General features: G+C 51.2%; 1 protein-coding gene across 1 annotated transcript; it reads right to left on the minus strand.

Moving 5' to 3' along the window:
- Positions 1-5,189: 5,189 nt before the first annotated feature.
- Positions 5,190-27,296, minus strand: Rspo1 (R-spondin 1). The gene is made up of 6 exons (XM_050155896.1): positions 26,840-27,296; positions 22,273-22,626; positions 9,420-9,611; positions 7,089-7,238; positions 6,595-6,783; positions 5,190-5,951 (listed from the first exon to the last, which is right to left on the minus strand). Exons 2-6 carry the CDS (start codon positions 22,364-22,366, stop codon positions 5,788-5,790), a joined length of 789 nt encoding a protein of 262 aa, XP_050011853.1. The 5' UTR covers positions 22,367-22,626; positions 26,840-27,296; the 3' UTR covers positions 5,190-5,787.
- Between the last annotated feature and the right edge of the window lie 43,417 nt (positions 27,297-70,713).

Below are 70,713 nucleotides of genomic sequence, written 5' to 3' on the forward strand. Positions count from 1 at the left end.
CAGCTGGCCTTGTCCCTAGACCAGGCTCAACAGCTGGGGAAAGTGCACCATGCCATCAATAATCAATAATCAGAGGCTGGCAGCTGCTGGGAGTTTGCCCCTGCCCTCTTTCCCACATGAGTAGGTGCAGCCAGGAATCCATCTCACCCACCTCCCTGCACCGAGCCCCGGGGAGGGCAGGCGAGGGAGGAACCATTTTTTACATACTTTCTCTTTCAAAATGCAGCCCTGTTTCGCAATTTCCTACTCAAGTTCTGGAAGGCTCTAGGGCATTGACCCAAGCTACCTTCTCCAGCCACTGGCCAGGCACCAACCTGGTAGGCAATGCCCGCTGGAAGTAGGAAGGGGCTCACCATGCTAGTTCTCCCGTACCCCACCAATGAGAATCCATTCCAGTCAGAGCAGGTCACTGACTCCACAGTGGGGGGGTTCCACCCCACACCTTGCCAGGTGTTTATTCTTCACTCTGTTGGTTCTTTCTCTGGAAGAGCAGGGAGGTAGGCCACACCAAAGCAGGTGCACCCAGCCCTGGTATGCTTGCGTCTTAGCATCCCCCGAGGTGATCAATCTCCAGATCACCTCCTTCTCCTATAATAAGGCTTTTGTTCTGGAGCTCTTCCACCTGCGGTACAGACCAGGCCTCCTTTCCAGTGAGCCCACTCAGTCCTGCCAGATAGAACTGTTCTGGAAGCCTGTTTCCCCTTCCCCACCACCGTGAGGGTTTCCACCAGCTGTCCACTGAATGCAGAGCAGACCCCTAACTGGAGGGATCGGAAGCAGAAAGCCGGCACCCAGGGGCCTGGCCCGGAGTCAGGGACATGGAGCAGGGCTTTAGAGCTGGCCCTGACCCCGAGCTCTCTCCCAGTCCTCTTACACCAAATCAAACAAACCAGAGAAGAGGGGGAAATCCCCACTTTGAAAAATCCAGAAAACATACAACTTCATCACCCCAAACAATTGGATGGGAAACACACCAGAGCTGGTGGTGGGAAAGATGGCCAGAAATGTGTTGGTCTGAGTGAGTGCGTGACCCCGTAGAGGAGAGAGCTAACATTTTCCAACCCATGTGGGCGAATAACCACATAGAACTATGTGTTTTCATTATATAAACCTGGAGCAGGGAAAGGCATCTTGACACAGATAGATGGTCCCTTCAGCACCTATCAGCCTCCAAAGCACCAAGGACCATTCCGGGACCACCCATGGTTGTTGGCAGGCCTCGGGTTTCGGCCTCAGGTGGGTGTTTTAGGATAACCGGTCATCACTTTTAAACCGACTTCACCCTCCAGTTGGGAAACAGACAAGAACAGGCCCAGGGCTCACTGCATTCACATTGTACTAGGGTTGAATCTAGAAGTTCACGAGGTATCACAATGAGAACGTTCCCCGACCAGTCATCCTGTAGTTGTGGGAGCTGAGGCTTGAGTTATGCATCTGTGTACTCAGGACTTCTGGGAGCCACAGACTCCTTCCCTGAGCTGTTCAGACTCCAGGAGCAGCTTCTGGGATTGAGAGGGGATGGATGAGGTGATAAAAAGAAGCCGAGCCCCTCCCCAGAGCATCGTCAGGGTGACACAGGCAACAGGAGACTCCCCCTCTTATTCTGGGACTTGTTTGGATGTAGTTTCAGAAGAAAGCTAATGGCCGTGCAGTGGTGGCACATGCTTTTAATTCCAGCACTCAGGAGGCAGAAGTAGGCAGATCTCTGTGAGTTTGAGGCCAGCCTGGTCTATAGGACAGGTTCCAAAGTACAGAGAAACCCTGTCTTGTGGAGAGAGAGAGAGAGAGAGAGAGAGAGAGAGAGAGAGAGAGAGAAGAGAAGAGAAGAGAAGAGAAGAGAAGAGAAGAGAAGAGAAGAGAAGAGAAGAGAAGAGAAGAGAAGAGAAGAGAAGAGAAGAGAAGAGAAGAGAAGAGAAGAGAAGAGAAGAGAAGAGAAGAGAAGAGAAGAGAAGAGAGAATTAATGTAAGCTTAGAATATGTGCTTAAGTTCCCCAGGGGCTCCTTGCTATAAAGCAAATTTGAGTTCCTTACATCTATGTATAGTCTGAGACTCTGTGTTTTTATTAAGTTCCCAGGTGAGGCCACAATTGCAGGCTAATGGCCACACATGGAACTACCTGAGGATCTGGGAGACTGACTGATGCCAAGTAGAAGCAGCCAAGGCATCGATCTAGAAGAGAGCTAAACCAACGGAGACTAACCAATGATGCATAAACGGAGTCAGAGACCAGGATGGAAATACAGAAAGACAGGGTAATAAAAGCAAAACAAAACAAAAATGAAACAAAAAGATCTAACGAGACAGTGAAGAGAAGCTGGGAGACAACATGGAGAACTGACCAGTCCAGAAAGACTGGGAAAAGAGGCAAGATATAAGATGGGAGAAGCTACAGCTTGTTATGGGCAGCCGGGGCCCAGCCGTGTGCTGACACAGGCTCCCGGTCTCAGCCAGCAGTAAAGGGATGGTAGACCTGAGCGAAATGAGACAGCGAGGAGCCAGAGCATGAACCTGGGCCCTAGCCTCCCCACATCCAGTCCCAGAGAATACGCCTCTCTCCCAAACCTATTACCCACCCTCCTTTTTCCTGTGCATCCAACCTTTCCCTTCCCTGGACTCTTCCAGAAGGCCTTAATTATGTTCTAGTCTATTCCGTTGGTTTTTTTTTTTAAGACTGGGGTGGTGGCGCACACCTTTAATCCCAGTCCTCAGAAGGCAGAGGCAGGCGGATCTCTGTAAGTTCCAGGACAGTCAGGGCTATATAGTAAGACCCTATCTCAAAAACAAACAAGCAAAAAAGACCGTTTGGACCCATGTCACACCCCTGTGCTATTACCCTCCTTCCCTTTCCTAGCTGAAGATCTGCCCACACTTCAAACAGCCCCGGCTAGGAGGTCAGTGGTGGGCATCAAGCCCCTGACCATTCCCGGTCCTGTTGTTATTCTTTGTCTTCCGGCAGCAGCTATCCTATCCCTCTGGCTTTCTCCCACCTGCCCCGTTCCAGCTTCTTTGTCAGCTGGTCCTCCGCACCTGACCTCAGATCATCACAGCTGCGTCCCGAGCCCCCTCTTCACTCTGTATGCCACTTTTACTTAGCTTCTTCCAAACCCACAGCCTTGGTGATCTTCTCTAGCCAGAATCTCATGGGACCCGTGTTTAGGTCAGGCAGTGTCTGCTTCCACTTCAAACTCAGCACAGCTAAAGTCAGAGGTATATTTCTCCTCCTCCTCCTCCTCCTCCTCCTCCTCCTCCTCCTCCTCCTCCTCCTCCTCCTCCTCCCACACTGGTCTCCCTCCCAGGCTTCCATCTCAGCATGCTGTCCCATGTCTCTCTGGTGTCTGAACCAAACATTGACAGCACTCTCTACAGCATCACCAAACCCTTTATTCTCAAAATGCCTTTGACTTTGCTCATTTCCTCATTTCTCTCCATTTGCAACACCATTTTCCTGGTCCAAGCCCCTCTGAGTGCTCTCTCTCTCTCTCTCTCTCTCTCTCTCTCTCCCCCCCTCTCCCTCTCTCTCCCTCTCTCTTCTCTCTCTCTCCCTCTCTCTCTCCCTCCCCCTCCCCCCCATAACTGAGACAGCCTCCTGAGCATCCTCTCCAGTCACACAGTAAACATCAGGAGCTCTGCAAACTGCAAATACAGTCCCAGAGTCCGCTGCTTGTGACTCGGGTTTGCAGAATGAAAGCAAGCCCAGCTCAGAAACTCTCCCCAGAATCACTTTGCTTGTGCCCCGTGCTTTCTAGCCATCTGGCTTTCTTTCAGGTCCTTGAACACCAGCCCCCTTTCTGCCACAGGCCATTTGAGCACACCGTTCCCTCTGTATAGAACTCTGTTCTTGATGCCAGGTATGGGGGGACATGTCTTTAATCCCAGTACTTGGAAGCAGAGACAGACAGATCTTTGTGAGTTCGAGGCCAGCCTGATCTACATAGTGAACTGTGATGGTTATGGCAATGATCGCTGGCTGGCCACAAGTGACTTGGGAGCACTTCAAATATGGCCACTGGGCAACTGAAAAGAGCTGAATTCACAGTGCTAACTAATTGGTGAAACTTAGAAATTTTCAATTTAATTATTAGAGAATTATTTTGAAAACAACTTGAGTAGGCAAATCTCTTGCTCCGCTCAATCTTGTTTTCTGTTTGTTTTGTGACATGGTTTCTCTACATAGCTCTGATTGTCCTGAAACTCGCTCTGTAGTCCAGGCTGGCCTTCAACTCACAGAGATCCGCCTGCCTCTGCCTCCCTGAGTGCTGGGAGTAAAAGCGTGCGCCACCACTGCCCGGCTCAATCTTAGTTTTCGTGAGGTCTAAATACAATTTAAGTTTCTGGCAAAAATTTTCACGACAGAATATTATACTATATGTGAAAATATATGCACGGAATGTGGGAGACTTAGTTAATAATGTGAACGGTTTCTCTAGCAATTGTTTATGTTGGTGGCATACTAAGAAGTATTTTAGATGGGCAGTCTTTGATTTTTGTCTCATACTCTTCTCCCCTACTGTCACACACTCTATGAATGTGCCTGCCCCTGACCTTCTGTTTGTGCTTGGGGTTTTGCTTGCACTTTCATTTGGTGAACATCTGTCTCTCCCATCATCCTCTGAGCTTTGTGAGAGAAGGCTGAGACTGGCCCTCTGAGGAAATCAACCACTCGGTCAGCTGCTTTTGCTGAGGACCGGGGTTCAGTTCCCAGGATGCGTGTGCCGACCACCCGGAGCCCGGCTAACACACATGTGTGAGACCCTAGGTCTGGAATGGCACTAGAGACTCATTCCCCATAAGCTGCTTGCCAACAAGGCCATAGCTGGCCCCCAGACCATATTCCGATTAACAAGAGTACTGATGGGGCTGGAGAGATGGCTCAGTGATTAAGAGCACTTGCTGCTTTTGCTGAGGACCGGGGTTCAGTTCCCAGCATCCACACCAGCAGGTCACAGCCTCCTGTAACTGGTTTCTGTGAGTACCTGCATGCATGTGGTGCACAGAAACTCACACAGGCGCACAAACGTTCCGATAAATGTTTTAAAATCTTAAAAAAAAAATGCAGAGAAACCTGGTGACCATCCTCTAGGTATCCCTAAAGTTTGCCATTAGGCTATTAGGGGGCTTGTAAAATCGGGCCTTACCCTTCCTTGCTTCTATATGTACCCACCGAACCTCAAACCCTGAAGATCAATGGAGAGCTTGTTTTGTTTGTTTGTTTTTTAATTTGAAATAAACTTTAAGCCGTCTCCAAGTCAGCTCAGCCCTGACATGGATCCCGGTTGTGTAAGGACTCTCATCTCCAACAACCAAGTCACACAGCTGGGAGTGCCACACAGGCCAGGAGAAAGCACTCTCCCCCTTGGCAGCTGCTCCAGCTTTGGCTCTGGGCTGCCATCCACCTGCCAGATGCTGTCCCAGCAACTCCTTCAGAAGGTTCCACTCCTTAAAGTTTAGGTTCAGATGCTGGGAAACGTTCTCTCAGACATGTCTTCTGAGAGCATCATAAACTGAGTGTGTACAGCTGGGCCACAGGAGGGAAGTATCCTCGATGACTTCAAAAATCAAGAATGCGTGTGTGTGTGTGTGTGTGTGTGTGTGTGTTGACGTTTTCTGATGTGGCCATATGTGCGCCTGGATATGCACGGATGGACAGATGGATGGATAGATGGGTGGGTGGGCGAGTGGAGGATGTGTGGACTTGCTGTCCCAGATGCTCCAGTTCTGGAAAGTTCCTATGATGCAGTACACAGCACAAGACTCTTCCACACAGATCTGGAGACTGGTCACCGTGCCTAGGCGGGTCCTACTGATGTAAGTGGCCCTGCTGTCCCTGGCTGTGGCTGCTGCTGCCCTTTGTGTCTCCGAGAGTTGGCGCCTGGCTCTTTGCTGTTCTTCCTAGCCGTATGCCTGTTGGCATTCTCCCTCCGGCCTTGGCCCCCCTTCCTCCTCTTCTGCCCTGCAACAATCGGATAGTGGATAAAAATCAACGAAGGATGCTCAGATACTCTGGGTGCCCAAGGGTTCTCAGGAGGTCATGGCAAGGAAGTTCGGTAGGAAGGCAAAAGGAGATGGCCTCAAATCCTCTTATGGCTATAGTCTCTTCAGTTGACCGTATAGCAAGAGGACAAGAAACAGTCCCTAGGGACTTGTCTCTGCCACCACTTCCCAATGCATACCAGGTACCCCCCCCTTCGCCTCAGCCCTTGGACCCCAAAGACCCTAAGCATTTCCTGACTGTTCACTGAAGGTATCGGGACAAGTGGGACAGTCCCTACTCCCCAACACCCACCTCTGAGACCAGCCAGGGTGGGCGGACAGCATCTACACCTCGTTGCTAACTTCAGGCTCTGTGGCCTTGTCTGAATGGGTCCAAGTCTCTGGGGCCTAACCCACCTCAACCTGCTCTGTTCTTCGAGGGTCCTTCTAAAATGAACACCCAGAAGAAATGGGACAGGAATCATGCCACAGAAGTTTCAGCTTTCTGCCACAGAGCATCTCAGGGCACTGTCCTCAGCCAGGATATGTCCCCACTTTGCACAATTTGGGACACCGGGCATGACGTAGATATAACATCCCTGGAGGCAGAGGCTGCAGCTCACCCTCAGGACATGGCGTCTTGCGCACTGTACACTTCCGGGTCTCTTTGGTGTCAGTGCAGGCGGTGTGGTCTCCCCCGGGAGCATGGAGCACCCTGCGTGTCCGCTCTTCCGATCCCTTCCGGAAACCGCACAGCTTCCTCTTCTTGGAGCAGGGCCCCCACGGAGACCACTCACTCATTTCACATTGTGCTGACGGGAGGTGAGGTAGGAGGGAGGGAAGGAAGAGGCAAAGGGGCCGCCCCCTCGCCCCTTTGGTCCGTCTGAGTGCCCCTGGGGAACTCTCATCCACCCACCCACCCACCCACCCAATCCCAGTCCAAACCCCCCACAGAGAAAGAATATCCAAAAGAAGGTTGCTGAAGGAGAGCTTTCTCTTGCCCCGCCCCCTCACCCTGTCTTGCTCCGCCCCCTCACCCTGTGCCATCAGCCTCTGACTTCCATCCAGCTCTCTGCTCTGGGCTGTGGGCCCTCTGCCTCTGGCATCCGCTCCTTACCAGGGCTGCTGCACTCCATGGTGCTGTTGGCTGCTGTGGAGCCCTCAGGACAGGCTGGATAGCAGCGGCCCTTGTGCAAGTACAGGCCCTCCTGACACTTTGTGCAGAAGTTGTGGCTGAAGCAGGCCTCACAGTGCTCAATCTTGCATTCTGCAGACAGAAGCAGAATGGAGTTTGGCCCCGGTCAGGATGGGCAAGTTCTTTTATCCCCGGCCTCAAAGCCTACTGCTCACATCCAGTCATAGAGGTCAGGATCTTGGTCTAGAGGTGGGATTGCTACAGAGGAGTCTTTCAAAAGGGAGGGGACAAAGAGAGGACACTGAAGTAGTCACTCCTGAGCACTGACTGGGATGCTTGTCAACAAGTTAACCAGAACCCAAACAAAGTCTCAGAGCCTAGAACCCAGGCTGAGGCCCAAGGGTTTCAGAGGAGGAGGGGCCTTCTGGGCTTGGTGGAGACAGAGAAGACTGGTTCAGCATCCCAAGGCATCCCAGAGACCCTCTAAAAATAGGGCTGGCTGGATGGTGGTGACCCATGCCTTTAATCCTAGTACTCGGGAGGCAGAGACAGGTGGATCTCTGTGAGTTCAAAGCCAGCCTGGTCTACAGAGTGAGATCCGGGACAGGCTACAAAGCTACACAAAGAAACACTTTCAAAAAACAAAAGGAAACTAAACGAAACAAGAGTAGGACAGAACGGGAGAATGACCTCTCAGGCAGCACCTGTGTGGCACCCCTTCTCACACTGCTGGGCACCCACAGCACCCCAGCCCCAGCACTCGGTCTCCTCCTGCCCCGAGCAGAAGGAATCTGCTCAAAGGAGTAGGAGCAATCCCAGGGCAAATTCCTCTCCCTGTGCAAAACCATGTGCCAGGAACCCCTGGGTTGGACTTCTGGGTCCCTCCCTTCCTCCTCTTGCCAGCTCCCTCCTTTGCGGGAGGTGGGCAGAGCAGGGCTTGACTGAGAACAGAGAGGCCTTCCACCGTCTCCCCTCCCCAGCCTGGGAGGTATTGGCTTCCTCAAGGTACTGGCTCCTCCCAGTCTCTGGCACCTGAGGCAACAGCTGCCTGCCTACCAGACTCTGGCACATCCAGGAACCTCCCCCCCCCCTTCCTCAGTGCCCTGAAGACCAAGAGGGCAGCTCCCAGAGCCCACTTCATCTCACTGAGCTACTCACCCACCTTCTTCTGTAACTTTGTCCCGGTGACTTATTTTCAACTTTGCCTCCCTTCCTCCGGCCACCTCTTCCTTGCCCACCCCCCACCCCACTCCCACCATTTGCTTAGATTCCAGGGTTTGGTTGCCAGTACAAGAAGAATCAAATAACAATAGTAGCTACCATTTATTGAGTGCCAGACACCGAGAGGCTTATAGGTGTGTCCCTCAACAGCCCAGGGAGGAAAGACAAGCGCTCCCAATTCAAGGATGAGCTGTCGGGGGGCTGAGCTACTCCCAAGGTCATACAAAGAGCTAGTAGCCAAGCCCAGAGCAGAATTCAGAAGGCTTTTCCCCTCCGCGCCTCTAATCTACCAGCTTTCAGAACCTCTGGCCCCTTCTATCCAGCCTCCCTCCAAAGGCTTTTGCGATCTGAGATCTGGAAATGAGTTCAAGGCACCGAAGGAAGGAGGAAACAAATGGTTCACAGGTTCACTGGATGCCCCCCAGAATGTCCCAGGTGTAATTACAGGAACGGGATGGAGACAGGGCAGCACGTGCCTTGTAACACATGGAACTGTGGCTGGGGTGAAAAAGCAGAGCCAGAAACCACGGGGACTTGTGAAAGAGCAGAACGGCCAGACGGGGTTCCCTGGAGCCAGGGTAGTGACGACACTACCCTGACTGACTAGCAGCAGGCATGCGCACTAGGTTGTAAGTCTCAGAAGCATCTCGGTGGCTGGGGCGCAGAGGGTTGGCTGGATGGACAGGCTATGGAAACGGTGCAGGAGACAGGTGTTGGGAGTCTAGACAGGACAAGGGGAAGGAGGGGCAGTAGCTGGGCCGTGGTTAATGAGTGGGCTGGGCAGCACAGTGAGGGACTAGCTTTGGGGTCTACGGCTTGACAAGATGAGTTGGGACAGTCAGAGTGACCTGTGGGAACAGAGGTAGGTGCAGCTATGGAGAGAGAAGGGTAGGGTGGCGTTAGTGGTTTCAACACAGTGGGATTATGGGTAGAGCCTCTAGGAGGATGTGTGCCTGTATATCTGAAACAAGAGTGCGCCTCATCGTTCTGTGTGCCCTCTGCGCTCCTCATTGGCCATTACTAACTAGTTCAAAGCATAGTCCTCCAGGGCCCAGGGCCTTTCCATCCCCACCCTGCCACCCACACACTCACTGATGCATTTGTTCATGTCGGGGTTTCGAGCATCAAAGTATCCAGGCGGGCAGGACGGCAGGCAGACGCCCACCTGGCGGATGTCGTTCCTCTCCAGAAGAATGAACAGCTTGGGCGAGCACTTGAGGCAGCCGTTGACTTCTGAACAGAGCTCACAGCCCTTGGCACAAGCTTGGCTCCCCTCAGCACTGACTGCAGGGTAAAGTAAGCATGAGAAGGTGGCTGTAGAGGAACCTCCATATTTCTGGGCTCCCACAGAAATGGGAGGTGATCCTTTGGGGGCTTCGTAGCACAAAGGGGATGTGTATCTCGAGAGACAGGGCTGGGTGAACAGCTCTCAGCAAGCCCAGAGCCCCTAGGTAGTGAGTGTTCATGCCTGGATTTGCACCCCTAACTTCTTACTGGCTCCAGCACATCCAAGTCTGGACGCCTGCTCTTTATCCCCAGATTTGAAACTCAACCAGTACCTTCCTGGAACCTTACCCTAACTCTTTCCAAGGGAAGAGACTTCAGCCTCAGGTACCCAATGAAGCTTTTCCATTGTTGGTAAAGATTTAAGAGCAAGAGGGATCCTGGATTAAAAGTTACAAGGAGAAAGACTGAAAGATAACTAGAGTAACTGACACCTAGAATAATGATCTCAACTTGAGAGATTTTGCTTCCTAGGAGGCATTTGACCAACTTTTTTTTTTTTTATGACGGGAGTCTCAGGTAGTCAGAAGATGACCTTGAACTTCTGTCCTCCTGCCTTGAGAATGCTGGGATCCCAAGTAGATGCCACCATACTTGGTTTTTGTGATACTGGGAACCAAACCTAGGGCCTTGAACATTTGAGATAAGCACTCCACAGAGCTAAATTCCCAACCCTAAGGACTTTAAGAAACAGATTTATTTTAATTGTTCATGTATCACACACACACACACACACACACACACACACACACACACCATATGCATGCCTGTTACCCTCAGAGGTCAGAGAAGGGACTCAGATGGTTGTGAGTCATCATGTGGGTGCTGGGAACTGAACTCTGGTGTTATCAACTGCTGAGCCATCTCCCCAGCCCCTGGGGACTTTACTGATCATGACGACCAGTGAGTTGCTACTGGTATCAAGGGAGTAAAGATAAAAGAAGCCCTTGATCATTCTCCAATGTGTGGACCCTCCCTGGACAAAAAGAATCATGTGGTCCAAAATGTCTGTGATGCTGACATCCCGGTTTAGTGTTCTCTTTGAAGGCAGCGCAACCTTCCACAGCAGCTCTGAGACTTAGGTTTCATCCCGTCCTTCACTAACTGTTCAGCTCACACTCACCCGTCACCTTCCATGTGCCACATGTGGAGTGAGCTCAGGGGTCAGGTGTCAAAATGAGCCTCTTTGCAGAGGGAATGGCCTTCAGCCGGGCAGGCACCCATCCATATGTGAGTGCCGGCGGCCCTAAGCCAGCAACAGCAGACTCAAGAGTCCGGGACAGCCACCATGTATGGTGGTTCTTGCATGTAATCCCAGCATTCCGGGTAGAAGGTTGTGAATTTGAGGCCAGATTAGAGCAATATAGTAAGAGGCTGTTGAAGAAGGAGGAGGAGAAAGAAGGAAGAGAAAGAAAGAGAAGAGAGAGAAGAAAGGACTCTCGAAGGAGGTGCCATGGGGCCTTTCTTGAGGGACCAGTAGAAAATTTGTCCTGTAGAGCACAGAAACAAGAGTGCTGGAAGGAACAGGACTGGAGAGGACAAAGGTACACGCAGATTATTTGGGGGAGGGAATGGTGGGAGATAAGGTGTCTTCTCTCTATATTGCACTAAGGAACTTCAGTCCCGTGTGCAGTGTTTCCCTTCAAGAGCCCTTTGCACAGGATTCTTCGAGATGTTAACAGGAGGATGTGGAGGAGAGCCCTGCTGCAGGTGAGCCATGGAACCAGCGCATGGAATGAATCTCAAGAGGACTGTCTGTCTATCTGTTTTTTGTTTGTTTGTCTGGAACTAGCTCTTGTAAACCAGGCTGGCCTCGAACTCACAGAGATCCACCTGCCTCTGCCTCCCGAGTGCTGGGATTAAGGGTGTGCACCATCACCGCCCCGCCTGTTTTAAGTGTGCTATGATGCAAGCAAGTGAGTGTGCAAGCATGCACCCCCCACGTGCATGCGTATGGAGGCCAGAGAAAGACACTGAGCTTTTTCCTCCACCACCCTCTGCTCCACTGCCACGAGACAGGCTCTTTCACTTACCCTGAAGCTGGTTATTTTGGCTAGGTTCGCTGACCAGTGAGTGCTCATGACCGGCCTGTCATCCACCCCGCAAGGCGGGGTTATGGGCGGGCACAGCCATGTCTGGGTTTTTGTTTTTCTGTAATGGGGAGCTGCGGATGCAAACTCAGGTCCTCCTGCTTGCAGAGCAAGGGCTCCTACCCACTGAACCATCTTCTCCGTCCATCGGGATTTGGGGCTTTATTTCTACGAGTAGTAGTAGTTGTTGTGGGTGGGTGGGGCTAGGGCAAGGTTGGTGAGGAGGTTGGTGTGCCTGCTTGTGTGACTGCAGTTGTGTGGAGGTCAGACACAACCTTCTGCCTTTATATGAAATCTAGGGACCAAACTCCAGTCATCAGACTCTGCAGCAAGTGCCTTTTGTTGTCCCTATTTATTTTTGTTTTGTTTTAACATTTACTTATTGTGTGTGTATGTATGGGCATACGTGTGTGTGTGTGCATGTGTGTATGTGTGTGTGCATGTGTGCGTGTGTGTGTGTGTGTGAGTGTGTGTCACCGTGTATGTGAAGAGGTCAGAGAACACTTTCTAGTTCTCTCCTTCTGCCGTGTAGGTCCCAGGTCAGGCTTGGCAGTGTCATCTTGCTAGCTCTGCTTTTAAATTATAAAATATTTTTTAAGTCTTTATTTTTGTGGGAAGAGTTTTTTGGGTTTTTGTTTGTTTGTTTGTTTGTTTGTTTTTGAGACAGGGTTTCTCTGGGATTAACCTCCATCTTGCTTTTGCCCCCCCCCTTTTTTTTTTAGTTTCTTGAGACAGGGTTTCTCTGTGGTTTTGGGGTCTGTCCTGGAACTAGCTCTTGTAGAGCAAGCTGGCCTCGAACTCACAGAGATCTGCCTGCCTCTGCCTCCCGAGTGCTAGGATTAAAGACATGTGCCACCACCACCCGGCTTTGCTTTTGTCTTTTTGGGACAGGGTCTATACTATGAAACCTGGCTGTCCTGGGCTTTACTCTACAGAACAGGCTAGCCTTGAACTCATAGAGATCTGTCTACCTCTGTTTCCCAAGTGCTGGAATTAAAAGTATGTATCACCATGCCCAGCATTTGTTTGTATTTTGAGAAAAGGTCCACTATGTAGCACAGTCTGGCCACAAACTCATGGTCCTCTGGCCTCAGGCTCCAGCAGCCTGGGATGGCAGACACTGCCAGAACCCTTTTCTGCAGGGCCTTTCGCAACCCTGATGACAGACCTATGTGTGCAGTGACTCTCTGGGAGGGGACAGAGAAAAGAGGCCCTACCCAGACATTTTGGCTGCAGACCACTTGGTTTCATTGTTTACTTTTGAAACTTTTACTCATGTAGCCCAGGCTGCCCTCAAACTCCCTATGTAGCCAAGGCTAGCCTTGAGCTCCAGCTCCTCCTTCTTCTACTTCTGAGTGCTGGGATGCCGGGTTTGTGCCACCACATCCGGCTTTATGATGCTCTAGGGATTAAACACAGTGCTTTGTGCACACCAGGCGAGACCTCTACCAAGCTTCGGCTTTCAAGACAGAGTCTCACAGTGTAGCCCAAGCTATCCTGGAACTGCTACGTAGCCCAGGCTTCCTTGAACTTGAAACAATTGCCCCCACCTCTGTCTCCCGAGGGCTGGGAGGACAGGTGTGAGCCATCACGCCCATCCCATTATTATGATCAAGCCTCCTTTCTTGCAGACAAGGAGATGAAGAGGTTAAATTACTGAGCCATGATGCATCAGCCAGTGTGTGTGTCCCGTGCGGGCACCGAGAACACAGCATACGCAAGGCAGATGGAGGCTGTTGGCGAGAGCTCGGAAAGTAAGAGCGTCTAGCTCAATGAGTTCCTTCAGGTGAAACTTGTTGGCCTGGAGTCAGTGCTACTGAGCTGGTGAAAATCAAGCATCGCTTTCATTTTGCCTGGCGTGCTCACTGCAGGGGCAGATACGTAAGGGCACTGCAACTCTGCAGAGCCTTTCGGCCCTCGTTCAGCCGTGCACAGAGGGTGTGGGTCACTGTAGAGTTTAGAGACTGCTTCCATGCCATGCAAGGTCCTTTGAGTCACGGTCCTGTTTGCTACGGAAAGGAACACTCACTGGCTGCTTGCCCTTTGCATGAGTGGTTGAGATGACCTGAGTGTCCCCCAGTCTTTACAGGGGGGTTTTATGGCTTTGATTTTGTTTTCAGCAGCGGGGGATGATGCAAAGCCATCCAGTGCTAGGAAACAGCTTACCACTGAGCCACATCCCCGGCCCTCTTTTTACTTTGAGATAGGGGTTCACTAAGTTGCCCAGGTTAGCCTTGAACTTGCTTTATAGATCCAGGCTAGCCTTGAACTTTTCAAGCCTCCTCCCTCAAGCTCCAAGTACTGGGACTCTGGGCCTGCACAATGAGGCTTGACTCTTGATAGCAAGATTTCAACATTCATTCTCTCTTCTTAGTCTCTCTGTTAAGAACAGATTTGCCCCTGGCGGTGGTGGCGCACGCCTCTAATCCCAGCACTCGGGAGGCAGAAACAGGCAGATCGAGTTCAAGACCAGCCTGGTCTACAGAGCAGGCCTTCTAGGCCAGCCAAGGCTACAGAGAGAAACCCTGTCTGGAAAAGCAAACAATCAAAAGAACAAATTTGCACAGGCCCCCTCATTACCCCACAGTCCACTCAACCAATCACACTGCATTTTTCTCAGTTGACGCTGGTATTGGCTTAGAAAATGTGCTACACCCAGGGTTAGCATAGGAGGAGCACGGCGAGAATGGGAACGTGGGAAGCTGAAAGAGAAGCAAGGCTGAGCCAGGAAGAACCTCACACCAATAAAAGAAACAAAGACACTACCCAAAGGCAGCAAGGGAGGCTGATGGGAGCCATGGTCAGGATTTCACTCTAGAAGGCCCCTCAGTACGGTGGACAGTGGGCTGAAGAGGTGGCAAAGGAGGAAGCAGGAAGATCACTGGGTTAAAACTCTCACAATGGGAAGGTGAGCAGTATCACTCACCTGTGGTCCTCTCTGGAAGCCCAGGCAGGAGGGTTTCCACTCTGAGGCTGGCCTATGATACGTAGTGAGAACCAGCTTCTAACAGCGGTGAGCTGGGGCAGGACCAAGACTGGGGAAAGGGGCAAACAGACCTGGGATGTGAAAGTGGTGATCCCACAAGTGGGGCTCAAGAGATGAAGTTTGTCAGTAGACAAACAGTAGAAACATCCATTCAGGGCAAGGGGCACCAGGCACGCTGTTGCAGGACTATGATCCCAACGCTTGGGAAGTAGAAGCAGGAGGATCTGGAGTTCAAGGCCAGTGTTGGCTACACAGCAAGTTCTAAGCTAGCCTCGACTAGGCTACACGGCACTCTGCCTTTAAAAAAAAACCCATACAAAACAAAACCAGCCACTCCCACACACACACAAAAGGACAAAAGAGATGGCAAATGGGCCTAGAGAGTGGGAGGCAAAGAGTGACAGGAGAGGGTAAGGTTAGCCTTGATGATCCCAACGAGAGCCTGGTTAAGGATCCTGAAAAACATCCTGAGCCAGGGAAGCCACAGGAAGAGGGTGCTCATCGAAGAGGGAGGCACCAATAGGCTGAAGGCCCCAGTCCCATAAGGAATCTACAGCAGATACAGTTGACAACCACACTGGGAGTCAATACAGGAGTCTCAGAGGGCAGGAGCGGGGCATAAAAGGGACAGAGTAATCTAAAGACGAAGCAATGTTATTGCTTTTGGGAAGCGTGACGGCGGTGGAGCAGCAAGGTGGGGTCAGTGCTGGCAGAATCCTCAAGAGTTAGGGAGTGTAGGGGTAGAGGGGCAAAGCTCTCAGGCCATGCCCCCGCAGCCCCTGTGCTGCGCAGAGAAGCAGAGGAAGAAGGGCTTAGAAAGAGGTAGCCGGGGGTGGGGGGGATCCTGGGGAGGTGGGAGCTGGCAGAGTGGGAGAGGAACCAGGTTTCCTAAGGGACGGCACTGGGAGGGGGCCAAGACATGTAGCTTTGAAACATGCCTACAAGGCTGGACCATTAGTGGTCACTGACAGTGTGCCTTTGAGAAGGGCAAAGCAGCCAAACTTGAGCGATCTGGGCAGTGGATGGAAGGGAAGGCTTCTGGAATAAAGCAGAACAAAGCAAGAGACAGAGAGCAACGCTAGCACTCCGGAGACGGAAGCAGGAAGGTTGCCGTTGAGCTCCGGACCACGGGGTACAGAGTGAGGTCCTGTCTCGAAGAAAGTGGGTGAGAGGAGTAAGAGAAAGAGAAGGAGGAGGAAGAGCAAGAAAGTAGGAGAAGGGAAGAGAGGGAGGACGGGGCTGGGGGAGGAGGGATAGGATGCCAAGACTCAGAGGCAGAGACAGTGATGAAGACCTGCAGAGATGAAAGGGTCAGGGTACAGAGATGAGGTTGCAGGACTGACTGGGTTAGAAGAAGATCCAGAAGCCTGCATAAAGGTTTGGAAGCTCAAATGTGGGGACCCAGCGATGGGTAGGGGTCAGCTTGGTGAACCAAGGACTGTTTACCAGGGCAGAACAGGAGCCCTGTGACACTCTTAGCTTAGGGAGTCACGGGAGAGGAACCAATGGCTGGAGGAGGGGTTCCATGGAGGCTGGCCAGGTGCTCACATGGGGAATATGATCTTGAATGGAGAACCCATGGGAAATGACGTGTGTCTGGGAGATGCATAGAGGACACAAGAGGGGAGGGGTTGGGGCTGGAGCTGGTGGGTAGAGTGCTTGCTTGCCTAGGGGGCATAAAGTCTGGGCTCCAATTCCAGCATGACATCAGTCAGGTATGGTAGTGCAAGTCTGTAACCCCAACATTCAGGAGGTGGAGGCAGGAGGATCAGAAGCTGAAGATCTCTCTCAGTAGCCTGGGTTATTTGAGACAAAGTCTCAAGTTAAAAAAAACATGCAAAGCGGGGGAGGGGGAGAGGAGTGGGGGGAGGGAGACGGAAATGGGAGGCGGGGAGGAGGCAGAATTTTTTTTCAATAATAATAAAAAAAATGCAAAGGGGAAACTGAGGCCCTGTCATTCCCCACCATTCACTGCACAGCGAACAGGATCCTGGGACTTCTGGGAGCTGAATGCTAGGGTATGGTGACAAGGGTCTAGCCAGCACCAGGGATGCGGGATTGGCACTGTGACAGATAGCTGCAAAGGAGGAGTGGGCACTCACTCTCTGAGCCAGCTGGTTAGGGGACGGCCACACGCCTCCCAGGAGCAATAGCCCTAAGGTGCAAGGGCCCTAAGGTGCTGAGTGTCCCCGAGCATCCCCAGAAGGAAGACAAGGCTTGGTCCCACTGGCCAGGAAAGGGCCAGACAGAACTCCCTCCTGCTGCTTTCTGTGAAGACTGGGCCCTGCGCTGCCAGCCTAGCCGAGGAGGCTACTCAGGCTCAGGGAGGAGGAGGCGCTTGGAGAGGACATCAGCCTTTCCCACTTGCCCCTCTACTGCCTCTGCTCTGGAACCCTTGGCTTCCCAGTCATATCTAAAAACATATTTAAAACAAAATTCTGTGCATGGATGTTTTGTCAGCGTGCATGTCTGTGTGCCACATACATGCCTGGTGCTGGAAGCCAGAAGAGGGTGTTGGGTCTCCTGGAACTTGAATTATAGAAGGTGGTGAACTGATATATGGGCGCTGGGAATCGAATATGTCCTCTGCAAGGCCAGCCACTGCTCTCAACCACTAAGCCATCTCTCCAGGTCCTCAAGCGCCCTTTTCTGGTCAGACAGGCAAGGCTGTGCTGCCATGGTGCCGCCCCTGCCTCTGGCCTCTATCAACCCCGTGTAAAACCCATTCAAGCTTCAGTTGCAGGCTGGGGATGTGGCTCAGTGGTAGAGATTCACCTCACACGTATGACGCCCTAGGTTCAAGCCTCAGGACAGAGGTGAGGGGGGCTGCTGTTGCCTGACCTGGTGGCTCAACCAGCCCTTCTGTGAAACACAGCTCCCTGTTCATGGTCCCTCCTCCCCAGCTCACTTCCTCCAACTCCCAACAGCCTCCTCGCCAGGCATCCCTCTACAACCAAACACATGGTGACCTCCCACCTCTACCTGAAACACTATCATTTCTAAAAGTAAGACCTACTTTCCAGGGGGTCAAAAGGTTTCCCCGTGGTAATCCCACCCACTTCCTTCCTCAACCCAATCCCAAACAGTAACCTCTTCCCCAAACACACCCCTCTTTCCTTCTTCTATGTCACACTCTGCAGCCTTCAGAGCCTCAGAACTACCTTTCTCCTCCAGGAAGTCCTCCCTGACCACCTCCCTGCAAGTCTGGATGGAGTCTTTTCCTGTGGTGGCCTTTCCCCACCATTTGAATCCATCATGGTAGGTTTAACCTCTTGTTGCTCTTTCTGCTGAGATGTCTCCTCCTGTCACTAGAAAGGGCTCCGGTGGACAGAATCTGTCTTGTTTCTGAATGGGAGCCCAGGGAAGGATGGAGACTGGCGAGGGCTGGAGCTATCTAGAGTTGGGCCGAGGGTAGTGTGTGGTGGAGGATCTCAAGGAGGGTGTGGTGTGGGCATAGACGGTGGCAAGCATCCACTGGTGTGTAGGAAGTGGTGCTTGGCACATATGGGGACTCAGGTGAGCTAGGTCAAGGAGGGAGTCTTGGAACAGCTGGATTCGGTGAGAGAGGCCCGAGAGGCGTTGATGAGTAGAGGATGAGGAATGAGGCCTGGGGAAGGAGAGTAGGAGAGGCCACACAGGGCCTTCTTGGGAGTGGGTCTGATTCTGGGTTCCCTGGACCAGAGGCTATTGTGGCACATTCACTGGACCCACGGGGGTTGGGAGTCTAAGTCAAAGGGAGCGTGGTTGGAGACCTTCACTGTTTCTCACAGGCGCCAGCTCCCTTTCTGTCTTCTCTCTGAGGCTGGCCCAGATCTGCACTGGAAGCCTCTTGGTGGCCTCTCCCCAGCTGCAGCTCAAGAGAGGGCAAGTCCAGACTCCTTACGGCAGGGAGAAAGAGCAGCGCCAGTTGGCCTCTGCTCCTCCCTGCAACAGTGACTGCAGCCTGGGTGCAGCTCTAGGCAACGGGGTGCAGGGACTCCATGCCAACAGTGGGGGGGGGCTTCATCCCAACCAGTGGGAATTCCATTCTGATGGGTGCTGCCTTCCTATGGGACAGAGCCCACTGCGGAGGACTGGGGGGAGGTAAAAAAGTCCCTGAAGTTCGTGGTTAGCCAGCTCTCAGCTCCTCCCGCCTGCATCCACTTCCCAAGCAGACACTGAAGTCCTCCCCAGCTCCCAGGACTCTCTCAGCTGCCGTGCTCCCTAGTTTCACAACACTGGCTAACTGGTGTGCTCCCCATCCCAGGCCCTTTTCAAGCTCCATCTGCCATAGGTGGAGAGCTCTCTCTTCCTCCTTTCTTTTTAGACAGGGTTTTACTATGTAGTCCAGGTTAGGCTCACTATATAGCCCAGGCTAGCCTTTAACTCATAATAATCAACAATCACTGCTCCTGCCTCAACCCTCTCAAGAGCTAGGATTACAGATTTTCACCATCATGGCTGTATCCACTGGTTTCCAGTGTAGTTTCCATGAAGGGAGACGAGAGGGGCAGGACTGGAGCATGGGCAGTGGGGGATGTAAGCACCCGAGTGGGAGCAGGCAGTGGGAAGATGCAGGGAGGACTCGGGGCAGGACTGAGTAGAGGGTCCTGGAATCAGATAGGGAGCTAAGGGAAGGTATGCTGGGGTGAAAGAGGGCTTAGTGAGATTTAGGGACCCTAGAGCAGGTGAGGTAAGAGAGAGGGAAGGAGAGGGTCCTTGGTGAGTGGGAGGGGACTTCCCTGGGCTTCCCTGGGCTCTCAGACCTCAAGATCACACATTTCCAGGTTCAAACCACCAGAGGACCAATCAGATCTCACCAGTGGCTGCTAGTGGCTGACTGACACACCCAAGAGGGATGGCAGTCAGGCAAAAGCCTGAGGGCTCTTCAAGCTCCTCAGCTGGCTGTTGTCCAGCGCCCTTCCACACACGCCCTAGCCTTCCTTCTTCCTCCCCCAGTGCCCAGAAACCATAGCACAAAATGGTCCTGGAGAGCTGAAGTCTGAATGGGACTTTACATTGTACAAAATTGCTTTAAAAAAAAAAAAAAAGAAAGAAAGAAATAGGCTGAGGAGATGGCGCATCAGATAAAAGTACTCGTCACACAAGTCTGATGACCTGATTTTGGATTCCCCAGGAGCCATGTAAAAGCGCGACCCCGTATCAAAAACATCTATAGTCCTGGCACCCCTGTGTAGATGGGCCAGCTAGTCTGACTCAGAGCAGTGAAGAGATCCCGTGTCAGGCAAGGAGGGAAGACAGGGACTGACAGCCGAAGCTGCCCTCTGACTGCCACACTCCAAGCTGTGCCGTAAGAACCCTCCCCCATGAACACACGCGCGCGCGCACACACACACAGTTTCTAAATAAACAAATACATATAACATTTACACATCTATCTAAGGTTAGGGTATGCGTGCCTGAGGCCCAGGTCCTACCGCCAGCGTCACAAACAAGCCAGCAGCGTACTCACGTCCCTCTCTGTGCTCCCCAGATGTCTGGCTGTGCTCCTGAGCAGCGGCATTTCCTTATCACCAGGTAACAGGTACCTGCTGACAGCACCTACCCTCATGCCCGCTGACCCTCACAGCGCTGGAGTGCTCCCTTCCCTGCCCGATGCCCTAACGTGCGCAGCAATCCAAGCCGCTGCACAGGCGGCCCAAGCACCGGGTGTGGCTGGGTCAAAAATGAAGCGTAAGGAAATGGCTACGTTTGACAGCCACAGCTGGAAACCTGTCCTCCTGAACCCACCTCTGAGCTTGTGTCAGTGCCACCGCCTTGATCCTGGGCGTGATGGCTACCTGTGTCAGTGGGCATGTGGCCCCCACTGGTGAACAGGAGCGCTGTGCCTGTTAGTGACATTTTCTCCACGTCTCTCTGTCTCCCTGCCCCCCACCCCCCATTTCGGAAACAAAGGAGAACTGATTATAAACTATTAAACCATATCTGACCCGAGGAGTCACACAGAGCCACAACAGAGCCGTGGGGAGGACCGCGAAAGGCCTCGCCACAGCCGCTGGAACCTCACTGTCCCTAATTGTTTGCTAAGCTGGAGGTGGCTTCACCAATTCCCTGAGCCTCCCTCCCCAGGCTGTGGAGAGCCTTGGCCCTCAGTCTTCTCTGGCTCGCAGGCATCAATCCCATGAGGAAAGTGAGGCAAGGGGAATTGGGAGAGCTTTCGGAAAGACTTCCTGCCTGCGTGACACGACCAACCATCCTTGATGGGGGGGATGTCGAAAGAGGGACAAGGCCTTGGGAGCAAGAGGCCCCCACCCAACTCTCTGGCAGGGTCACGAGCAAACACTGGCCACTCCCGGTACACGATCCCCCCCCCCCCCCCCCCCCCCCCCCCCCCCCCCCCCCGCAGCTATTGAGCAGAGGATTAGGGATGTCTAGGTCAGGCAAGGAGTTCAAGTTAACGCTGAACTTTAGGAAACTCTGTTTTAAAAGGCACTAGGCTCATTGGGCTCCATGATGAATAACTACAAACCAAGCATTAAGGAAACTGAGGCAGGAGGATGAATGCAAATGAGAGGCCTACATAGAGAGTTCTGGGCCAACCAAGGCTACATAGCAAGAAGGAGAAGGAAAGAAAAGAAAACTGGACTTGCCATTCTTTCCTTTCTTTCATAAAATATTTATTTTTTTTGCCGGGCAGTGGTGGTGCATGCCTTTAATCCCAGCAGGCGGATCTCTGTGAGTTCGCAGCCAGCCTGGTCTACAGAGTGAGTTCCAGGACAGGCTCCAAAGCTACACAGAGAAACCCTGTCTCGAAAATCCCCCCCAAATTATTTTTAATTAAGCATAGGCATGGGGGGGTATGTGCACACCACACGAGTGCAGGTGCCCACAGAACTCAGAGGTGTCGTACCCCTGGATTTACAGGTTGTAAATTGCCCATTAGGAGCTCTGGGAAATTGAACCTGGGTCCTCTGCAAGAGCAGTCAGCACTTTTAACCACTGAGCCATCTATCCACCCTGCTCTTTCTGTCTTAGCTGTGATTTTTAAAGCAGGAGTCTCTCTCGCTGTATTTCATCAAACTCTGGCATTGGAGTCATGGCCATCCTGTCCCACCCTCCCCAGAGCCGGGATTATGGGCTTCTCTTATGCTCAGAATTCTTGCAGGGCGCCCCACACAGCAAGGTCATTGCCACTGTAAACTGCCTTCTCTGAAGGGCGTGCTGGCTTTGGTTCTGGGAATCCCACAGGTTTAAGTGACTGGAGAAACTCACCTACCCTTCTCTGTCATCTAGCGAGGGAAGCTGGGTGCCTGCTGCCCAGATGTGCAGCACCCCTGTCCAAAGGACTGCTGCTGTTCAGAGAGATACCCTGCCCGCCTGAGCCTGGCTGGGGGAAACGGGGGCATCTCCGGCAGGGACTCGCATCACCATGGATACCCTACAAAGCTGGTGTTGGGTCAAAGGGCCTCCTGGAGAGGCGTTGAGCCAGAAAGTAGAGTCTCAAAGAGGAAGGAAGAGGTCAATAGTAAGGGGTTTACAGGCCAGTACATCTCAACAAATGAAACCACCCACCGGATAATCCACAGTCCTCACAAAGCCCCGCCCACACCGAGGCCCTCGGTGGCTCAGCCCAGCAGGTACTCACTCCGCCTCTGCCTCTTGCCCTTGATCCCGCGGCTGCCCACAGCGAGGTGCGTCCAGCTCAGAACCAGGGCCACCACACACAGCCCAAGCCGCATAGTCGTCACTGGCCAGCCCCGGGCCCCCGGCGGGAGGGGTGGTCTCTTGCTAAAGGCTCTGAGGCTGGGTCAGTGGCAGGAGGCTCAGGCCTGGGCTGCAGCCCAGATCCTCCATAATCTCAGCCGTGAACTGAGCGGTTATGGAACCGCGTTCTCCATGGGGCGGGCGAAAGGGAGGTCCTGTCCTGTTTGAAAGTCACCTCGGGGGGGTCACATGGGAAGTCTTGTCACTTCAGCAGAGCGTTACCCCCAAGATAGACCTGTGAGTAAGGAGAGAGAAGGGTTAGGTCCACGGGAGCCCCTGATTTACACCTCTTCCCTTCCTTTGGGTTTTCTTGCCCTGGACTTTGTAGAACTCAGGAGGTCTGGGCACTGCACACTCTATACCAGACATCCCTGAAGAAGGAATCTCATTCTCCTACTTCCAAGCATCCTGTATCCCAACACTGGGGATTACTGGAACATAATGGTAGCCACATCAAACCAGATGGCCTCCTCTCTGATTAATATTGGCTAGTTCTAAGTGGAAGTCCTTCTTTAAGTCTACCCTACAGACCTTGTGCTGCAAGAATATCTGACATTTGAAAAGGAGCCCTCTTTGTCCTCCTAAGAGTGACTCCTCAGCTTTCTCTTCCTGGTGCTCATGTGCCTTTCACCTGTCCCAATGCAGAAGTCAGAGTAGTGGCCTCTGGCAAGCAGGCAGACTCTGCATGGCCCTCTGGGGTTGGAGGGAGAAAAGGAAGTGAGGGTTCCCCTCTCAGCACCACCCCCCCCCCCAGCCACAGAAACTCTGACACAGCAGGCCTGGCGGGCCTGGCTTTTGTGAGGGGATAAAAACAGCAGCAATGCCCGCCCTGGCCAGAAACACAGAGAATGACGATAATCCCCAGCGCAGAGAGAGCCAGGGCTCTGGACCCAGTGGCTAGGGTGATGGGGGCAGGGGCACCCGTCCCTGCCTGACGCATCTGAGCTTCAGAGTTAATGAAGGAGCCACGGTGAGACTTCCCCTCCCACTCACAATAGAGGCTCGCCCACACGCTGCCTAGAAAGTGCAAGGGCACACCCACTTAGGGTCACCGGGTGAGCTTTTGACCAGTTCCCCCAGGAGGCTCTGCCCAGGGGCTAGCTGTCTTTGGACCAGTCATTTTGTCTCCTTGAGCCTCGGGCTCTTCATCTCTGAAATGGGGATCGGCTCTGCCCTAGCTCTAAGCTGTTTTGACTTACTAATGAGAAATCTGAGATACTAGCATAGGGCCTCCAGCCCTCTCTCCTCTCCCCTCCAGCTCCTCTGTGCCCAGTCTACCCCCGGCCTCCCAGAGAGGCCCCAGCAGAGCCCACCTGCACTGGAGATAAATCATTACCCCCTGAGGGAGTTCGGTACCTCCCTCCTCCCTCCTCCCTCCTCCCTCGGAGGCCTCTCCCGCTGGCTTTGAAGGCCAGACACACTCAAGTGGTTAAGCTGCCCGTGAGAAGTGTTTACATGAACCTGATGGATCCCACCTGGTGCTGGTGCTGGAGCCAGCAGAGATGCCCCCCACCACCCCTGGTGCCCTGTGGGCTGCCACCGCCTATACCCACTCCCTTTCCCTGCCAAGTACCCCGTGCCAAAACTTCCCAGCCCGTGGCGTCACACTCCAGCCCCCACAGCCATGGATATCCAGCCAAGGGGCTGGATGTGGACCCTGAAGGTCCTGGGTACAGACTTCAGAGTCAGGCTGCCTGGCTTGCAAGGTCAACCCTGCTGGTGTATTAGCTGTGTTACTTTGAGTTAACAAAGTAACACAGCTTTACTGTGAGCCTAAAAGCCTACTTCCTAATCTGCAAGTGTCTGGTTTAGGAATAGTTTAGCGAGCGCATCCATAGCTTGCTTAGAACAGGGTGGGCAATAGTGGGGTCCCGGTTAATGTAGTAATATTTGTGTGTGTGTGTGTGTGAATGAGGTTTCATTGTGTGTCAATGTTCCTATGGCCCTGGATAAAGGAATTTAACATCTTCTGAATCATCTGGGTACCAGGTTAAATGCAGAGCCCCAGCATGAAACTGCCACATTTGCATGTCTCTCTGGTTGGCAGCCCTGGTCCTGAAGCTGTCCCCTTTCAGGAAAGCCTGTGTCAGACAGTGTGTTCGTACTGGGTAGCTCTGACCTGCCAGTCCTTGAGCCCGCAAACACTGCCTCAAATAAGTCTAGGGTCAAGCCTGAGTCTGACTTTGGTGTCACTGTGTGGGGTCTATCAGTCAGGAAAGATCGCCTGGATGTCACTGTGCTCTTGGTGTCCACAGAATGATGCCTGGTACTTCAAAGGCAAGGGCTGAGCAGCCCAGGCAATGGCAACTCCTTCCTGGCCCTCCTTACTCTCCACTCCATCCTCCCAGCTTCCCCTCTGGCCTGCCATACTCACCAGGTCCCTGGAATCCCTGCCACTGAGAACCCCCTGCCATCTCCTGGAAACCTGTCTTTGCTTGGGATTGGGGGGGAGCAGGTGTGAATTTCAGTGGCTTAGGTAGGGGGCGCCGGCTTCCCCCTGGGGTGGAAAGAATTTTAAATACTTTCGGGCACTGTGTATCTTTATCTCCAACCAGGCAAATGAGCTAATAGTTCACCCGCACCAGGGAGTATAAGCAACAGACAGGAGCAAGGCAGTGTGGGTAAAGAGCAGAGCGGTACTCCCTATGAAGGTGTAGCTACAGCCATAGCTGATCTCAGGCAGGAAACAATGACCTAATATCGCCAGGCTATCTGACATTTTGCGGGAGTGAATTAGATCAGAGACTTTGTGGTACCACAGATTCCCCGCCTCGGAGGTTCCCTTTCCCTCCAGCTCCTCTGGGTCCTACCTGGGTACTCAGGGGACACCAATACTGTGGAGGAGGGCAGGGAGAGGAGCTAGGAGCAGAGGACCGACTTTTAAATACCCCTCCTTGTTTCTAATAGTGTCTGATTGACTTTGGGTGTTGAATCGTTCTAGCTCCCATGTTCATTTTGGAGGTTTCCTTACACCCTGTTAAAAGAGCCGTGGACAGCGTTTAAGGCATTGGTGGGAGCTAGAACAGCTTTGCTGGCCGGGGCAGAATTCCACTTACTGGGCGTCTCCTCCCACCTGGCAGGGGCTAGACCTTCATTTGCTCTATCACAAATGAAGGGGCAAGGTTGGATTACAGGGAAACATGGTCCTGTGGAGTTAAGGACAGACGATTTTAAATCTACTTCGCTACTGGGCAGAGTATCTCGAGGCTGGCCTTTACAAAGAGCTGAGGCTTGTAGGCCACTACGGCTGGGGGGGTGGTGGACCAGGGCAGGTGAAGCGTCTGGGGGCCAGAAGCTGAGCTGGCCAGAGATCACAAACCGAGGTCACATGGGTCAGGGAGGGGAGGACCTACAGGGAGGACTCACGCTGGGGAAAGGGGACTCAGCTGCGGGTGGTGCTGAGGGCGGGAACTCGGTCTGAGTAGGGGGCTGGGGTAACTTTCACCTCCTTGCCTGCAGCAACACTGTTTGGATAAATTGGTATTCCGTCAGATGTCGGATGCAGACCCAAAAATGTAAACCATGTCGATGCCTTCTCATTAGCCCAACACTCCCATCCCTAAGATCTTCCAGCGGCAGAGGAACAACCGACTGCCAGGAAGAAGCCAAAGTATTTCGGGGCGGGGGTGGAACCGAGTGCGTGCCAGTGGGACCTGCGGGTATCGCAGAGAAACATCAGGCGCGCGGCGCGGAGACTGTTACCACCCCGTCGCCCCCAAACCCTGGACGCGGAGAGAGGCTCCACTCCCTGCGAGTGCCTGCAGCGCTTACGTCCTTTCATCCTCCCTTCTCTCTCTCTCTGAGAGAGGCCTTGACAGGTGCCCGGGGAGCAGACCCGCTGCCCCCACCCACATGTTCCCAGCATCTGTCTGATCTCCCCGCGAGCACTGCAAATGCGCAGGATTGGGTTTCCAGAGCCAGGCTCACCCTGACGTCCCTGAGTGGCCGCAGCACACCTTTCTCAGTCAGGCCACCGCACAGCTCATGGACCTTTTACCACGTCGGGCTTGGAGGAGGGACCCGGTCGACGTGAATCGGGCTGGGTCGCGTGGGTAGGGGCTAGGTCGCAGCTGCGTCGCCGCTAGGGTGCGTGGGTCGTGGTTGGGTCGTGTGAGTCGGGGCTAGGGACTCCGGGTGGGTCTGGGTCGCAGCTGGGTTGCAGCTGGGGTCCGTGGGGCACGGCTGGGATGGGTGGGTAGGGGCTGGGGACTCGAGGCGGGGCTGGGTCGCGTGGGTCGAGGTTGGGTTACAGCTGGGTTGCAGCTGGGGTGCGTGGGGGCACGGCTGGAGTTGGAGGGTCGCGGCTGGGGGATCCGGGAGGGGTGTCCCGAGCTGATGTGTGGCGGGACGACAGGATGGGGTAGGGATCTGCGCTGCCTCCCAGGCTCCGGCTGCGCCCCGACGGGGACCCGGGACCCGGGGCGGACGACGCGGGCCGCGGGACTCACCTGGCGCAGTGGCCGCGGCGGGGCAGCCCGAAGGGGCGAGGGCGCGGCCACTGGGTCCCGCGCTGCCGTCGGCCCCGCGCTCCGCCCGCCGCCCAGTTGCTCAATGCCCTCTCGGTCGCCAGCGCCCCGCCCGGCGCATTGGTGCTGGGGCGGCCCGCGCGGGCCCCGCACTCCGCCGCCCGGGCTCTGCGCCCCGCGCCCGGAGAGGGGCCGGTCCCCGGCTCGCACGAGGGAGGGAATCCCCCGGCGCCACCCCCGGCCGGCCCCCCTGCCCGATCCGCAAGAAAAAACGGACTGGAGCGCCGGGCCCGGGACTCCGTAGCCCCCTCCCGCACACCCGGACTAGGGACACGCCGTCTGCACGGTGTCGAACGCTGCGAGCTCACGTTGCCTCTCCCCGCCCCGCGCCAGCTCTTCTTGGGTCAGAAGCAGGGGCCCAGGACGCTTGCCAAGGCCCGTGCCCTCCATCAGAATCTTGGAAAGGGGGCAGGTACAAAATGAGCAGGGCTTAGTGGTCTGGCCAAACCCTCCTTCTCTTCAGGGTCAGACCTTCAGTGCCTCTGACCAGTTGAGGAGACCGGGGTGAGGAAAGTTTCCTACTGGAATCAATATGGGCCATTCCACAATACAGTCACCAGTCCCGTCCCTGCTCCAGGGACTAAGGACTAGGACTAAGTTACTTAACTTCTCCGAGCCTCCGGGTTCTCATTTGCTTTGAGGGTTCCATGAAATGAAGGATGCCGATGCCCAGTTCCGGGCAGGAACTCGAAAAATGTAAGATGAGAAAATGAGCAAGAAAGGGTTACAGACACCTGCAATGACCTAGAGGAAGGTTGAAGTCAAACCTAGAGAAAGATGGTGGAAGCCACAAGCCTGAGGATGGCAAACAGCGTCTCCCACCCTCACTTCAGACTGGATGGAGAGAAGCTCAAACTGCGTTTGCAGTGTGTTCAGTTCCAGCAGAGAATGGGCTGACGGGGCGGGGGGAGGGAGGGAGGGGGGGGGGGGGGGGGGGGGGGGGGGGGGGGGGGGGGGGGGGGGTGGGGGGGGGGGGGGGGGGGGGGGGGGGGGGGGGGGGGGGCGGGGTGAGTAATGAAGACAGGCTGTGGGATCTCCTTAGAAGAGGAGGGAGTCCTGACTGCTGAGCCAAGGGCACAGGGTCGCTGGTAGTGATGGGAGGTGGTGGTGGTGGCAAGGGTGGAAAGGCCCCTGGGGGGTTCTGATGGCCAGGGAGCAGCAGGGTGGCTAGCCAGAGGAAGTGAAGCTGCTGGCTCTCTAGTGCCCAGTGTCTGGGCTCACACTCAGAAGCCTCCCAAGTCTGTAGGAGCTGGTCCAGGGCCCTCAAGCCCCCTCCAGAGGCCCTCCTTGCTCCGCTGCCCCAGCCTCCTCTGGGTCCGATCAGCCCTTGGCCACGCTCTGCACCTAATCAAACAGCCCTAAATGCCGAGAGTGCGCTGTTTATTTTATTTTATTTTTTTACACACTTGCATAACTCCCTGACCAGCCACGCCAGGCGTTAGGCTTTTGTTTGGTTTTATTTTGTTGCAGAGAGAGAGAGAGAGAGAGAGAGAGAGAGAGAGAGAGAGAGAGAGAGAACGAAAACCATGCAGCCCTAGAAGGCGAAGCTGTCAGTGCTGGGCATGGACTCAGGTTTCTCGCCTGAGGAAGTCTAGGAGTTGAGCGGCTCAGGAATGGGTGGGAAAGGGAAGAAGGCCCCTGGCTGGAGATAGGGGGTTAGAGCATGTGACCCAGCGGAGGCATCGGGAAGAGCTTTTCCTGTACGGTTAATTTATTCCAAGCACTTTTACAAATGTACAGTCTGTGGCCCAATTTCCCAATTACGTGACTCATTCTTTTTTCCTCTCCTTGCCCCCTTCTTTACATTTATTTTCTTCAATCAATTAATTAATTTAATGTGTGGAGAGGTGCACACAGGGACATGGAGGTCAGGGGACCATTTGTGCAAGTCAGTTTTCATGTGGGTCCTGAGGATGAACTTAGGTGGTCAGGCTTGGGCAGCAAGCCCCTTTACCTGCTGAGCCATCTTTCCGGCTCCTTCTGCCCCTTGCTTGCCTGTGTGAATGCAGTCTCTGGGGTATCAGGTAAACTGCTTAGAGAGACATGCACAGCCTATAAAGCAACTGGCCTATAAAAGGATTGCGGTTTCCCCAACAAGGTTGTGCTGCCTCAACACTTGTGGTTGTGGATTCTTCTAGACACATCTTCCCCATACTCCTCAGCTTCAAAGTGTCAGTCACATGTGAGGAACCCATCTTGGCCTGCCCTTGGTTGTACCTGAGCTCCAAGTGGAGAGAGCTTATAACTTAACTCATCCTTCAGGCCCCAGCACCACACACAGACTCAGTGATTGATGGCCAGGGTTGTCATGGGCCAGGATGGTCCACGCCTCTGTAGCTCTGCATGCGTACTCAGGTGATGCTCGGGCTGTATGGCTCCCACTCCAAGTCCAGCCATTCTCTTCAGAGTCTGTGCAGCTGCTGCAGATCAGCAAATGTCCTCCTGCTTCGTGTCACTCTCTCCCTAGCAGGGACTACCTCAGCACCTTCACTGACTCAGGGCGGCTAAGGAATAGAGCGATTTCTTATCTCTCCTGTCAAGTTGATGTGAGAATGGCCCAGAAGCTCAGCAATGCTGTCTGTCCTTTTCTCTCTCTCTCAGCCTTTCTTGCCAAAAGCCACTGTGGCCTCCCCTAGAGGCTCTGTGCCTCCCATAAACACTCTCCTCAGAGTCTTCACCTTTGCCAGCAGAGTCTGGAAAACCTATTCACCTTCCTGCTCAAGGGTGAACCTCAGCTCTCCTTTCTGCCTCCCTCTCTTTGGTGACATTCCTGCACTGTCCCACATCCCCTGCCCTGCTCGGGGAACATGGAGACACCTTTCTGAAAGACTTCTTTGTGGCAGGCTCAAGTACCCATCCTCCACTCTCTACCCCCTGACTCTTCTGGGACATTCTAGACAATGTGAACATACTTGACCACACCTTTCTGCCTCCCCTCCCACGGCCATGGCTAGCCCCCTCTTGGCCTCACTCAAAAGGTTCCTTCCTTGACTCACAGACTTTCAGGTACTCTTGCCCCCTCCTCTATTCCTAGTCCCTCACATGGGCCTTGACGGATGACTCTCTACCTTAGTTTTGGTCACTGGATCACTCACTGACCTGGAAGTCACCAAGTTGGCTAGACTGTCTGACCAGTGGGCGCCTAGGACCTGCAGTCTCCACTCTCCCAGAGCTGGGGTTACAGGCACCTGCTGTTACACCCAGCTTTTTAATGGGTGCTGTGGACCGAGGTCAGGTCAAGAAAGCACCTTGCCTACTGCCCAGGTCTTCTTTTGGTTTCTTTTTGAGGCAGAAACTCACTATCTCAGGCTGGCCTTGAACTCATGGCTGTCCTTCTGCCTCAGCTTCTCAAGTGCTGGGATGACAGGAGTGCACAGTTACACCTGCCTGATGCTCTTTACTCTTGGGTGCTGAATTCTATGCTGGTCTTACCTCAGCTGCTGAAGCCCCAAACCAGCCTGAGCGGTGCTCACGGTGCTGAGGGGTGGAAGGACCCACTAGAGGTTCCTCCTCTTGGGCCTCTCAACACTTGGGGCTCCTGGGGACAACAGAGACAGGTCAGAGGCTCAGGGGATGACGCAATGTGGCTTAGGGCTCCACCACAGTATCCCTCTACCATCCAAACTGCCAGTGATTTTCCATCCCATTTGGAATCCTCCTGCCTCAGTCTGCAGAGTCCTGGCACAAGCCTTCTCGCCCAGCCTGGGTAGCTCTGCTTTCCTGCGATTTGCTGCTCACTGGAGGCTGCCTGCATTCCTTGGCTCGGGGTCCCTTCCTCGCATCGCTTCTGTCCTCAGTGCTGTCATCATGACTCCTTTTCTGAGTTGGGCCCTCAAGCCTTGCTTTTGTAAGGACGCCTACGATGACGATGACGCGGGGCCCAACGGGAAGATTTAAGACAAACTTCCCATCGGCGAGATCCTTAACAACAGCTGTGAAATTCTCCTGCCATGTGACGTAACGTGCTCGCAGACTTTGGGGATCAGGACTGAGACGTCTGTGCAGCGCTGCCTCCCATTGCATGCTCAGATCCTTCCAGCTGATCTGGCTGCACTCAGAATTGAAGCCAAACTTCCCACCTGACTCATACACCCTTTGGAGCCTGCCCCTGCTTGCCCACCCTGTTCTCCCTGGCTATACCTTGACCACACCAGAGCCAATGCTGCCTGACAGAGGTTCTCCTCCTCCTCTCCCTCTCTCTCCTCTTCCTACTACCTTTCCTCTTGCTGCTCCCCCTTCTTTTCCTGATCCTCCTCTCCCCCCCTCTTCCTGCTTCTCCTCCTCTTCCCCCTTCATGCTTCTCTTCCTCCTTCTATTCCTCCCTCTTCCTCCTCCTCTTCCTCCTCCCCCTCCTTTCCACACTCCTCCTCTTCTTTTTGCCCCCTCCTCTCTCTACCTCTTCCTTCCTCTCCCCCTCTCTTTAAAATGTAGCCCAGGCTGGCCTGGAACTCTATAAAGCCAAAGATAATCTTGAGTCTCTGATCCTCCTGCCTCCACCTCCCAAGAGCCCTGCTTCTGTCTGCTGGGAATGGACATTTGTGTGTACTCAGCAACCACTCTATCAACTGAGTCCTATTCCCAGCTACTAAAGGCTTTCTTCCTCCGATTTTTCTCCCAGGTTTGTACCCAGCCTACTCCTTGACGTTTGGGTCCGTGGCACCCACCATCTCCTCAGAGGTTCTTCCTTCCGTCTGGGGTAGCTTTAGCAGATTGCTTTGTGTTCCTTTCTCAAGAGCACTTCATCTCCACCTGATCCTCTCTGTGTTTTGTTTAGTTTGGCAACAGCGGGGACCCCAGAGCTTTGGGACATGTTAAGCAAGCACTTGGCCACTGATGGACAGCTCTGGCATTCACATGTTTTGTTAGTTGTCTGCCTCCCCTTTAAGAATGTGAGCATCTTCATAGTGGAGTTGGCCCGAGAATGCAGCGCTGGAACTCGGGGTTTGCTCTTTATGCCAATGTATCAATGAGCCTCACTTTCGCCTTTGTTCAGTGGTTGTGAAGATACCCTCTGTCTCATAAGACTACTTTGAGAACAATGAGAGACTACTATTGTACCAGGACTTTTATTTTTAAGATGTGTTGCTAGCACTTTGGTTCAAGGTCCTTGTGTGGCAAAGGACATAAGCGCTTTAAAGCTAAGGCAAGCTGAAGGAGGGCAAGGTGAAGATGGTGGTGGATAAAGTACCCAAGGGGCTGCTGGGGCAGTGGTGGTGTGTGCCTTTAGTCCCAGCACTGGGGAGGCTGAAGCAGGTGGATCTCTGTGAGTTCAAGTACGGTCTACAAAGAGAGCTCCAGGACAGCCAGCACTATACAGATAAACCCTGTCTTGCAAAAAAAAAAAAAAAAAGCACCCGAGGAGGGTAGAGAATGGGCAGGTGGAATATGGGGAGGGTGCAGTATGGGGACATAACATGGGGGTACAGCATGGGGGTGCAGTACAGAGAGGTGCAGTATAGGGGGTGCTGTTTGGGGGGTACAGTGTGGGGGTACAGTATGGGGTGCAGTATAGGGGGGCAGTATGGGGAAAGTATAGGGAGTGCAGTATAGGGGGTGTAGTATAAGGGGTGCTGTTTGGGGGTGCAGTGTGGGGTGGCATTTGCTTCATTGGATCATCAAGCTGCTCACTCTCCATTTGTCCCCTGGAGGGGTGCACAGCCAGGTGCAGGGCATGCTTTAGAGCTGACATAGAGTGAAAAGCACACAGACCTATTTTCCTCTGTGATCAGTCTCTATGGGCTCCCACGCTGTGCCAGGAAAATTAGATGAGTGAGACATAGCTCCTGTTTTAAGGACCCGAATTTCCTTGACAGGCCAGGGTCACTCATTGTAACAGACTTCCAGATACATTAAGAAATGGTGCTGGGACTGGAGAGATGGTTTGGTGGGTAAGGACACTTGCCGTGCAAGCACACAGGCCTGACTTTGAATCTCAGCACCCATATAAAAAGGCATAACTGTACACCTGTAACCCTCACACTGTGAGGGTGCAGACAGGAGGGTTTGCTGGCACTAGTCAGCTGAAAAATGGTGAGTTCCGGGTTCACTGAGAGACCCTGTCTCAAGGGAATAAGGCAGGGCTAGTGATGGAGCAGGACACTGACATCCCTCTGGCCTCCACAGGCACAGGGGTGTGGCCACCGACACATACATCTGCATTTATCACACACATGCGCATACATTATACACTTATGCCATATACACATATGTGCCCATAAACAATAATTATTATTTATTGAATGGATTTTTTAAAGTGTCTCTTCCTTTTCTTTTCTTTTCTTTTCTTTTCTTTTCTTTTCTTTTCTTTTCTTTTCTTTTCTTTTCTTTTCTAGACAGGATCTCACTATGTAGTTCCGGCTGGCCTGTAGCTTGCTATATAGACCAGATTGAACTCAGAGATTCACTTGCTTCTGCCTCCTGGGTACTGGAACTAAAGGCGTGTACCATCACAGCGGGCTCAGAGGAGTCTATTTCTATTCACTCTGGATAGAGAAGACAGCAGCAAGCCAAAGAAAATTCCACCCAACTCCCTTGCGGGGGGTGTGGATTACTCGGGCTGCATCGCAGGAAAGACCCACCCCTACATGGTGACCATCCACAAAGGCTGCACACGTCCCTGGAGCCCTCTGCACAGCTTGCAGGCACCACCACCAAAGAAGCCTCCTCTCCTTGGGCTGTGTCTGCTGCTTCTAGAGCTTGGGTGGGGGTAGTTCTGGATCTTTGAGTCTCCTGTGTCTCCCTCTCCCATGACGAATGCTGCAATCTTGGAGGAAACAGCTAGGAGACGATATTGTTTGTACATTTATAGGACCCAGTGTGATTATTTGGTACATATATAAAATATGTAATGATCTCAATAACTTAAAAAAATCTCTTGCCTGGTAACTCCCCTCTAGCAATACATAATTATAATTAATGGTTAATTATATCTTGTAACATTAATTACATTCTATACAATTATGTAATTATCTGTAACTAGTTTCAATTACAAGAGCAATTTATGAGTCTTTAGCAAACGTGCAGGAGAGTTAGAACTTTCTTTAGCTTCCTACTGTGGAAGAATCGTCTCTCTTAGGGAGACTTCTTGGCAGCGACTGTCACACGTCACGGTGCAGTCTGTCCGTCTGTCCCAAGTGTGCCATTTCAGATCCTTGACTTGCTGTACTAATGGCTTTCCTGGGTGAGGTGCTGGAAGGTGGCCGTGTGTCAACCCTTTTCCAGGCTCCCCACTGACAGTGGTGTCTGTGTGACCTGTCCCCCAGGGAGGAACAGTGCCTGGAGAACACGGTCATTCAGAGCAGGCTGTGTGGCACCTACATCAGTCCTGGCCTTTGGTATCTGCCCTTTTCCTTCTGTTCATGCTGATATTGTGTCCTGGTTGTTATTCTCCTTCTGCAGACAAGGAGACCTGGCTGATCAGTCCAGCAGCTCCCTGAGGTAGCGTGCTTACCAATTACAGTTTTGGGGGACTTCTTGCATTGCAGCCACGCTCTTTAAGGCTCCTGGATTATCTCAGATCGTGAGAACATGAGGGGTGTGCCACAGTGGCCTGGTCAGGATGGATGGATGGATGGAGAGGGACAGGGTTGCCTTCCTCTCTGTATTACCCACACGGGGTATCCTCACTAGAGGAAAAAAAAAAAAAAGCTTTGCTTACTAGATTGGCAGAGCTGCAGTCCTGGCTTTAATTTGCATGTCTCTGACTATGGAGCAGACACACGGTTTTATAGAAGTCTGATGCTACCCAGTCGTCTTTTGTTTCCTGTGGATTTTGTAATTAACCTTCCGGGCTCCGTGAGGTCCTCCCGACTTAAGTGGTGTACGAGTGTTACTGGGTAAGAATGTTAATTATTTTTTGAGCATATTCATTTCTCCTGGCCCCTCCCACCTGTTACTTTCTGTGTCTCCAGCCCACATTATTTGCCCATTCGTTGCCCTGGGTAACCATGAGTCTCAGAGCAGGCAGCACCCAAATCAGATTTTTTGCTGTCTTTCAGATGCCTGACAGACTTGAGCACACACAGCTTCCCAGTTCATTCCTTTAGGGTCGCACATCAGAGAGCGTGCTTCATGCATACATCTCTTCTTCCTTCTGAAAGTATATTTATTTCATTTAGTATTATTGTGTATGGATCTGCATGCAGGTGCCACAGAGTCAGAAATAACTCTGTGCAGAGGGTCCTCTCCTACTTTTACCTGGGTTAGGAGTTTGAAACTTAAATTGGCAGGCTTGCCCAGCGAGTTACCTGCTGTGCTTCCTTATCCGAGTTATGCATCTGGTATTTCCTCAGTCTGGCGGTACTGGAAAGCTCCATCAGGAACTCTTCCTCACTGGGTTAGTCTCACAGCCTTGACCCAACTGTTCTTACCCATGGCATCTGGGAGAGAGAAAGAGAGAGAGAGAGAGAGAGAGAGAGAGAGAGAGAGAGAGAGAGAGAGAGAGAGAGAGAGAAGGCCACGTATAGACAATGCCAGAAAAGTAGGGTNTGGAAAGCTCCATCAGGAACTCTTCCTCACTGGGTTGCTCTCTTTCTCTGAGATAGTGTCTTTTGAGCAGAGACAGCTGGGAGAGAAAGAGAGAGAGAGAGAGAGAGAGAGAGAGAGAGAGAGAGAGAGAGAGAGAGAGAGAGAGATACAAGGCCACGTATAGACAATGCCAGAAAAGTAGGGTAGTCATGGGGTCTGGAGTAGCCTTAGGGGCTCAGTTCCGATCCAGCAGTGGGGATGTTTCATGGATGGGTCTCTGTGAGAGGCAGGTCACCCTTTCTGCAGAGGTCATGGGGTAGCATGCAGTCCAGGGGCCAAGTGAGACACAGTTGCCATGAGGCCAAGAGACGAGGCTTAGTCCCTAGTCTTCTAGAGACAGCAGCTAAGAGCTGGTCTGACCTGGGGTGGCTGAGTCAGAGTCCCTGTGCCTTCAATTCAGCCCCTTGTCCTGCCAGCCTGCCCCAGATGAGAGTTACACAGGGGCCGGCTGGATGGTTAATGAGGTTCAGGTGCTCCTAGCCCTTGACTCCGGGGAAGGGACCAGAAGGGATGATCCCCACCCCCACCCGGTGGAGCAAACCCCGTGGCTGTCTAGGTCAGTCTTCTCCAGTGCAGTTCAGGAAGGGAGCTCAGGTTCAAAGACAGGGTGTGGGGGAGGGCCAGGGTGGACTTCGGAGGCAGGAGTCAGATGGACTCCTAGGAGGAGAGGCCACAGTCTAGCCTTATGTATGTGTTTGTGTTTATTGATATCCATAAGAGAGCCTGTGCTGCTATGTGTTTGAGTGTGTGTATTTGAGTGTGTGTGTGTTTGCCTAATCAGTGCACGCACGTTTTCTGAAGGAGTCTGTCTTCTCATTTAACTCTAAGTGTGCTGTATCCCTCATGAGTTAGGATTTCTTTTTTGTTTGTTTGTTTGTTTGTTTGTTTTAGGTCCATTCACTTGGAATATCTTTTTTTAATTAATTAATTTTTTATTAATTAATTAAAGATTTCTGTCTCTTCCCCACCAAGTTAGGATTTCTGATTAAGTTCTAAGACACACTTAACTCCAACCCACCCCTGGGCTCACCCAGCCTGTCCCCACCCCCAACTGTCTCTCTGCACCATACTGAAAGCTGACCTCTTCCAGCTGCCTTCCCAGGGCCCTGGACTTGTTTGGGAAGAGGCAGACTAGGGTTGCAGAAGCAGCAGCAACTTAGGTTCACACACAAACACACGTGAACTCAACATGTGCACTAGCTATGATGTGTGCACACATATGCATGCCAGGCCTGAGTGTAAACACACACACTCATGCTCCTCTACGGCACACTGGCCGTAGAGATCCAGCTAGGGTACTCTGGATCCCCAAAACATCTGTGCTTGCCCTGTGACTTGGACCATGTACCCCATGCCCAGTCCATCTTTGGGACTGTCGGGATACATAAATTCTAGTTCTGATGGAGAGGCAGGTTTTCTTATGGAAGGTGCACACAGGAGCCCTCATGGGTAACACTGAGGCACAAGAACACAGCAGACTATGTGTGACCATGAGCCATTGTGTGATACTTCCATGGCAAGGCACTAAATATACCCCCCTCTCTCTTTTATGCACGTGCGTGCACGCACGCGCACACACACAAGATATGGTGGTCATCTGGGCCTGCTCAGGAGCACAGTGGACAAAGAGCTCTACAGAGGACAGGCCTAGCTCTGGCTTTTGCCCTTGCACCAATTACTTAACCTTTCTGAACCGTCTAATATGAGCGCACGCATGTGCACACACACACACACACACACACACACACACACACACACGGGAGGTACTCAGTAAGTTTACTGCTACCCCTCCTTCCTGATAGCCTCTTCCCAGGTGAGAAGCCAGGAAGGTGTTCCTCCCCTTCCTTCCCCTCCAATGTCTCCGCTGTAGCTCCAGCACCTTACAGGACTCTCAGATACATCCTTCTGGGCTTGGCAGGAAGCAGGTGGGTGCCCAGCTGGGATCACTTGCAGCTGTATAACATGGAGAAGGTTAGCAGTAGGAAGAGCTATCCCTGGCCTCCGGGAGGGGGGGGGAGGAGAGAGGTTTGTGGCCTGAACACCACCTCTCTAGCCTGGAGGAGTGGAGATGGGAGGCAGGAGCAGGTGAGCCGCCAGCAGCTCAGGCTCGGGCCTCTTCAGAGATAAAAGCCAAAGGGCAGGGAATGCTGAGCGTGCAGATTCTCCAGATCCAGCCTGCCCTGGCAAGGGGACAAATCACCAGCTCTCCCCACTGCTGTAGGCTCTGAGTTGCACAGCAGGGGCTCCCAGATAGGTGAGGAGAAACAGAAAGGCATGGGAAGACCTCCTTGTTCTCCAGTTCTCAGAACTTGGCACCAGAGCTATCTCTTTGATGATCATCCTACTGTGGTCCAGGCGACCGAGCAGAGAGTTAGCTGAGCCTGCCGGGAGCACCCCATGCTGTAAATGTCCTGAGGTGGGCTGGCCGAGCCACTGTGGAGACCACCTGTCCTTGATGAGAGGCAGGGAGGTGGGAGGCCATGAAATCCAAGCTCCTTCCAATCCATGTCCAGATCTAAAGGCTGGGATTGGTGGACAAGAGGTGCCAATCAAGAAGAACCTCTCTGAACAGAGGGGTCATCCCTCTGCTCCCCCCGGAAGCCTCCCCTTTCTTCCAGAGCTTTTCTTTAGAGCCACCGTAAGTCCCTTCCGATCCAGGGTGACAATAATAGACACAGCCAGGTGCTTCCCCACCTGCGGCAAAGCCCTCGCTTGCCTAGACGTTGCGGGTCACTGGCTGCCTGCGTCAGGCTGTGGCACCTGCATTCCAGGTGTCCCGCTCCTCTCCAGGCTTCAGCCAGGTCTTCCAGCGCAGAGGTGTGAGCACAAGTGTGCGCTGTGGCAAGGTGTGCACGCCAGAGTGCCTGTGTGCACTGCTTTGCCTCTCTGGATGAGTGTGTGCCTCTGAGCACATGACATCATGCAGCTGTGTCCGTGTTCTGTGCGTGAGGGTGAAGAATCACAGGAGATCAGTGTCCCCAGGGAGCCTGGAGCCATTCCAGTCCCCTCCACAGGAGCAAATTTGTGCGACGGTGTGCATCTGTGCAACAGCGAAGATGGACACAGCGCAAGAACCATTGCTCATCTACCCAGAGACCAGTTCACTATCAGGCCAGGCGCCAACACACAAGGTCCAGCAGCTCCATGAAGGAGGAGAGGGGATGACCCGGGCGGTAGTGTCCAGGCTGGACTTAGAATTCTATGCAATACCCTCAGGCACTGTAACCCCACACTGTGACCTGGGGAGGTTATGCATGAGGCTCGGGGAGGGGACAGGTGTAGGGGCACATGGACTTTGGGTGTGGGCAAGCTAAATATGGGTTAGATGCCCTGGGGTGGTGGGCTCGAAGAACAGCAGAAGGCGGGTGTGTGGACTGGAACCTGAGGGCACCGTCCCCATAGTCCATGGGAAAGGGGAGGAGGGGCTATGGGAGTCGGTACATGTGAGAGAGGCTGTGTGAAGTGCAGAGACTTTTTCCTTGTTTCTTTCTCTTCTGACTTCAACCAGGAACAGATGTGCGAGGGGGCTGACGAATTGGAAACATCTGTAACAACTGTCCGAGCTGAAGTGTAATAAATAGGCCTTTCATCACATTCCCTGTGAGGGGGTCGCTGGGGACAGGCTCAGGGGAGTACTGAGAGGGTTTGGCGGTGGATAGTGGCCTGAGGATGGGTGAGTGGAAAGACAGACAGACTGGCCTCTAGAGGGAGGAAGACAGAGTGGTTCCTGGCTTCTCCCAGCAGACACAGGCCTCAGTTTTCCTTTCTGTGCAGTGGGCTTGGCATTCATCCTAGGTCTGAAGCTGAACACCCAAGGAAGAGGCAGCTTTTCACCTGACATAGGCTGATGGTTCGCCAGCCCATGGGACTCAGAATAAACCATGCCCCTGCCCCTTGGCCATGCCTCCTCCTGGTCTCCAAAGGCCTTACTTAGCTCCTGGAGTTTACACGCATCAGGTTCTCGGAAGATAGGCAAGCTGTCCTTGCAGTTAGGATGCTGGGTAGGTAGGAGCTGGCAGGGACCTGGAGAGCTGACTTCACCAGTGTGGACATGGGTGTGCTGGGAGTTTGCCCCAACACTTCATCTCTGCCTAACCCAGACCCACAGTAGCTCCCAACACATAAACCAAAGAACTCCCTGGGGAGTGGGCATCCAGAGAACTGGAACACAGGAGCCCCAGGAAGGAGGGGATGTGGAGCAGAGAACCCAGGGAGCTGGGGCTTCCATGCCAAGCTCTCCCTAGACTAGATGTGAGAGCCCCGCCTCCACAAGGCTCAGGAGGGCCAAGGGTCTTTGATAAATTTGGGGTGCAGAGATCTTTACCTTCTAGAATACAAGAGCTTTACCTCAAAGGGTTGGAGTTTGATGGTCTTCCCCAGCCTGCTGGCTTTGCCTGGGTCTTTAATGCCCCTGAAGCCTGAGAAGGGACAAAGTTTTCTGTTTGCCACTGACCGATAGCTATGTGACCTGGGTCTCCTAAGTAAGTTGCTGTAGTTTAGCAGCTCTGAGAAACGGGTGTAGGTTAACCCTGCCTCCCAACATTGCTTCAAAGATGCCGTGTTTGTGTGTGCATGCGTGTGTGCGTGAACAGCTGTCAGTAAAGCACCCGCCATGCAAGCATGCAGACCTGGGTCTGTCTTCCAGAACCCATATAAAAGCTAGGGTCAGGAGCCCAGGTCTATAACCACGGTGCTGGGAGGGTAGAGACGGAGGATCCTTGGAAGCTGATGGCCAGCTAGTCTAGCTGAAATGGCAGTCAGCGCCAGGGTCAGTGAGAGACCCTGGTGCAAAAAATAAGAACTAGTAACTGAGGAAGATAATCAGTGTCAGCCTCCGCGTGCACATTCACTTACACATACATTCACATGCACGTGTACACACTCACACCCATGCACACACAGCAATGCCATGCCTCGGAGGGAATTCAAGTTGAACTATAGAGACTACTAAGTAACCAAGACTGGATGCTACAGATGTAGCCGAGACCTCTGTCAGCCTTACCCGGGCCTGAGCCTGAGTCCAACACAGGGACCACCACCCCCCCCCCCCAGGCCTCTGTACTTGCTGTCCCTCTGTCTGGAATGTTCCCCTTCCCCATCCTCACCTGGCTGCTCCGGCACACCCTCAGGCCCTTCCCTAAGCCACTGCCCAGGCTGGGATCCCCTGCTTGTGCTTCCTTAAACACCGCAAACCCTACCTTTCCCCCTTATAAAGGTCATCATTCGCTTTGGTGGCCACCCCATCACAGATAACACCTGCTCCATTGGAGGCTTCCAAGACTCTGAACTCATTGAGGGCAGACCCATCTTCCTCTTCTCTGGCTATGACTGCCACACCTGTGTGTGTGTCTGGTGTGGGCCTCTTACTCTTTTAAGCTCACATGTGGCATTTGTTTGTGCAAGGTGTGTTCTGTGAGCTTTACACTTCATAACTCAGTCAGCCCTAACCACCATTCAAGGAGGAGCCTGTCCGCCATATTTGAAGAAAGATAAACAATGGCGCGGTGGATGGATGGATGACTGACTCTCACTGCCTAGGGGAGGTGATGACAGGTCTTTGTAACTACAGAGACAAGCTGCTCCTCAGCTGCCTTGGGAGCCGGGAGAGAGCTCTTCCCTGGAAGGAATGAAGGACAGGTTAATGGGGCCCTTGGAACCTAAAGACAGGCCTCAGACTCCTGTAAAGATGGGGCCTCTTCTCTTCACTTCCAGTTGACGCCTCTGCACCACGGGTTCCAGATCAGAGCCTCAGGCCCAAGCCTTGCTCCGGCCTCCAGTCCCTTGATTCCTCTCTTCTGTCCTTCAGATTCCAGGACAGGCCCCATGCAAATGCCACTTCTAGCCTAGAGGCTCAGCTCAACCTTTTTGGGGTTTCTTTGGACCCCTCTTTCTGCTGAGGGCACCATGGGGACAAAAGCACTTGGGCCCCTTGCCCCGCCTTCTTTTGTTTAAGCAAACAAACAGACCAAATGTTTCCAGCTTGGACGGGATGAGGTGTCCTCCCTAATCCAAACCAATGTGTCTCTTTGGCAGAGCCCCCAGTGGCTCTCCTGACTCTCTCTCTCTCCATAGGCCAGCTCGTTCACAGCCTCAGGCTCCAGCTCTGGCACTTCGGTGTCACCAGCGGTGATGCCCAGAGAGCAGAGCCACAAGGTTCACCTGACGGAGCCTGATGGTGTGGGGGTTTTTATGTAGACTAGAGAACAGGTCTGACTCCCTCTGTCCCGGGTGATGGGCAATGTCACAGCAGCTGGCGGGCGAGGAGGATGACGCCAGCAGGATGGGATGGGACAGAACCTTTAAGGTCCTTTTTTTAGGGAGTGGACTCCAAGGTTCTCTACATGTGACCCCTGCTCTGGAATGAGAGCAGCCCAAAGACTGTCTGCAGCATCGTGGCTGGTCACACAGACAGGTATCCGTGTGTATGAATCCACAGACTGACTTGCGGAGGGTGGCTGTGCCTGGTATCTGTGGATGTGTGCTCCTCAGGAGTACAGACATCTGCGGGTCTGGGGGACTTTGTTTGCTTAGAGACAAGGTATCCTGTAAGCCAGGCTGGCCTTGCATTACCGTTCCTCCTTACTCCACAGATCCTGAGTGCAGGGATTGCAGGCTTGTACCAGCGCACCCAGATGTGTGTGTGTGTGTGTGTGAGAGAGAGAGAGAGAAAGAGAGAGAGAGAGAGAGAGAGAGAGAGAGAGAGAGAGAGAGAGAGAGAGAGAGAGAGAAACTGATGCAAGGGGCTCACGTGGCTTTCTGTGTGCCCACAGGGCTATGGCAGGCATACTTGTGGGAAGTAGGAAGTGATGGGGAGCTCTGGAGACCTGACATTCACACCCTGACCAGCCTAGGCTGCCTCTGGCTCACGGGGACCTGGCTGACTCTCAGAGAGGATCTGAGAAGGCGGCATCCCAGCAGGGCTCTTCGCAGTCACCCAGACAGACCCACTGGGTGGGGAGGAAACTGGAGCTTTCCGAGGCTCCTGTGGACCTAACTCAGTTACATGCTCATTATGTAGTTTTTTCTGCCGGGAGCCTGTGGCTGCTGGCTTGGGCGGGGTGCAGCATGTGCCCCTCAGTGCCTGTGATTTTCTCCTATTGGGTGTGCCCCATCCCAAGGCCCTCCAACCCCCAGGAGCCTCAGTGTGAGCAAAGACTCACCCTGCAGAGGCACCCAAGGGGGTCTAAAGAATAGATAGCTGATCTGTCCCAGGAAGCAGGTAAAGACAGCAGGGCCTGGGGCACTCCGCCCTGCCCTTTCCTCTGCTGAGCGCTCTCTGGAAGCCTGCTAACTAAAGCTCCATTCCAAGCTGGCAGTGAGTGAGAGCTGGGGGCACAGCTGCCTGCAGTGTGCCAAGAGCCACCCTGGGGAGGGGCTGACTGGTCTCCCCGCAGTGTGAGATGCGCAGTTACTCACACCCCCCACCCCAACTTCACAATTAGACTTGTGGTTTGCAAAATCCAACGCCAGCTTAATGAGAAGCATATTGTCTCCCAGGAGAAGCTGGAGGGGAGCAGAGGGCACCACGCCTCCCTAGGGAGGGCCTCTGAGCCCACTGGAGCCTGGGGAAGAAGGCCAGCGGCCCCTCTGCCCACCCCACCCCCAGCCTCCCAGCTCCCTTCCCTACAACAGGGTCCCCAGGCTTTGCCTTCCCTCCTGGGGCGGGCGGGGGGGGGTCATTTGGGAGCCAGATGTGGAACTCCAGCCTCTGGAAGGGAGGGGAGCTGAGGGAGAAAGAGGAAGAGTGGCCTTTAGAATCCAACAGATGGGGACAACGCAGGAATGTGGGCTCTGCCATTTGCATATGAACCTTGTGATCTTGGGCCTTCGTGGCATCATCCACATACCCTAAGGTTCCCAGAGAAGTATAGTAGGGCCCTCATGCCAGCCCTGTACATAGTAAGAACTCCACCTGAGGAGGCTCTGTGGAATGTCACGAAAAGAGAAAACACTGGAGTTCCTGAGCTAATGTCAAGGTGGGACAGCAGATGCAGCCAGCATTTTCCTATAGCCCCGGCCAGAGGTGGTGTTGGGAGAAGGAAGTCTATGAGACTCTCAGTTTTCCCCTCATGCTCCCGAAAATTCAGGACAAGCCATTGTAAAAAATCACACCCTTCTCTCCTCCTGGAGAACAGTGGGGAAGCTGGGAAGCTGCAGGGCTGAGACCAAGGTACGGACTTCCCTCCTGAGCTACACTCACTGGGTGTGAGCTCCACCAGCCGGTCCTCTTGCATGCCCTTCTCTGCAGGATCCTCGGGGCAGAAAATGATGCTGCCCACTGCACAGTTGTGGTGTGAGCAGCCTGTGGCTGCAAAATACTATGCCAGGCATGTGTATGCCCACAAAGGCATTCTCTCTCCTAAATCTATTTAAGATGATCTGATACTCACTGATCTTTTCACTTTGCCTTGTATTTAATCCTTTTATTGTCTTCCTCAATTTGAGGAACCCGAACTCAGGGCCTTGCACGTGCTAGGCAAGAGCGACACCACTGAGCCACGCCTCCATCCCCTTCCTTAAACCTTTGAGCACCCCGAGAACCCAGAGAGCCCCCGGTTGGTAAGCAGCCTCACATGGTGCATCAATTGGAGTAACACTACGGTGCCAAGGGCTGAGGCTTGCTGACATTCCAGACATCACGCCTGGGGAGAGAAGCCAGACCTACAGTAGGTGGGCGCTACCTGGGATCACAGTAGGAGTGGGGACCGATTGGCAAAGGATGAAAGACATATTTTGGCACCAACAGGGATGTTTCAAAGCATACCATGACAATGGTTGTGTGCCTGTGAACTCACTGAAAACCTCTGACTCATGGAGATCCATAGGCTTCATGAGTGATTTTTTTTTTTTTTTAAAAAAAGCTATTCAAGTCAGGCATGATAGTGCACATCTTTAATCTCAGCACTCTCGAGGCAGAGGCAGAGGGATCTCAGTGAATTTGATGACTGCTTTGTCTACATAGTGTTTCCGGACAGCTAGATTACACAGTGAGACCCTGACTCAAAAAGTGTGTGTGTTGAGGGGGTGCTGGAGAATTGGTTTGGCAGTTAAGAGTACTTGTTGCTTTTTCTGAGGAGCTAGGTTTGTTTTCATCATCCACACGGTGACCCGCAGGCATCCAGAACTTCAACTCTAGAGGATCTGATGCCCTCTTTTGGCCTCTGTGGGTGCCAGCTACGCATGTGGTGCATAGACAAACATGCAGGCAAAACACTCAGACACATCAGATAGAAATCTTTTTTTAAAAAGCTATTCAAAATAAAAACCAATAAAATGAAAACTAAGGCAGCCTATAATATCCCTTTTGCCCTGAAAAAAATCCCAGCAATTTTGGTGCCAGGTTGGTTTGCCTCTAAAGCTCACACTCAAATTCTTCAAGGTGAAATATAAAAATAGGTTCATAGAAAGCTGGGCAGTGGTCGCTCATACCTTTAATCCCAGTGCTTGGGAGGCACAGGCAAGCAGATCTCTTAGTTTGAGGCCAGCCTGGTCTACAGAGTGAGCTTTAGGACAGCCAGGATTATACAGAGAAACCCTGACATGATAAACAAACAAAATAAATAAATAAAAGTAAAAAAAATAGGTTGATTAAGACATAGTAAGTCCCAGAGCTACATAGTAAGACCCTGTCTCAAAATAAATAGTTTGAGGGCACCCTGGTCAACATAGTGAGTTCTAGGACAGCCAGACCCACATAATAGAGATTCCCATCTCAAAAATAACTAAACTGATGGAATTCAGGTGACCTGGAGCTGCAACAGGTAAGACCTGGGTAGTAATACCATGTTAAGATGTGTATTGCCCAGCCAGGCAGTAGTGGCACACACTGTTAATCCCAGCTTTCGGGAGGCAGAGGCAGGCAGATCTCTGTGAGTTTAAGGCCAGTCTGGTGTACAGAGGGAGTTCCAGGACAGCCAGGACTGTTACACAGAGAAACCCTGTCTCAAAAAACCAACCAAACAAAAAGATGTGTATCACCCACGGCCTCAGAGCCATGCTAGGGTAGCCCATTTTCTCTTCCTCTGTTCTCTCTCTCTCTTTCCCTCACTCGCTCTATTTTTTGAGACAGAGTCTTACTTTGTAATCCAATCTGGCCTGGAACTCAAGGTGGTCCTCCTGTCTCAGCATCTCGAGTGCTGAGATTACAGGCATAACCCACCATCATGCCCACCTTTAAAGGTAAGAAACGACAGTAGAGACATCCACAGAAGTGGTCTCTCTGTGGCTGGTCGGTTTTATTATTTGCATTTCCCTGTTCAGTTGTTAAGAACTGGTCCACAAAAGCGAGGTGGTGAGCACGGAAGAGGGGAGCTGGACCTTAGAAATAGTTATCCCACGAGACAGAGCCCTAACACCTTCTCCAGCCCCTACTCACGGGCAAGGGGGCATCACCAGGGACCCAAATTCTCTTGCCCATCATGTTTCCTGTCTCTCTGTGCCTGCCTGACTCTTATCTGTATAATATGGAGATGTTTTACACGCAGCATAAACAAATCTTCAGCATCCATTCTGTTTCAACATTGCACCCAGCATCAGTCCCACGTCACTACCTACTGTGCTTCACGGTGGTACCACGAGAGAATAAGACAATTCTATTTAGTAGGTAACTGATGCTCACACTGATGATGTGGGATGCCCAAGGCCATACTCCTTACCAGGTATGGCTTTCAAGGCAAGTTTCAAAACCCCAGCTCTATCCTGAGGCCCTCCGGTTCCTTCATGTTTCCATATCTGCCTCCTCAGCCTCCTTCTTCCCAGCTCCCTCTTCTGTCTTTCTTTGTATCTTTGCTTGCCTGTCTCTCTCCCTTGGTCTCTCTCCCTGTGTGTCTCTGTCTCTCTCATTTATTTTTAATAACCACAATAATGAGAAAAGCTCCTTCCAGACCCTCCTGGGGAGGGAGACAAAAGGAGGGGAGCTCAGGGACAAGGGGGTGGGATAACCTCCCCTCTAGCTCCTGAGAAATTTAATAAAGGGCCTGAGAAAGTGCTGGGCTCCAAGGCCGGCCAGTGCCCTGGGAAAGGGGGCAGCCCCCTCCCCCACCACAGACAGGGCTCTGTGTGGGCCCTAAGGTCAGGGGAGGGAATGTCTCGGTGTTGGGCCCCCCTTCTCCAGCTTCCAGCCTTTATCTCTCCCCTCCCTGCTGGTGGGAGCAATTCCCCTGGCTAATCCGCCCCTGAATATGGGCCCTGCAAACCCCTCCCCTTACCCAAACCTGAGGCTTTCCCAGGAGAGCAACTCAAGGGGAGAATCAATCACAGGGCTGCAGCCTCTGGACTCACAAGAGGTCAGGCAGTGCTGCCCCCTGCCTGGCTGTGTCCAAGACAGTCCCCCAGGAGGCCATTCATGGAGAAGGCTAGGCCCCAACAACCCCCATCCCAGCCCTCAAAGCACCTGTTGCTGAGGTGCTCCGTTGATCCCTAGCATAAGAGAACCCCAGATCCTATACAGAGCTTGACTGATCCCGACACTGGCCCTTGAAGGCCAGCATTAGCCTTCAAGATGGAGACTACAGGTCACACAGCCTCTCTAGATAGTCTTCAGTTTCAGCTTCCAAAGGAGGCTCCTCAGAGAGTGAGGTAGGTCGGAGTGGAAGACTGCTCTGGTCCAACCCCCTCATGTGACTTTTGGGGAAACCAAGAAGAAGAGTCACTAGTGAGAGATGGGGCCCCCCTGGGGTCAGGGCAAAGGGAGTCCAGCTACTATAGAATAGCTGGTTTGGAACTGAGGCAGAAGCAGCAGGTTGGGAAACAGGCTTCTGACTCATTATTATAGATAGAGCCTCAAGGCCAAGTCTACCTACTGTGCAGGTAGTCAAGACAGGCTCCCAACCCGGGAATGTGTTCCGGGCTCCTGTCTGCCCAGGGAGGCTGTGGGCCCCAAGGCAGCCTGGGTACAGTCATCCATTACTTTCAGCTGTCTGGAAACTCTATGCTGACAAAGCCCACAGCTCTCCCACCTGTTGAGGAGCAGGAGGCGGGCCTCAGAGCTGGGTCCAGGACCGAGCATGCACGTACAGGCTCTGGAGCCCTTGGTGCTGAGTTCCAGGGATTAAGGGAGAGTAATTATAACAACTCATTGTTTGCAGAGCTTACCACATGCCAAATTCCGTGCTAATGTATTATCCGCTAAGCTCTTGGAACGATAGGATGTGCTTCCTATACTCTAAAAGATACGGCACCCAGAAGCCCAGAGAAGTTAGGCCGGTTGTCTGAGGTCACACAGACAATCTAAGATGGCACAGTTTAGTGGCACTGGATGGAGTGTCACTGGTCCCAAGATTTGTGGAGAAACTCACAGACAAGATAAATAAATGAAGGCAGGTTGAGGTCTTGGAAGAAAAATGGGAGCTAGGGACCAAGGGTGTCAGCCATGACCTGAGATGAGATTTAACACTCCTTCATGAGAAATGGGAATGCAGAGGGGGGCCCCAAAGGGTGACCTCACAGGCAGGCTGACTGACCCCAGCATGGCCAAGGCTCTGCTCTACTCCCTAACACAGAGGCCTATCTACCTGCCCACCCAAGTCAGTGCTGCATTTTGAGCAACTAGAGACGCACGCCCCCCTCTCTGCACACCTGGGTCCACCCTTCTTTGGGCCCCTAGAGCTACAGGCAGAAGAAAAAAGAGGGGACCAAAAAGATGCAAAAGGAAGGCAAATGCCTTCTCAGCTTTCTACCACCATCTTTGCCGATGCCAGGGCCAGCACTGGGCACTGCCATACTCTACAGCCAAACAACCCTAGAGTCAATGGGCTGACATCTAGGACCTTCTCAGACAGCGGTGACTAAGCGAAGAGGAAGGAGTTGTCACTCCACTCGAGGGGAGGCAGGCCCGCCACTTCTGGCTGTAAAACAGCACGGTGGAGGAAGGCCTAGTTAGCTACTTCCTTTTCCAGATCTGCAGGAGAGATGGATACAGCGACCAGCAAAGTGAGGCCCCCACTCCTCATCTGACTGGCAAGATCCTCTGTGCCTTTTCTTGTTCCTATAGATTACTTCAAATCTCTAAACTCATCAAGAATGATCATGTCCATTAGTATTGTTATTGCATTATTGCTGTTATTAACAGCACCCATGGCCCAGCATGGCAAAGGATTTTGCCTGAAGACACGCAGCCAGACAGAAGCAGCCCAAAGAAAGGCACTTTCCCCAGCTTCTTGTTCAGCACACGGAGACCCCCCAGATCCTGCCCCAGTTGGCAAACGCCGGGATCTGAGCTGGTTCTAAGCCCCCCTCCCACCAGTGAGCAGCTGCAAAGGGAAAAGCCACTCTTGCCTTGGGTGCAGCCCAGCCCTGTGGTGGCAAGAGGGGGCTCCTCGGGACACGTGTTTCCACTTTCATAGAGCTGAGCACTAATAGCAGAAAAACCTGTGAGGCTGCTAATGGGATAATGGAGAAAGTATTTATTTATTTTTCAAAGGCGGCCTGTGAGGATCTGGGGGAGGCTGGAGGTCAGCTTGCTGTTAGCAGGGATTAGGTACCAGAGTGGAATGAGAGGGTTTCCGGAGCAGAGGCTGGAGGCCAGGCTGGTCGGGTCTGGAACCCCCCCCCCCACACACACACACATTTGTTCCCCCATAGAGAAAGCCAGGCTGGGCTTGGAGATTTGCGTCACCTTCAGGTAGGGGACTCCTTCTTGAAGCATCTATCCACATTGGCCTCTGGCTCTCTGAGCACAAGCTGCCATTGCCCTCCAGGCAATCTCCCTCCTATGCTTCTAGAGACGCCATTCCTGGGCAAGGTGTTCTGGGACTGCCCACTGTGATCTCTGCTTCTGTCCCCCGTATTCTATCCAGGTGACGGCAATGCTCTTAGATTTCCTAGTTCAAGGCCACTTGGGAGCCCTTGTTGGTCGAGGACAAGAAGTTCCTTAGAGGCCATGTGGCCTGGCTTCTGGGCTGTGTTTATATGGGGGGGGAGGGCAGGAGGACTGCTCAGAGGGAAGCAGAGCAGGTAGGGGACCCCAGGTCCGTCACTCCAGAGTAGCTCAGCTTTCTTTTTAGGGAAGGGAGCTTATATGTTCCTTTAACCTCAGATTTCCCTCCAAAATACATGGTATAAAATAAGTAATAAGTTAATAAATAATAATGATGATAAAATAGTGAGGGAAGGGGTGTAGATCTGTTGGCAGACTGCTTGCCTACCAGGAAACACTGGGGTTGATTTCCCAGCACCATCTAAACTGGGTGCAATGGTGCATGCTTGTAATCCCAGTTCTCAGGAGGTAGAGGCAGAAAGATCAGGAGTTCAAGGCTGACCTTATCTACATGATTTTGGCTGCACTACACGCCTCAAACAACCATGCTACTAAGCATTAAAATCCCCAGTTCTTTCTTCCTCTACGAAGGTGACCTAACTCAGGATTCAGAGGGGACTTTTCTGGTCACATGACACCAGCTAGAGTTTGACTTCAGACTTCTGTCACCTTCAGAGCAACCAGAGGGACCACAGTGCCTCTCGAAGGGGTCGAGAGGTAAAAAGAAGGGTTTGGATTGGTGTCCTCTGGTCACTTGGGAGGTGTTTTGTCTCTTTGGAACCAGTATGAGAGCCACATGGAAGAGATAAATGGCACTAGATTGGGGTGGGGGAGCGGGGACAGCCCTGCTTTCTGCCCTGCCCAGGGGCCAGTCCTAGCCCACATTCCAGGATCTAATCTATCCAAGCTGGCCAGCATCTCCTCGCATAGCCAGGAAGGTGATGATTCAATGACACCCCCTCCCCATGCTTCTTCTACTATGCCCAGCCGATATGCCAGGATCCTGGATGTCTTGCACCTGCACCTGGCAGCTGCCACGCTGGGGAGGCCTGGCTGCCTGTGGCTGGAGGACTCCATGATTCAGGTCAGATGCAAGTCTGCCTTGCCAAGTCGGGCTCACCACAACGACATTCCATTTCCTGAGGAACATGAGCCTGACATTCATCAGTTCCGTTCCCACCTCCCCTATGCACTCCCCTGTTCTGGTCACTCGAGCAGTCTTTTCCTTGGGGAGTTTATCTGCCTGCCTCTGGGATGCCTGTCCTCACTCCTTGGATCTTGCCCCACGCCCAACTTCCATAAACTGACTCCAAAGCCAGCTACCCCCATGCCCCAACCCACAAACACAAACCTCTTGGTTCCATTGTTTGAACCATGTAGGGATAAGTCCCACCCCTTAGGGGGCGTGTTCGCCTCAGGCTAAAGTTCTCCTATAAAATTGGTGAGCGTGCTCCCAGCGCTCTCTTCTGCTTTCCTGGTCTCCGCGCGAACAGTGGTTCTGTAAGTCTATTCCTCCATTAAAGCTGTCTATATTTTGACAATCTGTCTGCATTCGCTTACGCCGTTACATTTTGGCGTCCAACGTCGGGCTATTTTGCCCCCGACTCAAGCGCGTAGCCTGCTAGCTAACACAGCACGCTCCCGGGTGTCATTTTCTTAGTTTATGACTCGGGCCCCAGGGCTGAGTCCCAGATACACTCTGCCTTCAGGCCCATAATATCCAGAGAGGCAGGCAGATCTCTGTGAGTTCAAGGCCGGCCAGGCGGTGGTGGCAGACGCCTTTAATCCCAGCACTCCGGAGGCAGAGGCAAGCGGATCTCTGTGAGTTCAAGGCCGGCCAGGCTGTGGTGGCACACGCCTTTAATCCCAGCACTCGGGAGGCAGAGACAAGCGGATCTCTGTGAGTTCGAGGCCAACCTGGTCTACAAGAGCTAGTTCCAAGACAGGCTCCAAAACCACAGAGACCACCACCGGCAGGAACCAGTCGTTGCAGGTAAGAGAAAAAATTTTCTTTTATAATTAAAATGTCTGAACACGTTACCATTCAAGAATTTAACAGTTTTTTTAATTGTACCATGTGGGAGATTTTACAAGAGGTGTCTATCACCCCACCTCTATGGATCTTTCTGGGATTCGTAGTTTTCCTTGGCACTATATGGTTTGATAATAGAAATATGATAAAGTCTTTACGAGCAGAGGTTGCACGCTTAAAAACAATTGAGAATGACAACAATCTTCTCAAGAATCAGTTTGAAGTTCTCCAGGAGGAGAACAGATCTTTGTTTAACATGACTCGATCAACTGAGGAAAATTTAAAAAAGGTACAGACTGATATTAAGGAGAAATTCATTACTATGGAAGAGGGAACAGCTGATTTGGATCGTAAGCTCCAGTCCCTTTCTGTAGGAACTGAAACATTACAGGCTGATATTAAGGAGAAATTCATTACTATGGAAGAGGGAACAGCTGATTTGGATCGTAAGCTCCAGTCCCTTTCTGTAGGAACTGAAACATTAGTGGCTGATATTAAGGAGAAACTCATTACTATGGAAGAGGGAACAGCTGATTTGGGTTGTAAGCTTCAGTCCCTTTCTGTAGGAACTGAAATAGTAACTGAGAGAATCAAAACTGCTGAATGTGACTATCGGATTTTGTCTAAAGCTTATGACAGATTGGCAGAAAGATTGTCAATACAAGAAGGCACGGTTTATGCCATAAAAATTATGTCCAAAGATGAGAACTTATCTCTAATGGACAAACTTCATACTTTAGAATCCTCAATGAAGGCTTTGGAACATAATTCTGGACAGGAGATACAGACATTGCAGAAGGCAATGGTGAATAGAATTGAAAAGATTGAGGAATTTCTAAATTCTGATGAAGAAGAACAAACGGTAGAAAGGCAAATTTTAACTACATCTGTGGGTAAATCCCTCCGGGACAATTTCCACAAATCTCTACCTACAGCTCTACCTGCCTTTCCAGTAATAACAACAGAGAAGGTGATTGGTTCCAGAAACCCTAGGGTCATTAAGGAAGATACATGGGAGCATGTCCGTATGAATGATCTCAAAGAAATTAAACAGGCTGTCATGACTTTCGGGATGCATTCCTCTTTTGTTAAAGAGATGCTAAAGTCTTGGGCATCCACAAGCAGAGCTACGCCATTGGACTGGCTCCAGCTGAGCTCTGCAGTCCTTGAGAGTGGGCCGCACTTAAAATGGAAATGCTTGTTCAGGCAAGAGGCTAGACTTTTAGAACAGCAAGAAAAGGCGAAGGGAAGTGACATCTCCCTAGATAAAATTCTAGGTGAAGGACGCTTTTCTGACCCTCAGGAACAAGCTAATTTGGACGAAAACACACTCTCCATATGCACTACAGCAGCCTTAAGGGCTTGGGACAGGGTACAAGACCCAGGACAGAGAATGGAATCATTTGTCACAATTAAACAAGGTCTGAGAGAACCTTTTAGTGATTTTTTACAAAGACTTACTAAGGCTGTGCAAATAGGGATACCTGACCCTGACGCAAGACGTATAATGATTGAGTCTTTGGCTTATGAAAATGCAAATGTGGAATGCAAAAAGATTTTGGGGCCTTTAAGGTTCAGATCAGCACCCTTGGAAGAATGGGTCTTGCATACACTGGATGTTGATACATTTGATTATGGCACTGAAGCATGGGTAGAAGAAGCAATTTCCAATGGTAAAAGGAGACACCAGAATACCAAATGTTTTAATTGTGGCAAAATGGGTCATATGAAAAGGAATTGTAAACAACGGATCTTCAGAAATAATAATAATGCATCTTCTAGAAATAACAGAAATAGGAGGACTCAGCCTTCAGGTTTATGTAGAAGATGTGGAAAAGGTAGACATTGGACGAATGAATGCAGGTCTACAAGAGATAGACAAGGCAACCTGATACAGACGGGAAACGTGAGAGGGGGGGCCTCACAGGCCCCCATGGCAAACATGGTTCAGTCATTTCCAGTTTCTGCAGAGAACGTGCCTCGTCAGGACAATTAGGAAACCTCATGCCTACTGTTACAAACGATAATGAGCAGAAAGATGAGTTACGTGTGTTTTGGCAAACTTCTATAAATGATCAAAGACCTAAGCTGAGAGTGTGTGTAAATGGCATTTTTATTACTGGCCTGCTGGACACAGGTGCTGATGTAAGTATCATTACCCCAGAATCTTGGCATCCGTATTGGCCTCTTCAGAATGTAAATGTTCAGCTCCTGGGAATTGGAACCCTATCTCGAGTAAGACAGAGCACAAGATGGGTTGAATGTATAGGGCCTGAGGGACAAATAGGAAAATTAAGGCCATATGTAGCCAATATTGCAATGAATTTATGGGGTCGTGACCTATTACAACAATGGAATACCCAAATTAACATTCCTGCTACTTCTAGAGCCTATATTTCTGAGAATAATATTAAAAGATATTACAAACGGAGAAAACCGGCCATTCGGGCCATACAAGAACAAGTAATTGAAGCCCCTTCAGAGATACCAACAGCCTTGCCTCTAAAATGGTTGACTGAGAAACCAATATGGACAAAGCAATGGCCTCTAGCTGAGGAAAAGTTACAGGCTTTAGAACAGCTGGTACAAGAGCAATTAGATGCTGGACATATAGAAGAATCTACCAGCCCTTGGAATTCTCCTGTATTTGTGGTTAAGAAAAAATCAGGTAAATGGAGAATGGTGACAGATCTCAGAGCTATCAACAAGGTTATTCAACCTATGGGTCCTCTGCAATCTGGAATCCCTTTGCCCTCTTTATTACCAAAAGGATGGCCTCTTATAGTTATTGATTTAAAGGATTGTTTTTTCACCATACCTTTACAAAAAGAAGATAGAGAAAAATTTGCCTTCACGGTGCCTACTTACAACAATTCTCAACCTTCCAAGAGGTACCACTGGGCCGTCCTCCCCCAGGGTATGTTAAATAGCCCCTCCTTGTGCCAATATTTTGTGAACCAACCATTGCAAATAATACGCAAGAAATTTCCCAAATCTATAATATACCACTACATGGACGACATCTTGTTATCCGATTCAAACATGGATACCTTGAACAGACTGTTTGAAGAAATAAAGATACTTTTACCTAAATGGGGATTGCAAATTGCTCCTGAGAAGATACAGAAGGGAGATTCTGTTAATTATTTAGGTTATAAAATAGGTTTGCAAAAAATTAAGACACAAAAGGCACAAATTAGGAGAGATCGCCTACGGACTCTTAATGACTTTCAAAGACTGTTAGGAGACATTTCCAGTCTACGACCAGCTGTTGGGATAACACCTGATCTAATAATTCATTTGAACAAAACCTTGGAAGGTGATAAAGACTTAAACAGTCCCAGAGAATTAACAGCTGAAGCAGAAAAGGAACTGACAATAATTGAGGAAAAATTACAACAGGCACATGTGGACAGGGTGAATCCAGAGCTCGATTGTATTCTCGTCATATTACCATCCAAAATTTCTCCTACAGGAATTTTAATGCAGAGAGATGATATTATCTTGGAATGGATCTTTTTACCACATAAACCAAGTAAAAAACTGAAAACTTATGTGGAAAAAGTCTCTGAGTTAATTATAAAAGGCAAGCTGAGACTTCGTCAACTAGCAGGCATAGACCCAGCAGAAATTATAGTGCCTTTCACTGCTGATGAACTAAAGAAATTATGGGAAGATAATGAAACATGGCAAAGAGCTTGTGCTAATTTTTTGGGAGACATTAATAACAACTATCCAAAAAGCAAGAGGCTTAACTTCATAAAGAGAACTTCTTGGATCCTTCCTCGAATCGTCCGTGATGCTCCAATAACTGGAGCCCGTACATTCTATACTGATGCCAATAAAACAGGGAAGGCAGGTTACAAATCGGAAGACTTGGGTAAGGTGGAACAAAGTCCTTATGATTCTGTCCAGAAGGCAGAATTATATGCCATTCTTATGGTGCTAAGGGATTTTAGAGAACCTATTAATATAGTTACTGATTCACAATACGCAGAAAGAGTTATTTTACATATTGAAACTGCTGAATTTATACCTGATGATACAGAACTAACCTCATTGTTTATCCAGGTTCAAGATTTGATCAGGAACAGGCTTTGCCCTATGTACATAACACACATCCGATCCCATACGGGTCTGCCAGGTCCTCTAGCACAAGGTAATGCAGAAATTGATCAATTATTGATTGGTAGTGTGCTACAAGCCTCTGAATTTCATAAAAAACATCATGTTAATAGCAAAGGTTTGAAGAAAGAGTTTTCTATCACATGGCAACAAGCTAAGGAGATTGTAAAGAAATGCCCTACTTGCTCTTTCTATAACCAAACGCCACTGCCTGCAGGGGCTAATCCAAAGGGCACCCAAAGGAATGAAATCTGGCAGATGGATGTGTTTCACTTTGCAGAATTTGGCAAATTGAAGTATGTTCACCACACCATTGACACTTATTCAGGCTTTCAGTGGGCAACTGCTTTAAGTTCAGAAAAAGCTGATTCAGTAATCACTCATTTATTAGAAGTCATGGCTATCATGGGTATACCTACACAAATAAAGACAGATAATGGTCCTGCTTATGCCTCTAGGAAAATGAAACGGTTTTTTGACTATTACAATATCAAGCATGTTACAGGTATACCATACAATCCTACAGGTCAAGCAGTCATAGAAAGATCAAATCGAACTATAAAGGATATGTTGAATAAACAGAAAGGGGTGGAAAACACCCCCAGAAATAGGTTACATAATGCTTTGTTAACCTTGAATTTTCTTAACGCTAATGAGAAGGGGACAACGGCTGCAGAAAGACATTGGATAATGGAAAAGTCTACTGAACTAAATCAACCAGTTTATTTCAAGGATGTGCTGACCTCACAATGGAAGCCAGGAGATGTGCTGCGTTGGGGAAGGGGTTTTGCTCTTATCTCCACAGGTGAGGAACAATTGTGGATACCGTCAAAATTAATAAAGGTTCGGTATGAAGAAGAAAAGCCATTTGGAAAAGATAAATAACAATTCATTCACAAGGATGGCGAGCATACTGATGGTAAGGAATTCAGGTAGGTTGGGGGCAGGTTTTTTTTTTTTTTTATCTCCACAGGAAAATACTGATCTTCAAAGAATTTAAGGGACCCTGAATATTTAATAACTGATGGATGGAAAATAGTTACGACCCACTAAGACTCAACAGTAACATGAGTAAGTATTGATTATATATATATTTTCTTTTTTCTCTTTGAACGCTTCTTTATAAATATGTAGAGCTGGTTTTGGAGTTGGACTATGGCTCAGTCCCTCTTCAATTCCAAGCCTGTTGATAAGAGATATCTCAGAGTTTCTGTCTCAGATCAGGAGCCATGAAATGGGACAGAATGAGGATAATTATATACTTGATAAACTTTCTTTGCTTTTCCTCATATCTGTGTCTTTCTTTATATGTCAGAATATGTCCTTGTTGTTAATGTTTAAATTTCCCATAACAAGCAACAAATTTCCCTACAGTAATTTTTGAAGTTTCCAGGATGAAGATGGGGCCCCACAACATCAACTCAACCTGGTTTTTATGACGTCATGAATATTTTTTTTCTTTTTCTCTTTTTTACGCGCTAATATGAGACCTGTTTTTTGGTACCAACTGCACAAGACAATTTCGAATGGTGCACATTTTTGACAACACTCTGGCCGGACCTTCTCAAAGTGCTCAGGGACTAGTTATAATTTTCTTAGGTCAAAGGTTAATTTGGGAATTTTACCATCATTTGCTTTCACAGGAGCCCCTAAGGAGAACATCGCCCCCATGTCAGCTTGAAGCAATCTTAGAGGACGACGTCCCCTCTCCCAACAGAGTTTGCCCTCAGGGTTAGGGACATCTTTTAGTGGTTGGTTTGGGGTTGAGGGGATGGGGAGATGTTTTATGGAATTAGGGGTATGTTCAAAAAAAAAAAAGGGGGGGGGATTAACTGGTTTGATGGGATGATTGGTATTTGTGAGTTACTGTTTTTAGAAAATTGTATTGGTACTGTTTTCTGTATATTGACATATTGAATATTGAATGTGAGTGTTCCTACCTCTATTTTTGTATAAGAATATGCTTATATTGTATTGATACATCTACCATATCACAATGTACATTTCTACCTCTGATACTATTTATGTAATAACATTGTTTACATTTGATATGTAATGACATTGTTTACAGATGAAGATCATTGTCTTCATATATTGCACAGTTGTTTATTGTTTTAGTCTTTAAGTTAGATAGATATTGAGAATTATATAGATTAATAGTCATCTAAGTTTGTCATTTGTAATTAGACTAATCAGGTTCTTTAGATATATAGAGATTATACTCAGTATAGATAGATAATCTTCAACCTCTTTGGAGAGCTGTAGAATATGGCCTTTAATATAACTCAGAGTTTCGTGATAGTGAGACACAATTGCTCCTGGCAACACCGCTCTATTCCCGAGAGAACGTTGAGCACCAAAGACACTCCACTGGGAGCTTGTCTTCTTGGCAGAACTGGCCTTTGGGTTAAGAAAAGCCCATACCTCAACCACTGACAAAGATACAGAGCGTGCATCAATGGATACAACAGGACTGTCATATCCTGCCAAGACAGGGTAAGATAGTTTTGAAAAGTTCCTTGCCTTTAATAATGGTATGTCAGTTATGTTAGGCCTTAGCCAAAGTTGGTTGACTCAACATTGCAAACGAGACTTTGGGTGATTGCTCAGGTAGTCAGTTGTCTTTGTCAATTGTTACACATTTGGATCGTTTGTTAAGTAATATTTATTGCCTTCTCGGATCTTTGATGGAGTTGAAGATTATATAATTGTAGTTACTCTCTACATTATTTAGACTCCTTGAGATAGAATGTTTAGCAAAACTTTTGATTCTCAATATTGTTTGTTATATTTATTTGTTATTATTGTATATAGTTGTATTTGGTTTAGTTCTGTCTTATTTAGACAAAAGGGGGAGATGTAGGGATAAGTCCCACCCCTTAGGGGGCGTGTTCGCCTCAGGCTAAAGTTCTCCTATAAAATTGGTGAGCGTGCTCCCAGCGCTCTCTTCTGCTTTCCTGGTCTCCGCGCGAACAGTGGTTCTGTAAGTCTATTCCTCCATTAAAGCTGTCTATATTTTGACAATCTGTCTGCATTCGCTTACGCCGTTACAGAACCATTGTTCAGAAAGTTCTTCCCCATGGGGTGAGGTCCAAGGAGGAGTTAGGGACTTTTTTAGTAGCCCTTTAATAGCCTGGTTATAGGCCCAAAGTCTATGTTTCACCTGTTTGAGACATAAATATAGGGTTCTCTTCTGTGCCCAGTGCCCTATAGGTTCTGTGGGACAGCAGGGAGCCATATAGACCACTGCCTGCCCATTCTAGGTCACTAAAAAGAAAGCCCAACTTTCATGGCCATAAGAAGAATCTCATCAGGCCACGTGACCCAGAACAGAGGGGACTTCTCAGAGAAAGAGGCCTGTCAGCTCACCCTGGAAAAAGCAAGATGGTGACCAAAGAACTGGACTCTGAGGCGCTAGAACAAAAACATCCCCCAGGATTTTTGGCCCATCTATATACACCCAGAAGCTCAACCAGGTGCCATCAACAAGCCTCTGTTGGCATTTTTTCTTTTTTGAGACAGGGTCTCTCTACCACGTCACTCTGGCTGTCCTGGAACTTTCTATGTAGACCAGGCTGGCATTAAAACAGGAATCCACCTGCCTCTGCCTTCCAAGGCTAAGATTAAAGGTGTTCACCACCATGCCTGGCTGTATTTGTTCTTTTTACCCTTCAGGGGTCCACCATCAGCTCCGAAATACATACACAGAAACTTATTTTTACTTATGAATGCCCGGTCTTAGCTTGGCTTGTTTCTAGACAGCTTTTCTAACTTAAATTATCCTGTTTCTCCTGTACTATATTTTGCCTCTGGGCCTTTTACATTTCTTTATTCTATACATCTTTTTTTTTTTTCCTGTCTTACTCAATGGCTGGCTGGGTGGTTGACCCCTGGCATCCTCTTCTCCTCTAACTCCTCCCTCTCTTCCCTAGATTTTGCCTCTTATTTATTCTCTCTGCCTGGCAGCCCCACCTATCCTTTTCCTGCTTAGCTATTGGCCATTCAGCTCTTTATTAGACCAATCAGGTGTTTTCAACAGGCAAAGTAACACAGCTTCACAGAGTTAAACAAATACAACATAAAAGAACCCAACACATCTTTGCATCAAGATTAAACATTAACATTAAACAAATGTTCCACAGCATAAACAAATGAAACACATTTTAAACTAATGTTCCGCAACACTTGGCCATTGGCAAATTTAAAAAAATAAAACAAACAAACAAACAAACAAATAAATAAATAAACAAACAAACGGGTAGGCTAGCTAGGCATGGTGGTACCTGCCTTTCATCCCAGCTACTCCTGGGGCTAAGAAGGAAGATGGCAAATTCAAGGTCAGCCTAAGTAACTTAATTAGACCTTGTCTCAAATTTTTGTTTGAGTTTTTCTTTTGAAGTTGACCGGGTCAATTTAGTGATAGAGCAACTGCTTAGCATGTCCTTAGTTCAATTCCCAGTAACACACACACACGATGATGATGAGCCAGTGAAGAGAAAAAGCCAGCAGGCCACAGGGATGACCGGGAATGTAATAGGTATCCCTAACAGCTCTACATTTTTAGCCTAACTCCCAGCACACAGCAGGGCCTCAGGACCTCAGCATCTCAGAGTAGGAACAGAGAAAAGGAGGACACCTTTGGCTAGCCGGCAGCACGCGGTACTTCACTTAGCCTGCCCCTCGGCCACGTGCGATGGGGACGGCCCTGATCCCATTTGGCAGGAAACTGAAGCAGAGAGAAGCTGCGTTCCTCGCCCAAGGGTGCACGGGAAGGGGTTCCTTCTGTGCACCTGTGCGGCGCCAAGCACAGCTGGGGCCTTCTGTCCCTACGATCGACAGACGCAGAAGCAGGTGCCACGGATCTCTCAGAAGTGAGAAGATCCACCACTCAGAGCGAATGCACTTGCCCGGCCTAGAAGCTGCCCCCTGCACTTTAACTCCTAATACTGTGCTCGCTCTCCCCCACACCCCATCAGCTCCCTGGAACCTTTCCCGGGCTGGGGCTCAGACAGCTGCCCCCCTGGCAAGCCCTGGGAAGGAAGTAGTTCCAGGAGAGCTGGCCCAGCGACTCGGCAGCAGGATTTATGTCCTGTCCAAGGCGGACAGTTTGGCTGCTGTTACGAAAGGCTGAACAGGGCGCAAGGATGGAACTTATTCCCTATAAACGACTTCAAATGTCAGGCAGCACAGCCCGGAGCTCTTTGCGCACGCACCCGGCTGCTGAGGCCAGGCCTCCATAGCGAGCATACCCGCTGACCTCATGGCTACTCCAAATGCCATCAGAGCTTGCAAGGAGACAGAAGGTTCCAGTGAAGAGCTAGAGCAACTGCTCTGCAGGGGACGCAGGGACCCCTCCCGCCTGAGAGATGGCTCAGAGACAGAGGGTGTTGTTCTGATCTGAATAAGAGCCACTCCAGTGCAGATGGAGCAAGAAATTACCTGCAGATGTGCCTAGGCATCACCATTGTGACTCGCAGGGTTGTCACGAAGGCCGGGGAGCCAGGGCCCCTTAGAGAAGGCCTCATTCCGCACAGCGCTCCACACAAACCTCCAGGAAACACAGGCTTATGACAGCCTGGGCCAAAGGGTGATTGGGCCATCAGGGGTCCTCTGGGTACATGCTACTCAGAGGCCAAGTCCTCCAGGACTGTCGTAGAGCCTTCCTTTCTGGGCACATTGTGGGCTGTATAAAACAGCATGCTCTTTAAAGTTGACAGTTACAGCAGTGGTTCACACATTGAAAATAAGGGACCAGATTGGAGAGATGGCTCAGTCGTTAACAGCTCTAGATGTTCTTCCAGAGGACCAGCGTTCTATTCCAGAATCCACATGGTGACTCACAGGCATCTGTAACTCCAGTTCCAGGGGACTAGACACCCTCTTCTGGCCTCTGCTAGCACCAGGCACGAAAGTGGTACCCAGATGTATGTTCAAACAAAACATATAAAATAAAATAAACATGAAAAAGAAAAAGAAGGGACCCTTGCGGTTAGTGAGGAAGGAAGGTATGGATGCTATACGGACGGATGTCAATGGGTGGATTCACTAATTCACTTGCTCTCTGCTCATTAACTATCCACTCCTGTGTCTAAAAGTCGCCAAACTGTTGCTGGCAGAGATGCACAGAGACTCAAACCTGGACCCTGTCCTGAAGAAGTGTACACTAGAGAGAGGAGATGGATGAGCAGGTAGCCAGCTGCCACAGCTGGACAGGCTGTTATACTGGAGTACATGGTAGAAGGGGAAACAGATGAGGGCAATGACCCGGCTTGAGGGGTCATGGAAGACTACACGGAGAAGGCAATGTAGAGACTGATCCATGATCCACGATAGGTGATCAGTCTATAAAGTGCTTGCCTTGTAAGCTTGAGGACCGTGGTTTGATACCCAGAACATACAGAAAAAAAAAAAACACTCTGGGCATGGGGGCATACATTCAGGACAGGGGATACAAAGGGGGATCTTTGGGGCTTGCTGGCCAGCTAGCTTAGCCCATTTGGTGGAGTTCAGACTAGTGAGAAATCCTGTGTCAAAAAAAAAAAAAGAATAAGAAAAAAGAAAACAAAGACAAGGTGGATGGCATTCCAAGAAACAAAACCCAAAGTGGGCCTCTTACTTCCACAGGCGTGTTCACACCCACATACAGATGTGCACACACACCCAGCACAGACAGACACATCCCACACACACTGACCACAACCTCCCTGGATGTTTCACAGGCATCCTGGCAGATGTTCCCTGAGACAAAGGTGTAGGGACAGAAGAGAGACATTTGTGCTTGTCCAGAGAGGACCTGGGACATGTCAGGAGATGAAGTGGCATCGGTGGCCTAGGAGAGACCTGGAGTGCCATGCCAAGGACTTTTTGCAGTCCCAGGGACCTTTGGGAGGCTCCAGAGATAAGAGCACTTTGGGACTCTGGAGTAGAGCCATCTTCTTGGCCAAGAGTTGAGAAGACGGAGACTGGAGCCAAAGCCCAGCCGCTGCCAGACAGCAAGTGTGGAATAAAAGGACACACTGGAGAGGTTTGGAAGTACTGTCCTCTGGGGGACAAGTGTGCTTGGGAGAAGAAACTGCAGGTCAGGCAGGACCAACAGCAATAAGCCTGAGTAGACAGTGAGAGAGAGGCAGCCTGTGTGGGCAAGGAAGGCGACAGCCTACGTAGCACTGGCCATCCAGTGGTCAGTCTGGGCTTCTGGCTGCCTTAAGAAATTTCCAGAGAGTCTTCTCTCCATATGTGTTTCCCCACATGACGGTGGGATGCTCAACTCTCCCATTCTTCCATGTGTATCCTCCCACTCTGAGGAAGACAGCCAAGAACACGGGATGGGGAGGAGAGCTCGTGAGAGGAAACACTACTGAACTTACTATATTTGGTCTTTTCTGCATTCACAATGGAGACTAGAAAAGCCCCAAGCCCAGGCTTCCTGATGGCGCCCCTGTCATCCAGTTGGCCATTTTTGTTTCTCGTAGTCATTCCTCAAGCTTCCATGCTATCCTGGTCTCCCTGAGCAAATGGCCTTGCCTCCAGCCTGCTCTCCCGAGAACTCGCTGTAGCTGTGTGAGCCTTCTCTTCCTCTCTTTCTCTCTTCCTCAGCCAACCTCACCACCTGTACTCTGAGTCTGCGCCACCAACCAGCCTGTCTCCCACCAGAAATCTCCAGCCCCTCTGCCTCCGGAACATGCCCCTGACGTCTCCATCCTGAAGCGCCACTTGCATCTGCTTCGTCTGTCACCTTCCCTTTGCTCTCAGGGACTTTCCGCACTCATCTCTTCCAGTTCTTCATCTCGGTCCACCCTCAGCCCACTGCAGAGCAGCCTGCACCTCCCTGTGGCCATCACACCTGGACTCAAGACCCTCACCTCCTTCCTGTATCCCCCTCCTTCCCTGGATCCCCACTGCCTTCTTCTCTCCTAGGACCTTCCCCTGACTTTGAACCACATCTGAAGCTCAGGCACCCCATCAAGCTCCATGGCTGGTTTTTTTCTATCTGCACAATCTCTCTCCAAGTTCCTCGTCACTCTAGCCCTGACTTCCCTCGTGACCTCCAAACCCACGCATTCAGAAGCCAGCTGGATGTCTTCCAGCTGGGACATGGCCGTGACTCACACTCATGCCATCTCCTCCAACCTACCCTCAAGTTCGTTATCTCCGGTGCTTCTGACCTTGACCATAGATCCAGAGCCATTTTTTTCTACCAGCCCTTCATCTACGGCATCATTGGGTTCCGTGCAGTGGACCCTTAGAGAATCAGAATCGCAATTCTTTACTGTCCCTATCTTGGGTCGTCTCGTCCTATAGGCTGTCCAGCTATGAAATGAGCCTCTCCTTCCCTCTTATCCCCTCTCTAAGCGATTTTAACTCATTACTACTCTTACATGCTCTTGTTATTGTCCAAGTCTTCCTAGGTAGCCCAGGTTAACCTGGGACTCGGGGTCGTCCTGCCTCAGCCTCTCTAGTGCTGAAATTAAAGAGGCGTGCTTGAACAACTGGTCTGTTTCTAGTTTGTTGTTTTTGATTTGGGGTTTGTTGTTTTGTTTTGGTTTTCTGTTTTTTTTTGTTTTTTGTTTTTTGTTTTTGTTGTTGTTGTTTTTGAGACAGGCTTTTGCTGTAGCTTTGGAGTCTGTCCTGGAACTTGCTCTTGTAGACCAGGCTGGTCTTGAACTCACAGAGATCCACCTGACTCTGCCTCCCGAGTGCTGGGATTAAAGGCGTGCACCATCACTGCCTGGATGTTGTTGTTTGTGTAAGTAGTGTGCGTGCTCACTGGAGTTGGTTCTTGCCCTCCACCTCTTTGAGACAAGGTCTCTCATTTCTGCCATGCTTCCTGTTCCTGCCTAGTTGGCTCACAAGTTTCTAGGCAACTTCTTTGTCTCTATCCTGCCATAGGCATGCTGGAATTACAGATGTTGTCCACTGCATCCAGATTTCTGTGGGTTCCAGGGAACTGAACTCAGTTTATCAAGCTGGCATGACCATCACTCTTACATGCTAAGACATCTCTCTGGCCCACTTCTTGTTCTTTCTTGAAAATGTACCGTATATGCATCAATATTTTGCCTACCTGTATGCATATGCATGCCCTTTGTGCCTGGCAACCACAGAGGTCAGAAGAAGGTCTCAGATCCATTGGAACTGGAGTTATGGATGGTTGTGAACTACCATGTGGGTGCTGGGAACTGAACTTTGGTCCTCTGTAAGAACAATAAATTCTGGAAGCCGGACAGTGATGAAGCCTTTAATCCCAGCACTCGGGGGGCAGAGACAGAAGGATCTCTGTGAGTTTGAGGCCAGCCTGGTCTACAAGAGATAGTTCCAGGACAGACTCCAAAGCTACAGAGAAATCTTGTCTCAAAACAAAACAAAACAAAAACAGAACAACAAATTCTCTTAAGCACTCAATCAAGTGTCTACTCTGCACCTGTCACCTCTGTGCTCCTGTGTGCCTACTCTCTGCCATCCTGACTGTCACTCACCTCTGTGATCCTGTGTCTACTCTGCCCACCTGACGTCACCTCTGTGTTCCTGTTTGTCTACTCTCTGCCATCCTGACTGTCACTCACCTCTGTGATCCTGTGTCTACTCCTCTCTGCCCACCTGACGTCACCTCTGTGATCCTGTGTCTACTCTCTGCCCACCTGACGTCACCTCTGTGCTCCTGTGTGTCTACTCTCTGCACCTGACTGTCACCTCTGTGATCCTGTGTCTACTCTCTGCCATCCTGTGTCTACTCTCTGCCCACCTGACGTCACCTCTGTGATCCTGTGTCTACTCTCTGCCCACCTGACGTCACCTCTGTGATCTTCATCTTCCCTCTGGATCTGTTCCTTCCTACACTGATGAACCCACCACGCTGATGGGAGAACATCCTAGAAGACTCTCCTCTCAGAGAAGCTCTTTTAACCTTGACCTGATTACACTCTTAAAAGCTGAACGCTCAAAGAGTTTGTGTGTGTTCCTGTGGAAATCTCCATTCCTGTTTACCAAGGTTTTGTAAAATACACAAGGGCATATCCCACAATGATGTCATCACATACCACAAGACATCGGAAAACTCTCGTATACTCATGAGACAACGGGAGTGGAAAAGGCAAGCGTGGTCTCCGTGTTACCAGAAGTTTCCCCTTGCATGTCCCCTGACAGCATCTTGGAGAGCGCAGGCAACACTTGGACACCTCTGCTCCAGACAGCTGTGCATCCTATTCATGCTCTTCGTTCAGACTGCAGTAAAATGCAGCCCCTCGGAGAGCTTCTTGCTTCTTATGCCCTCCCTAAACCATTCTACCCATGGCTACTTCCATGGCCTTTTCTTTCCTCTTTTTTCCTTCCTTCCCTCCTTCCTTCCTTCCTTCTTTTCTTTCTTGATAGAAATACACACACACACATAGTGTATTGGTGTTTTGCCTGCATGTATGTCTGTGTGAGGTTGTCAGATCTTGGAGTTACAGACAGTTGTGAGCTGTCATGTAGGTGCTGAGATTTGAACCCTGGTCCTTTGGAAGAGCAGTCAGTGCTCCTAACTTCTGAGCCACTAGATAGGATTTTTTTTTATTTATTTGTTTGTCTTTTGTAGTCCAGGCTGGCCTCAAAGTTGCTGTGTAGGGGACGAAGGCCTTGAACTTCTGATCCTCCTGTTTTCACTGTGTTGGGGTCCCCGACGTGTGCTCCCACACCCAGCTCCTTCCACGTTTTGTATCTTGCTTACTGCCCTCTGGCATGATTGGTTCTTTTTTTAATTGATTTTATTTTGCTACTACAACAAAAGCTCCCTACAGGCAAGAACTCAGACTCAGAGCCCGGCCTGGATTCCCTGACTGAGCCAGCAGATGCTCAGAAGGAATGGCTAGTGAGTGTATCCCGTTGAGGCAGCTGTTTTCAGCCACGACTGCTTTTCGAGTTGCTGGGGGGGGGGCTAAGTTCCTGTGCCCCAGTCTACTCCACCAGAATCTGTAAGGTGAAGTTGAGTCTACTCAGTGTCAGCTTTATGAAGCCTCCCAGACGAGTCCAATGTACAGCCAAGAACCAGAACCACCCGTCAGGGTTGTTCCATTCTTCCTGATGGACAGACTGTTTGTGTTTCACTGGGCCAGAGGTCCACAGGATACAGACGGCGCCTTTGCTGAGTTTCGCCTGCCTCCTTCTAGACAAGACAGCAAGGCTGGAGGGCAGCTGGGCCCAGGAAGATGTCAGGCTAGCCTGGGTGGGAACAACCCTCCGGAGCCCCAGGCATAGTTCAGAGGTCAGGACTTGGCAGCTGGCATGAATGACAATGGTTATGATCACAGACTTGTCCCAGGCCTCGCTGCCCTGGGGACACTTCTCTGTACTGTGATGTCCAATCTGGGTGCCCTGGCAACTACTGAAGAATAACAATGATCTTAGTATACAGAGAGAAACTCTAGGCCATCTCCGAGTGACCCTAGGCAAGGGGCAGCTCGCGCTGTCAGCCTCACCTCTGATGTGTAGCCAGAAAATGACACACCTGTCATCTTGCTTGGGCTGTACTTCCTAAACGAGCAGGTCCATATGCTACAGGACTCTTCTGGTCGGGGCTGGGAACTGAGAAGTTCGGAGCAAGCCACTGTTCAGCTTAGAGCTGCTTCTGAGGCTGGGCACCACCTAACAGAGGCTGTTGGCGCTGGGCAAAGGAATGTGCCGGGCACTTACTTCATCCCTGTGGTTCTCAGAGCTGGGTCCTCCTTGCCTCGGGGAACGATGAAAGCGTGGCTGACCCTCTCCACCAGCATCCATATCTACAAGCCAGCAGGAATCACAGCGCTTGCGAAGTTGCTGTATTAGACAGAAAGTCACTAGGCATGAAGAAGACACGCTAGACGGCAGATGTGGTCTTCTGCTCAGTTCCCAGATCTCCCCCCCCCCCCCAGCTCACCCTACTGCGCCTCAGAAGAAACCACCGAGGACTGAAGTTCTTGAGCGTGTTGGCTCATTTCCCCCTTGGCAGCGGCCCGGCATGTCAATACTTGCGCCTCCCAGCCAGTCCCTTTGGATTTGCCTGTCTTTTGATGAAGAACCCAGGTCTGAGAAGGCCAAGACCCAAGCTCGAGGTCCCACAAGGCTGACTGGCAGAAGTGGGTCAGGATCCCAGGACTTTCTCTAGCACACAGCAGCAACCACAGAGGGCTCTGGTCTAGCCGGCCTCAAGATGACTTCCACCTCGCTTCCCTAGGAAGAAGGGAGCCAGGAAGCCTGGGGTAGGAGGGGTGCTCAGAGGGGGGTAGAGCTAGTCCTTGATGTGGTAGCTGGGCCCAGTCAGGGCTGTTGCCACACTGCTGGGTCTTGCCTGGGACAGCAGCCACCACTTCCTGTGGCAATGCTGGGTGGATCTGGGCCTGCCAGTGTGTGGGGTTGGCGTGGAAGGATGTCTCGCAAAGCCTGGCCAGAGGCTGTTGGCAATTAAGACGAATGGGGTGGTGCTCTCCTGCCATCTGTTTCGTGTCTGTCAGCCATCCAGCCTCTAAGTCATAGGTAGCCAGGGACTGTGTCCAAGGCTCAGCAGGTTCCTGATACAAAGAAGTAGGTCTCAGCCTCAAGGCCCCCTCTACGGAAGGATGAAATGTCTAATTAGTTAAGAACCAAGCACGTGCTGGACTTCACACTCCTCCTTTGAATGCATTGGCTCATCTGGTTTTCATAGTAACCTGTGCCAGGAGGTTTGAGTTCCCATAATAGTAACCTAGTGTGTCAGGTGTCGCGATCCTGGTTTACAGCGAAGCTCAAGGCCGCAGTCACGGGTGGGAGAGCAGAGACCAATAAGGAAGTTCACGGCCCTTCCTGGACATTATTGCATTCCTGGAGGCCACAGGAGCTAGCCAGCTTTGCCAAGGCCCACCACCATCCCTGACCAGGAGAGCAGGGCCTCCCCACACCAGGTCACAGAAGGGTCTCTGTGCCGTTCCCTCACTTGGACCAATTCAAATACGGGCCTAGCTCTTCAGTGAGCTGCTCAGGAAGTCAGGATACAGGAGAGAAAAATAAAGCAGCAAAGGACTGGAAGTGATGGGCAGACAAGAGTTACTCTGACCACGAGAGTAAGAAAGGTCATCGTGGTTCAGGTGCTGTCTGAGCTGGGCTTGCACAAATAAGAAATCGGTTTACCTTCCAGGTAACAATGTTGCAAAGTAGGGGAGGTAAGGGCTGTTTTCTGTAGCAGAGACCCCAGCTCTCTCATAGGAACAGGCAGGGTCTTCCAAGCAAAGTACTGGACTGGAAGACTTTCCCAGAAGGTGGTTAAGAAGGAGATGCTGATGGATTAGTGAGTTGGGACTGGCAGTTACCTCTTTAGGGCCTCTAGCGTTCATGGGGTCTTCCTGGGTGTAGAGACGGCTGTGACCAGAGATGAGGCAGCAACTGGACTAGGAGTCTTTAAAAGAAAGAGAACCCCCAAACAGGAAGGCCTATAACTCAGAGGTAGAGGCTGGAGCCCCAGCCCGCATTGTCTAGATGGAGGTGTGCTCCACAGGGTCGCTTGCATGGATGCCTGGCTTCCTCTGAGCGGCCAGGTCTCACCTGGTTTAGGAAAGGGCCCTGTGAACTTCCTCTCTGCACTGAGGGAACTCTGACTGCTGGGAAAAGATGTCACACTTGGAGACCATCTGGAGCGGAGGCCTTTGGAGCCGTTCCTTTCTTTCACAGAACTGACAGGCAAGGGTAGGGGCCTCTGGCAAGTACACAGAGTGATGGCCCAGAAAAGTATCCAAGTCATCAGGATGATCTCCGCCAGCCCCGCCCTGGCTTCGTGGGGCTGGGAAGCCTGATGTCTCTTTTTCAGAAGTGAGATCCAAACCAGCTCTCAGAGCGAAGCAAGCCAGAGGAAATTTTTAGCACAGATGTAACTTTTTCTAGTTTCTTCTTTTTCCTGCCCCTAATTTTTTCAGTCGCCTTTAAAGAGGCCGCAGAGAGCTGAAAAACAAATCCGAGTTTAAAGAGACAAGTGCAAAAAATGCAAACTGGGCAAGAGGACAGAGCCTCCAGCTGGACAAAATGTGCCGGGGAAACGGCATCCCCTGCTTGGCAGGTGCCGGGGATTTATGGGTGAGTTTTGAAGACAATTTCATCACATTACGAGCCAGCTCAGGAGACCCTCATAAAACTCTGCTTATATGAAAGGACAAACTAGCTGATAAAAGTCAGCTGCTGCCTATAAATGCGCAGTGGGGATTGCAATTGAGTAGTGGATTTATTAGTCTGGGCTCTCTGAAAATGAACCACTCCGCACGCTTGAGTCAGGAGAGCCGGACCGCAGAGGGTCACTGCCTGCGTGTGCACAGCTTGGTGGATAGGCCACACTTCCCCCGACCCCACGGCTCACTCCGCTGGAGACCAGAGGGCAACGCTCTCACTCAGGATCTCGTTTTGCATTCCCAGTCCTCACCTCCCACAGAAAGAATCAGCCACTATCTCCAACCCTTGCACTCCCGCACATTCTTTGTGGCGGCCCTGCTTACACCGGACTTGCACGGATTTCTCTTACCTTTGTACTGGGGGTGAACCGTGCGGGGCTGAGCCCATGGGGAGGTCTTAGAGTGGGCGTATGGAGATGAGGGTCACCTGTTCTTATGACCACCCCACTCCTGGCGGCACACATGCAGGAGCTCTGTGAGCTGTCAGTTGGAATGGAGGACTAGCTGGGGCCCGGGAGCGTCATGGAGAGAAGTGCAGTGTGAACGCTGGAATGTGGCTCTCCTCTGCCATCCCTGTCTGCTTTGCTGCTTTTCCTGTGTGGATCAAGGAGAGATCCATATATGCTGTGCATGGGCACAGCAGCACATGCCTTTAATCCCAGCACTTGGGAGGCAGAGGCAGGCAGACAGACCTCTGTGAGTTCGAGACCAACAGGGTCTATATTCTGAGTTCCATGCTAGCCAGACCTACATAGTGAGACCATGTCTGAGATGGAGGTGGGTGTGGGGTGGCTATACAACAGAATGTGGGTTACCATTAGAGATACACAGAACAACCCCACCTCCACCCCCCCACACACACCATGTGGGTCCGGGCCTCTGGCTTTGAGGCTCTAGTCCACCCCACCAGCACCAGCCTCAGGAAAACTTTCCTCTGCCCTTTGCAGAAACTCAGAAGGGGCCTTCCAGGAATGATAGGGAGGAGGGTGAGTGTCTGGGTCATTCCATCATTCTTCCCCCAGACTCGGGCATATAGGGCAAATATAAGGCTCTGGCAGACAGCTCTGGGAGCCACTCCAACCCTCTTGGCTACGAATTCAGAAAGGAGGGCAGTTGGCAAGGTTTAAGTTGCCCTGAAAGGGGCCAGGACACTCCATCGCTGCCGCCAGGTCTGTTCTGTCGGCTCTGCCCAGGGCAGGGCACTCAGAGAATAGTT

This window comes from Alexandromys fortis, unplaced genomic scaffold (assembly GCF_014885135.2).
Source record: "Alexandromys fortis isolate MF-2015 unplaced genomic scaffold, M_Fortis_MF-2015_v1.1 scaffold_26, whole genome shotgun sequence".
Lineage (NCBI taxonomy): Eukaryota > Metazoa > Chordata > Mammalia > Rodentia > Cricetidae > Alexandromys > Alexandromys fortis.

Coding starts and splice junctions, on each gene's coding strand:
- Rspo1 (XM_050155896.1), bottom strand. CDS start 22,366: ATGCGGCTTGGGCTGTGTGTGGTGGCCCTGGTTCTGAGCTGGACGCAC. Junction 7,239..9,419: donor CGACATGAACAAATGCATCA/GTGAGTGTGTGG, acceptor TTCTGTCTGCAG/AATGCAAGATTGAGCACTGT. Junction 6,784..7,088: donor CATGGAGTGCAGCAGCCCTG/GTAAGGAGCGGA, acceptor ACCTCCCGTCAG/CACAATGTGAAATGAGTGAG.